Source organism: Drosophila willistoni, chromosome 3R (genome assembly GCF_018902025.1).
Source record: "Drosophila willistoni isolate 14030-0811.24 chromosome 3R, UCI_dwil_1.1, whole genome shotgun sequence".
In the NCBI taxonomy this organism is placed as follows: domain Eukaryota; kingdom Metazoa; phylum Arthropoda; class Insecta; order Diptera; family Drosophilidae; genus Drosophila; species Drosophila willistoni.
This window is the reverse complement of record NC_061086.1, coordinates 21,838,464-21,899,411: the sequence shown is the minus strand read 5'-3', so window position 1 is coordinate 21,899,411 and position 60,948 is coordinate 21,838,464. Positions and strand designations below refer to the sequence as shown.

Sequence of the window (60,948 nt, the reverse complement as noted above, 5' to 3'; positions counted from 1 at the left end):
CTGTGTTGTCCATTTTGTAATGGAATTTTTAACTATTTCTGCAATTGGAAATTGTATTTTCCTATTTTGTAATTTATGTATTTATATATATATGTGTGTAGTTATTTTAATGCTTCTTTTTTTTTTTTAATGTTAATAGCTATATAAATATTTATTTAGTTACATAACAAAGTAGCTGCATGCTTACAATTAACAATACATTTTTTTAAATTTAGTTGCTCTCTCTTACTAACAGTTTGTAAAGGAAAAAAATTGTTATTAGTTTTTCCAATGGAATGATACAACAGTGTCCTGACGGCTGCAAATTTGGTTCAATATTGATTCACAGAGTCTTCTCAGACTCGTGATTTGCTAATGCAATCGCTTTTAAATTTGCCGAATCGATTTGAAATAGTTTCTCAGATAAACTCAGAATGAAAATAACAGAGAACAAAAAAACATACTCCTCTTCTTTATTAAAATCTGTTGGTTTGATACATTCAGAAATCTGTGGTTTTTTTTATTATTATTTTTGCAACTAATTTTATTTACACACATACATACACCATTATAATTCAGTCTTTGGAAGAATAACATTCATGTCGTTTTTTTTTTTTGAGTAAATATTTAAAGAATTGTTTCTACAGTTTTTGCATTTATATATTTATATATATATGTATAGTATACCTATAACAAGAATTTCATAGATTTAAAGCTTAACTAAAAGAATTTTCTATAGTGTGGTTGTTGGTCCTAAAGATTGAAATTATTCGAGCGAAAGGAAATTCGGAAAAGCCTAATTCTTTTTTTTGTTTTGTTTTGGTTTGAGTGGATAACGACTTAACACATTCATGCTGATTAAAACTTAGCAACTAACTTAAACTAAATGATGTATTTACAAAATAAATATGCAACACTTATAGAGTATAAAACTTCATACGCATAGTTTGTGAAGGCTTACCCAAAAGCAAAGTATATACTCACACATGGAGGCGAGAGGAGACTGAGACTGAAACAGCTGATGATGATAATTATGATGGAAATGTTTAAGATTAACTGTGCGCTTAGAGATCACATTTAAAACGCACGGTCAATTAATGTCACACACGTAACTCATCCATCAGCGGATGTTGCTGACTCTGAATTTGCTGTTGCTGCTGCTGCTGAACTTGTGATTGCTGCTGCTGTGAATGCTGAGAGTGCTGCTGTGTGGTAGTAGCCACAATCACTGGAACTGTGGGTGGTGTTGGCACTACCAATCCACCGGCTGTGGTCAGCACACTTGTCATGCTTTGATTATGATGATTCTGCATATGTTGCTGATGGCTAACCACATGTTGCTGCTGCTGTTGTTGCTGTTGCTGCTGCGCTGGTGAATGTTGCTGGGCCTGGGTCTGTTTCATGCAACTCTTTTTGGTCAATGTGCCGCATTGATTGCCCAATACTTGCAAGGCATGAGGTGGAGGCATCATGCCACCACCATGTCCAACTCCTTGGCTTGGCACACCACCACCAACACCACCGCCGCCACCACCACCCGGATCCTGTAGTGATTTCATATGCTTGGGCGGCGGTGGAGCACGATGCGGTATATCGGCAAACTCCGGAGGAGGCAATTGATGATGCTGCATGGCATGATGATGCGATAATATAGTTGCCGGATCACTCTTGGCATGAATGGTTAAAGTCTCCAAATCACCACAAATATTATTTGGCATTTGGCCGTTTTCCTGTCGCTTCAGTTTGGTCTGAGCTCTTGGCTCACTGAGTCGTGTCTTATCTCGTTGATAATAGACGCCGGCAAAGATGAGAACATTCAATATTAGCAGGGAACAGCCAATGGCAATGGTCACACTCAATGCCGTCGAATAGGCAGCGAAACCATCATTGTCCTGTGAAGCACTAGCAGCTCCACCTCCTGCATGATCACCATCCATCATATCATCTGGATAGGTCTTTCCTCCACCATACCTGGTACCATTACGCTGCAACGACGAAGAGGGCGAACTGAGATTCAGCAGCGAGAAAACTTGATTGGTGAAAATGGTAAAATTTCCCATGGCTGCTGCATTGGCTGCCCTCGAAGTGTATTGTGGATTTAAAGGCTTCACCGATGCATCACCGGGTATATTATTATCCTCCTCATCATCATCGTTAAGCTGATGATGGGCAGCGGGCACATTATCGCCACCAGGTTTATGTAAGTCTGGTATAAGATTCAGCCAAAACGACAAACGGTGGGCACGATAGTGATTCTTCAATTTGGGCTTGGTGTCTAATGAAATGAAGAAAATGAAATTGAAAGAAAATAATATTTAGTATTGAAGAAAATCCGTTTGACATCAAGTTTTCTTTAATACAAAATTGCAATACTTACCAAAATTCAAGTACTTTTTATGTACACTCTCATAGGCTGTCCATTCGATGGTCTTGTAGCGACTTCTCTCCTGTCGACTGCCATGCTCTGTTTCCATTTGTTCATTTGGATTGCTGCACACACACAAACATACATTGAAAATGTGGTTTATTATATAAGGACCAACAATATCATCCCATCCTCTTGGTTACTTACCCAGTGCGCACAAAGTTGGACCAGTAGAACATCACAACTTCCGATAGACTGATTTCGGTTTTCGTATAGTTGCGCGTAAAATGATTGAAACCACCGACAAGTGGTGCACCAAAGATATATGGTAAATCTTCGCCATGAATGCAGCCCTGACGCTGTAAAACAGCCCAAAAGGGAGAGAAGAGGGAGAATAGTAAAAAGAGAATTGTTTAGAATGGAATTGCAGTTGCTGTTGTCGGTTAGGTGCAAAGTGCTGTGGTATTTGGTTGCCCCCCCATCCATCACCCACTCCCCCAACCACTCACATGCACTTCAAGCTAATGACTATGACTATAACTCGTTGCGTGTGTGTGTGTGTGTGTGCAGCAATGCGAGTTATTCAAATGAAATGTATTCCATATCATCTACATTGAGCACTCACCTGCGGGTAATCACCAAAACGTGTCTGATAGTCAAACACATATAAATAGGAATTGCGATGATCTGCCGAGTGCAAATCAACAGTTTGGGCTGCTGGTGCCACAACCTGGGCATCGCTCAAGGCCTCTAGGGTTTCATCTCTGTAAGTGAAAGAAAATGTGAAAAAGCGTTAAAATCAAATAACAATTTTCATTGCAATTTTCCGGCTATTTTGGCCCATAGCACCAACAACAACAACCACCACCATTGAGTTTAGTGTGTTCAAGTGAGCAACAAACAAGCCATTTCGTCTACAAGATGATGATGATGATGGCTCTCTCTCTGGTCTAGGCCTATTTTAGCTAACATCCTAAAGATATATACAAATATATATATATAGATATATTTCACTGATTTAGTGCAATTTTGTTGAATTTTTTAAAGTTGTCTATGTCTTTGCTAGCTTCTTTATGCATTTGAAATGCACTAGCGTAAAATTTGAATAAAAACCATTTGCCGCATTTGCATACATATCTTGCCCGATGCACAGAGCAAGACAGAAAGACAGAGAAATGGAGACCCAGGATTCAGGATCCAGGCAATAAAAATAAAATGTAAACTTCAAAAAAAAAAGGAGCAACAAAAAACAGCTGGGCCAAGAAAAAAGAGCAAAAGGGCTCTGTCGAGAGATGAGGCCAATGGCAAAAACTTGGTACATCATCTGATATGTATGTTCGTATATATATAACTGGTAAATATATATGCGCTCAGGTACATATTGAGATGAAAAGCAAGTTTTCTTCTGACTGTGGCAAAAGGCGTAAAAACTAAAAACTGTGTTATCAATTTGTGACATTAAATACAATAAATTTTGTATCTTTTTTATGCTCAGTTATCTAATCCATTCAGAATATTAGATCACAAATGTAAGAATTTCATATGAGCGAATTCGAATTTTAAGTTTTTATGTATCTTCTTTTAGCAAAATGCCAATGAAAGAGTATTCGCATGGTTTTCCTCTCCTTTTTTCTATCATTCTAATGTATTGAATTTAAATCCTTTTCAGATCGATTTCTCTGTTTCTGTTTCTTATTTTTGTCATGTGGAAATATTCTGGTAAGTCCTATATTAATATTTATTTTGATTGCATTTGTCATATCTATTATTCCGCCTTTATAATGGCAAAATCCATTTAAAATATCCGCACGACCGTTCACAATCTTCGTAGTGGATAAGAGAAGAGAAATGAGATGCTGCTGAGGCTTGTGCCACAGATGAAGCGTGAAACGTTTGATGCTTCATTGCAAGCAAAAATTTGAACGCACGTCTGCACATCGCAGCAACAATTTTTGCATAACTCTTATCGCTTTTGCAAAATGTGGGAGGGGGAAAAAAAAAGAAATATGTATAAAGGAAATATTAAGTATACGAGAGATGTGGGCTTCGCACAAAAACGGAAATCAATTTGATTTTCCCACTCTCCTCTTTATTTGAAATGGAGGCTGAAAAAACTTGTATATTTGAAATAAATTACACAAACAAAAATGTTGTATGAATTTGTGCCTGGATTGAAAGTCAATATGCTGCATTTGGTGTTGTGTTGCACTTTGACCTAGTCAAACACACATACTCAAAAATTTATAAATCAAATACGAACAATTTATTGTGGGAAAATTCTATACAATGTGGAAAACGTAAATTTATATTTGTTTGCCAAAAATCTCATTCATGAATGAATTGAAATCAAAACGAATGAGAAAATTTGCATATGTACCCCATACGCAAAGATTGAAATCAGGATTCACTTAAGTCGTTTTAATTGAAAAGCTTCTCAGAATGAGAATGAAGGAAGATACACATAGAGACAGAAAGGAGAGCGAGAGAGCACACAGGGTAAGGAAAGATTTTCCCGCATGCCAGGGGGTAGCATTTAATTAAGAACGAAATATTTATTCGGCACAAACTTCCCGTTTACGCCATCAGCAACGAAACCTCCCCCCATCCCCTACACGATTTTCTGGAATTACGACCCCTCCTTGGTTCACATCATCCATCCGTTTCCCTCATACGACTCATGTGCTGGGCAGGCGTCGTCGGGGTCACCATAACGCCCACAAACGCAATTACTCACCGGATATTAATTGGATGCTGCACCGGTCTCTCCCAATCCGTATACTCATTGACAATCGTTGCGAATATTTCGTTCAAATGAAATGTGTACGTGTTGCGAACGTAGGCCTTTAAAATTCTCGAACGTCGATCCGCCTCGATGCCATATTGCACGTCGCCCGAATTGAAGCTGAAAAAGGCTTCGGCACGTGTCACGCCGGCCATCAGGTCGTATCTGCGAAAAATGCGAAAAATACAAAATAAGCAAAAGATACCGAATCAGAATGAGGAATGAGCAGCTGTTGCTCGCTTGGCGTTGCCAGTGGTGGCGGTGGCGGTGGCGGTGGAGTCCAAGGTGTGCCAAATAGTTGCGTGTTTGAGTTAAGATGTGCCCCATACCCGTTCATCATTTCCATTGAACATCTCCCAAGCACGCACGAAAAAGGATCTGAGAAATTATGCAGAGTTTCGCTGAGATAAAATAAAGCTGCCCAATGGACATATTTTTATGCCAAAAGGAGCATGCCGCAGCAGCTCCTATCTGCATGTTAAAAAGTGTTTCGTATGTATTACGTATACGCAGTGTAGCTCACACCACTTGTCTTATTTATGCATGAATTTGCCAATTAATCTCAAGTTTGCAATTGTCTTAACCACATGCTTGACCCGCTTTTATGTCTTTAAGTCTCTGCTCTGGCATTACTCCTGTTCAAGTATCCTCAATTTATCCTGCTCCTTGCGCTTTGTAAACTGTCAATGCCCGAGAGGCTATTAGTCAGCTAGCCAACTTACATACACAGCTAACTGCAAAAAGGAATATAAATATTTCTTTGTGCACATTTAAAAGCAATTTGCTTTGGGGCAAGCCAAAACCCCTACACACATACACATCAACGGACCCTCTTCTGCTGCTGCTGCCGCTGCTTCTTCTATCTGTATCTTTATATATATATATATTCTAAAGGAATTCCATTAAACACATGCACAAAGAGCAAATAAAATTTACCAAAAATAAAATGCAAGACTTTTGCTTAACCCCCATCCCCTACCCAAACTCTTACAACTATTTGTATCTACATGTATGTAGGTTTGTGTGTGTGTGTAAGCTAAAATAAATTTTTAAGTGCATATGGTTGAAATGTTAAAGGGTTGGGTGAGTGGTAGCACGGAGGGGGAGAAGTAGAGTGCAATCCACAAATATATATGTAGTCTTTCACCAGAGTTATACATACATATTTTGATCAAGTGTTGTGGTTAAACTTTAAGGGCAGTTAAACTTGTTTACCAAATGAAAATGAAAAAACACAAAATTTTCCAAATTATTGTGGCCTTTGGCAAAGTTTGCAAAGAGATAAATGTGGGTAAAAAACCAAGTACCCTTTGGAAAATAGGTATTTAGAAATTTCTATGGTCAAAATATCTGAGTTAACTTTTATCTAAAATGGATGCTGGAATGTAACGTTTAGGTTGCCCTTTGGATCAGCCAAAGCTATGTTAGACTTGAGATATGTTTTGTTGTTATAGAAGGCGCAGTCCTTGAGTATTTGAGTTGCACTAATTTGATCATTATTTCAGCCAAATACATAAAACAAGGCTGGAGTGGAGTATTTCCTGTTATCATCTCATCACTCTGAAATCCTGACTGCAAGTTGGAGACGCAAATCTTTTCCTAGTTTAATATAGACCTGTCATTTGTTTCTATTTTAAGGATGTGCCAACCCCATTTAGTGGAGTGAGCTAAGTATTTGAATACAGTAACGATTCGTCACTTGTGGCATGTCAGTTGCCATATTTCATATAGAATGGTTTGGCAGTGATTCAAGCTAATTATAATTTGAGCCTCCAACCTTTTGAATCATCAAAGTAAATCCCACAAAATCAATTACTTAATCAAATCGCAGACTAATTAGCTGTTAATAATATATATATTAACTATGTAAAATGCCAACCAATGTATATATATAAATGTACATATAAAGAGGGCATAAGTCAATGGGCGCGCCCACTCAATTGCTGCTGGAAGCATTGGAACAAAATGGAAGGTGAGCAAGAGAACAGAATTTGCGTGTCTAATATGCATAAATTAATTACACCAAAGTGTGGGTGTGTGTGTGTGTGTTTGTGTGTTTGTGAGAGTGTGTGTTAGTGTGGGTTTTGGCTTATCGCTGGTTAAGCTAACGCCATTTTGACTGCTTGTCGTAGCAACAAGAATCAAGATAAAATCTTTTGACAGTTCACAAAGCACGCAAAATTCGCAAAACAAAATAATACAAAAGTAAAAAATAAAAACAGTTTTCAACTTTAAATTAATTACATTGCATAATGCAGTTACATGTGTGTGTGTGTGTGAAGGAAAGTAGTGAATGTAAGTATGTTTGTAAAGGTAAAAATAATTAAGCATCACCACCGCCGCCGTTGCCTCAACTGCAGAGCTGAAAGAAAAAACACTCTTACCTTGACAACTTGTTAATGGCAGTTTTTCTCATTAATACTGAATTAATTAAAAAGCCGCCACATGTGGCCCATACATATCAATGTATTAGTGTGTTTGGGTGTTCGTGTGTGTGTGTGTACGTGAGTGTGTTGATGATGGCGACATTAAACATGGCGGTTCACAAGTGCAAGCAGATCCAACACATCGTTGTCGTCGTTTCCATCGTCATCATAGTCATCAGAGAAAGTGGGAGAGAGAGAGAAAGGGAGAGTCGTCATGGACAGCAAGTGTAAAGGAAAATAAAACAGAAGTATGTGGCATTATAATTTGTTTCATTTCATTTGCAAATAATTAAACTTTATTGACTAAAAAACGGCAAGCCGAATTGTTGATACCCTTGTCTATAATTGAATAGCTACTTTTCTTAATACACCAAACTTAAATGTTATTAGATTTCAATTGATTTCCTTTTCGCAAATTGTGTAGGTTTGAAATCGAATTAAAAAGATAATTTCAAAACTATTTGGAAACGAAAGCGATGGTAGACTGATATCTGATAGTTTGATTCGGATCATTTTATTGATTATACAAAAAGAAGTTTAGACTTGTATTCTTTGGTAAATTTTAGTCATTGTTAATATTAAAATACTTATTCATAAGTCAAATTGAATGAAATTAGATACATAAGTAAAAATCCAAACGGATATTCAATGTGATTTTCTTAGGTGATTCGGATTCATTTATTTTTTATTTTTGTAAAGAAAATTAAAAGTTGTCTAAAATTGCCGGAAATTGATTAGAAAAGAAGTTTTTATGTTAATCTTTTATTTTGAATATTTCTATAATATTCCTTTATAAACATTAAATTTCTGAAATATCCGTTTTTTCACTTCCTTTAAACAACGAAAGTTGGCTCTTTGACAAGGGTATTCCATATAAACAGAAAATGACGCTTTAATGAGGCACGTTATACTCACCAATGTTCTCTAATTGTCCAGGTGTACCCCAACCACCGGCTGCTGCGATGCCCGCCTCACCGCCCAATCCATTGCCAGCAGCTGTTGAGGCTTGAGCTTGAGCTTGTGCTGCCGCAGAACCCGGAGCTGGTGGCACATAATCACCACCATCAATGACAACTCCATCAATGCTGGGGCCAAATGCAAAGCCAAACTCTGGCGGCCTTATGGGAACACTCAACAATTGCTCCAATGGCTTTTCCCTCAGGCATTTCATGAGATGTGCATGCGGTAGATCCGAGGCACAGTTCACATGATGCGCCACAATGGCCGCATATTTGGCGGGATTACTAACCAGCGACCAAGGAGCCAAACCCGAACCGGACATTAGTATGGCGCGATTGAAAAGTAGTCCTGTTGTATTGGTGAGAACGAACACACAAGAAGTAAAGAATTAATCCTAGAGAGAGAGAGAGAGATAGAGACGGAATGCTCACCTTCTGGCACTGCCATCGATGATATCAGAAAATGCACACATGCTGCTCCCGTTCCATGGCCAGCCAATGTTATGCTATTTGGATCACCGCCAAAGGCAGCAATGTTCTCCTTTAGCCAATGCAGAGCAGCTATAATGTCCATCAAACCATAGTTGGCTGGCAGCTTGGAATACCGATCTGTATTGGCATTTAGAAAACCTGGACAAAACAGAGAATTATCATCATTAGCATTTACTTGCGCCTGATTAGGTGCACTACCACTACGAACGCTAATGAAAATTTAATCGACTCTGGTATTCAATAGAACGGTCGACCCCCGAACCCCAAACCGACCATCACAACTCGGCCTGCTTGACTATTTAAAATGTCAAACGCATGGACGCAACACTTGTGTAAATGTGCAAAGTCACGCGTGCAAATCATGATGTCAGCACTTCCGTTTCCGCAACGGCAAAAGCAACACAGCACAGTTCGTGTGGGGCAAGTGGTAATGGTTTGATGGTTGGTGGGTTGGGTGGATGGATGGATGGCGGCCGGTGTGCGGCAATGAGGTCACTCTAATTTCGTGTGTATTTTAATTTTCATTTTTACCAAGCATCGGAGGCCAAAAGCACAGTGGATTGAATCTATTCTTTAAATTTGCAAAGAAATGTAGAAAATAAATAAAACTAGAATGGATATCTATATAATGATTTCTACCTATAGCTGTTCTCGATCTTTCCCTGTATATAATTCGTTATATAGTGATAGATTTCATTGTGACAATAAATGCGAGAAAGATATCTGACAGGATCTATTAGACCGACTGAAGAACATTATTTTAAAGTCTAAGATTTCTATTAAATCTTCCAAAACTGTATTTATAATACTTTCTATAAACACAAATTTAAAGTCCTTTTTCCATGGACTTTTATCTACTGTGCCAATGTTGAATTATTCTTTTTTTGCAGTAGACTGTAACTAAATTAGTTAGATTATGGAATAAACGTTCGCCTGGCTGCAGCTGGTTATTTTTTTTTTGTTGTTGCTGTCAGCGGAAGTGCAGTTGCTGGTGGTGGTGCTAGTGTTGCTGCTGCTGTTGGTTTTGCAATTGCTGTTGCAGCGGCTTAAAAGCAGCTAGCGGCTGGCAACGCTTTTGTCGATTATTTGGTCGGTCGGTCGGCACGTTTTCCTCGTTTCAGTGAGTCGCTGCTGGTCGACTGTCTCCTCATTCAGGCAGTTCATGCACTCAGCATATCAATTAGCATTAGCATTTTGAGTATGGCCCAAGCACTTACCCAGCACTCCGAGGCGATAATTTATGGTTACCACCAATATTTGTCCATAGCTGGCCAGCACCGAGCCATCATAGGGATTGCCACTGTTCCATTCATATGATTCGCCATGAACGAACACAAGCACAGGATACTTGGCAGGACCGCTGCTGCCAGCTGACGACGATGATGATGATGATGATGACGACGACGAGGACGATGAGGAAGAGGACGAGGAAGATCCGGATGACGACGACGACGATGAGGAGGAGCTGCCCGTTGAATCGCGAGAACCCACTGCAAAATAGAGAAATGGAGGGGAAAAAATATATAAAATGGTTTGCTTGCTTGTTAATTGACAGCTGGTTCAATTGCAGGAAACAGAAGTAACTGCAAAAAGTAGATAAAAAATGCCAAATTGAAAGTGCTTCCGCCATTAAGATACGGTGCCCTGTCGATGTTGGCCAACTTAAAGTGATGCCATAAAATCATGTACTTATACAATTTTGTTCTAAAAAACTCTTCTTATAATGTGTGAATGAATCTCATCGAATTAACCATGAGCAGGCGGTATGAAGAGAGGTGTAAATGTGACTTTGAAATGTGAACATGACGCTGAGCGATGCTGATGAATACTGGGATACTGTCTCCACGGAGGTGGTTTTTAAATAGATATTGACATTGGTGTGTCACCCACATAAACACACACAGAGCAGAGACAGTCTCTCACCCAGTTTATAAACCTTTTCATATACAACCATTCATTGTCTGTTTGTGGCCTGGTAGAGGTCCACATGGGCCACGTGTCTTTTGTTCACGCTATTTATAAAAGTCACTGACATAGTAACTTGCTTTCCTTTTCGCCACTTCTAACTCTTGGCCAAACCAACAAGCTCAACTCTTTTTTCCGCTTTGATAAGCAAGTCCTTTTGTTCCATCACCACCAGGACTGAGAACTTTTCCTATATGTATATGTATGTATACTCATCCACATACTCATATACTGATTCTCTTTCCTTTCATTTCATTGTTGTTGTTGTGGCTTTTGTTTGGTTTTGAAGCTTCATTCTGACGCTGACTCGCTCAGATACATGCACTCAGATATAGATACATACATACATAAACGATATGTATCTAGCAAAAGACCTCTTTGAGATGCAATTTTGAAAGCAACTTCTTAAATTGAAAATTAAAGCTAGAAGCTGTTTCATTGTGAGAGCATTTTCGTATAATTTGTTGTCTAATGACAGACACTATCTCTCAACTCAATCGATATTTCCCACAAATTATTTTCAGGTCAACGAAAAAGTAGATAAAAAACTTACAATCTATAGAAAATATCTTGAGCCACACAACGACACGTGTCCAATTCAGATTAGAGCGCACTAGACTAGAAATAAAATACCAAACTCCATCCCATCCTCCCCTATCTTTACCTATTGATGACTCTGAGATTTAGTCTCTTTCATTGAGGAACAAAAAAAGAAAAGAGTTGTTTACGTATAATTTGCCTATTTTGAGGCTTAGACACTCATTTGTCTTGCGTCTTGTGGCGAAAAGGAAAATCCCCAGACAAATCGGTCTACTGATTTAATACCTTGTTTACCTATTTGCCCGTATGCTTTGCCAAACTTGATTAATGGTTTAGTTACGGGTTTTGACTCTCGACGTCGGCTTTGCCAGTATTGAAGTGTTTTCATAGTTCATGGCTAATGTGTAGAAGTGCGCTGACCTTGTAATGGCCACAGATGTGCGATGAAATAGTTTATAAACGTTTGCAGATAGAAACAGTACAAATCTTCATTTTCTACTGTTATGTCGGCTCAACTAAATTAATGTAATAAATAAATTTACTTTTACCCCCGTCCGCAAAAGAAAATGAGGCATAAAAATCACAGCAATTTGTGTGGACATTAAAATAGTTTGGTGAGGGGAGGGGAGGGAAACCAAGAAACATGCAAACAGCATTTAAAACTTGTCGCCGAGAAAAACTTTACTTCAAAAATGTTCATCCTTTTTTGAACCCAAAAAACTTTTTGATGTCATTTCAACATGGCCTCGCCGTATGACAAGTATGGCGACGTCTGCATGGCTGTATCTTCTACGGTTTTTTGGCTGCACCCGGGGGTGCTACTTACTAAAAAACTTTATGCTCCTGTCTCGACAGCAGAAGAAGAAGAAGTCAACTCACACACAGCAGGCACAAGTTTCTATAACAAGCCACGCCCACCTAACAAACAACAACAAGAACAAGTCTGTCTTGAAATGCCTACAAAAACTTTTACATAGCATAGTTATTTGGGCGCGCATAATTTCAACCTTCCTTTCCCACAACAAAACACACATACACACACATGGGCTTACACACAGCCACACACAAATGTAAAATACATACATAATAATACTTGTGTATATGTTTTATTGTTCAAAATGGCAAGAAAACTAAATGCGACTTTTGGGGGTTTTTAGTTTTTGCCGCTGTCTTGTTAATAAGTTGAACATGTTTTAATTTACATGCCACACGATGTGCTTTTAGGAACTCCTCCCACACCTCCCCTTGAACCATTTTGTGTTTGGTTGGTGTTGAACCGGATTTGCATTATGTTTGCCACTTTACGCATAAAGTTTTTGGATACCAACTGTCCGCGCCGCCCTCTTTTGGGAATTGTGTTTTTATGTAATTTTGAGTGGCATAAATTTAATCATATTCACAAAAATATTTATGGCATGTTGTAAGAATTCCAGAATTTATCCGTTGTGTATACATTTTGATTGACACACTATTCAAATGAACACAACTGAAGACAAAAGACAGAGAGAAAAGAGATTGAGAGAACAGAATATTTCATTATTTGTTGAATGCGTTGATGAATATTTTTCAGCAGTTTTCCAAGAACAACTTGAAATACTAAAACGAAAAAAAAATTTAATTTGCTTTTACAAATTTTTTTGCTTGCAATGGGAAAAAAGTAACGACAAAAAGCAAAGAAAATGTAGTCATAACTTGGCCAGAGACAAAACCAAAAACTAGGTGAAATCAATATCCTACTTCAACTCATTTTCTCACCAACTTTTAGCCTTACAGCCTCTTCTACATTGTTGTCGTCGTCGTCGTCGTTTGTTTTTCTGGCCCAGACTGACACATACATACAATGCTGCCTCTGCTTGTATCCGATTCAAGAAGCTTGTTCCAGGCCACAGTTGGTTGCGGCAATTTAGCCCTCTCTTCCTTAGCCCCCCGCCACCATACCTAGTTCATTTCGTTTTATGGGAATCTGGTAGAAAATTTCATTTCGTTGCGCTTCAAGTTTACTGTCGCCTTTTGTGTTAGAATAGTAGTAAATTTCTGCAACCACAGTGAGTGGTCATGAAATGAAACGGAAATAAAAAGAAATGCACAAATAAAAAAAACAGAAAAAACTTTAATAGGCCAATGAGAGAATTGAAAAAGTGAATATTTTGAGGTACGTAGGAGAGGAGGTATAAAGGAGAGGCTGTACATTAGTGTTGAGTCACTATTGAATGAACAAAATTGAATGATTTTTTTAGTGAGGGGAAAACATGTTCACTAATTATGTTTTCATTTTGACTTACTCACTTATTGACTCAGTGACTCCTATGTATGTTCATTGATTGGTAAGTTCAGGTATTCCCACACTTCAAACCAAATTATAAATTAAGATAAGAAGATAAACTGAAGTCAGCTTTGTTTCCTGTTTTTTCCATTGAAATTTGTCATCTAATCTACATACATAGATTAGATTAACTTACAATTATTGATAAACATTCTTTTCACATGAATATATAAACTGATCAGGGAAATCACAAAACAATAAAGTCAAACTGATCAAGTGAATGGGCAACTGGGTAACTGAATAAATGAACTTGTTTACTCATTAAAAAGTCAATGTGAGAGCTAGGATAATCTCAACACTAGAATGTATGCCTGACCAGTTAAATCAAAGTTTAAGCCAAATCATTTGTCTTTAGCCATTATTTACTGTACCTGTTCCTTTTGGTTGTTATTCTCCGCCACAGGTTGATTTTAAAATGTTGTGTGCAACATATAAAAGTTCTCAGTCTCTTTTCTTTCTCTTCGCTTTTCTTTTTTGCCAAAAATTGGCGATTTATTTTTATCGATTTAATAAATTGCAGGTCGACCCTCCATCTTTCCCCCTCTACCTACCAATCCATTTTTATGTCTTCAATTTAAGGTTCATTGCGCTGCTCTTTAGTTTTTTTTCTTCTTGTGTTTAGTTGCACCGAACCATTTTTTTTGTTGGGGTTTGGTGTTTGTTTTTGTTTTTTCTACTGACACAGTTTTGGTCACGGTAGAATTTTTATTATGCTCGTCCTTTTTTGTTTTCGGAGAGAATTTGTGTTGCTTTTAGGTGGCGGGCCCGATCAGTGGCCCGAAGTGCATTTACAGCTTTGTAGTTTATTACTTTCGCCTAAGTTTTTCTTTTTAATTTTTTTTTTTCGTCTTTTATTTTGGTTTGCTTGACTGGCTTTTGCCTGTTTTCGATTTTTATTTGCTGTTTGTTTGTTTGTGTGTGTGTGTGGGAAAAAGTTGAAACCGGGAAAGTGAATGGATTTGTTGTGTATGAGTAGTTGTAGTTGGGCACTTTTTTAAGTGCTCACTCAATTGAATGAATTTCTGTTGATTGGGTTATGGAGCTTAGTCGATTCTGGGAGATTAAGATAAACATGTTGCTGGAACTTGTTTTCGAGTGTGTGGGGAATGTAAAGTTATTTTCATACATTTCTTTTTTATCGAACAAATAAATCTTTGTAAAACTGCGTAATTCCCTCTCCCAACAAGTTGTTAATGGATTTTTGTGATTAAAACTAAAGTGAATATTTCTCGACTTTGATGGCAATTCTTTGTAAATTAATTTTCCCAAAAAATCAATCAACGTATACAAACATATTTTCACTCATAAATTCTAGAAGTCATTCAAAAGTTCAAGTTTGTTTTGGCAAACTTTTGCTTGACTCAAACATTTGGTTTTTTTTGGGCAAAACTTTTGACCGTTTTGCTTTTGAAAGTTTTTATCCATTTTATGCCAAAATTTAAATATCAAGAAATGAAGAAGATGAAAATATCATAAGAGAGAGAGAGAGAGGGTGGAAGTTTGCAAGAGGAAAAGATAAATTTAGACATGTTTCATCTCTAAATGAGGCATCTAATCTCGAATAATCTATGTACTTTGATAATGTTAATAAACTCAACACACAAATTTTTGCCACATTTAATATATGGCACGTACTTATAAAATATATTACACAAAAACCGCAGGAAAGTTATAACAACAACAACAACAACGGCAGCAGCAGCAGCTGAGCCGTGGAAGCAACAACAACAATAACAGCAACAAAAAAGAATGTCAAAAATGGCTGCCAAGAGAGAGATGAAATTATGATTTCGTCATGCAAAATGTGGCTAAACACTCATAAATAAATACATATACACATACAAACAAGCAAGCATAAAAGTTCATAAAAGAAAGATGAAAAAGGGAAAGGGACACAGAGCTCTCTCTGAGAGTGGAAAAGAGAAAGAAAGCTAGAAAGTATGAGAAAGTGAAGCTGAGTATGAAGTTATCACGTGACTTCTTACGCACATTGCACGCCATAAATTACAAAGTACTTTGTACGCCAAACTCAATTTACATTCATATTCACAAAAACACTCACACACACACACGCACAAATAGACCTCCTACACACAAATGCCTTTTGCTTCCTCACTGATAAGGCCAAAGAAATGTAAAGAAAAATGCAAGAAAAACGCCAGCCAGAGACAAAAAAAAAATGTTGCATTAAATTAGGCGCACAAGCAAACATGGCAAACGAAAGAGCAGCAACAGCAGCAGCAATGTTTACGATGCGTCTCACTTCTTGCCCACTCGCCCCGCACAACATTTAAATGCCAATAAATCATTAAAAAACATTAACAAATGGCAAATGTTGCCAACTTGCTGCCACTTTCTCTTGCCGCTTGGTTGTTTTCTTTCAAAATTTTTTCGGTTATTTTCTGTATTTTTTATAACCCCACAAAATACGAATTTTTATTGCCTTTGGCCCTTTAGCGTCGTCTGGCACTTCATAAAAATGTAAAATATTATGATGCCTCTGGCAACATTTCTCAACGCATGTTTTTTTTTTTTTTTGCCATCCTTGACGAGTCGCGTAGAGCAGTGTCAGAGAGAGAGAAAGATTTCTGTGCTATTGGCAACAAATATCATATACATACATATTTCCACCTAAAAAAAATATATATACATAGATACATAGGTATATTCGTGTTATTTTGCGCTGACATTGTTTTCTAAACGATCCATGGAAAGGTAATTGCTTCTTTGAAATGTTCTAACTGGGAATTCGTTTTACAAATTGTTTCACAGAATGTGAGAAAAGTCATGTTCAAATGTGTATGAAGCGGAAGTCGTCTGATATTGTGATAAAATGTAATGACAAAAGCCGCGAAAATGTTACCTAACGAAGAGAATAAAAAAAAAAAAAGAAATTCCTAACATAAGTATCTGTAATGTATTCTCTCGCATTTGCTTTTCGGGTAATTCTCAAGCTAGTTAAACACCGGCTGCAATATATATTCTATGTATAATCAGGCTTAAACCACTTTTTGGTCGCACTAGCTAGCTAGCTAGTCTCTGCGTAGACTCCAATGCCATGGACCATGCTACGTTTCACTTGTAAAATATTACGTAGTTTGGTCCATGGCATTGGAGTCTAGAAGAGAATGCCACTTAATCTTAATACATTTTACCGCTTAAGCCATGCATCAGCTTAACTCTGACTTAACTTAACCACCAAGAGCTTCCAGTTAGTTTTGCATACACACACACACACACACACAAAGAGACAGACATAAGCGCATAAGTGTGAGCGCATTTTAACCAAACCAATATGCGGCAGACACCTGATTCTACAGACCGACAGAAGCAGCAGCAGCAGCGGCAGAAAAAAAAGAGAATACTATATAAAGCAAAAAGCTCTCTCCACTGGGCTGAAGTGGAAAAAGTGCAGCTGGAAAATGGTTGAAGCAAGTGTCTGGGATCCCCAGCAATGGTAGTAGCAGGCAGGCAGGCAAAGGACAGAGCCCTTGAATGTTGTTGCAAATTGAAATATGCAATTTGTCGTAAGAGATTTTCTGTGGCTGCTGTTCTGCTGCTGCTTCGGTCTCGGGAGCATCTAGCGCTCCATCTCCTGCTCCAGCTTCTGGGTTTCACTTGGTCCTTTTTTTCAATTTCAATGTATTATCGGTTAACAACATTATGTCAGCGTTCAGGCGTAAAACTGCTTAAGAAAATTGCAACGAAAGAAAATTGGTTGACTGCCATTTGAAAGGCATTCGCTTTACCTCCCTCTGGCTCTCTTTCTCCTTCTGTTTTGGTGCGTTAAATCGAAGCAAGTGCTTTAGCACCTTGGTAGTTTAATAGTTTTTTTCTTTTTTTTCTTTTGCTATGCCCTTTTGCTTCTTCAGCTTTGGCTGCCTCATTCGTTCTCTTTCTGCAATTTATGTGGCACATAATTGCGTTCCAGTTACATTTTGTGCACATTTCTTTCTGCATTCGTTACTTTTTCTTTCATCCACCATAAATGCAGCTGGAACGGAACAGCCATACAATGTTCCTAAAGCTGCTTGCTTATGATGTGGTCAGAGACGGGTAACTACATACAGTCATCTTGATGGGGATCTTTAAGCATCGCACAGGAAGGAAGCATTTGTGAAAGGATTTTTTTTTTGATTTTGATTTAAATTTAACCCTGCTGAACTACCTCACTGCATTTTTTGCATAATGTGCTCGTCTCCCTATAACATTCGTTTTTTTTTTGTTGTCGTATTTTCTTTTTCTGCATTTTAACGACAACGCATTTGCTTCATGGCGAATATGATTTTCGTCTCTTGCAACATAATTGATGGCCTGCACATGGCGAAACTCATCAATAACTAACATGACGTATGCGTAATATATAAAGAAATAAGCAAAAGTCATATAAGCGTGGCCCCATCAATCTGCCAACACTAAAGAAATTGTCAAATATTAATGGCCATATTCTTCTCAGACTATCCAAAAAATATAGAGTATGTAGTCAATATATGTTTTTAATATGTTGCCATTTGTTTTTGTTGTACGTTTCTTGTAAAGAAATTTATAAGTATGTATCTATGGCCAACAACTATTTGAAAGTGTTTTTTCCTGCTACTTTGATTGATAAATTTACTTTTACTTTTTCTTGAGATTTCTAATATATATATATATTTTTTTTTTTTGCTTTTGGTTTGTGCTCTTGTTTGTTATGGCTTTGTTAGTAAATTATGGCCACTTCCGTTTTTGCTGTCTAATAAACTGAGCCGTCATATATGTACGAATATGTTGTCCTCAGTGGTGTGTGAGTGAGTGTGTGTAACTGTTATGGCTTACTTATGAGATTTCTGGCCCCACCTCCGGCTCAAGTCTGTCGTTATGTCTGTCTGTCGGTGTGTTTGGTTGCCTGCCGCCTGCCAACTTCACTTCGAATACAAATTGACGTAAGTCGTGTGTAATTTATAATGAAATATTATATACGCTCGTTGGCAGTTAGGCAGTCAAGTATATATACACATATATACCCGTGTGTGTGTGTGTGTGTGTGTGTGTGTGTGAATCTGTGTGTCTTGGGTAATAAATGACAATGCTTCCTTGTAATGCCAGCTAGCTGACCGATCCATTGCTGGGCCATGTGTCTTGTAGCAAAATGATTGCTGTACAATTTCTAGTATTTTTCTTGGTTCTCATTTCAGTTCGACAGTTGCAGGAAAACAATTGACGGTTTTGAAATGGCAAAACATTCGCTTGATTAAAATTGTAAAAGTCATGTTATGTTTGGACATTGTCAAGTTGGTTTTCGTGTCACGTTTGCCTTCAAAGTTAAGGTCGCAATTCTTGGAAATAAAAATCTTGTTAAAAGAGAAAAGTATTTAAACTATGCGTTAAAGCAAACCCCTAAAAAAGCAACGTTTAGTAGGCCAATTTAATAGAAAAATATAACACTTAATCCCTAAGTTTTGTATGTTGATGTCTCCATTTGTCGCGTTGCTCGGCTCGGCGACGTTCTCGTACAGCGCGTTGTTTGGCTTCTTGGGCAGCGCAAGCAGCTCGTTCGGCAGCCTTTTTGGTATTTTTGAAATCCGATTTTGCACTTTCCAGTTGCTTGAGAAGCAACTCCACACGCTTCTTGGCGGCCTCGACAAGCTGCTGTTTCTCGCCCAGCTCTTGCACCGCTCCACTGGCGGCAAGTTCCGAATTCTGCACATTATCCTTGGCATTCTTTACGGCATCTGTAAGGGCTTTCAGTTGCAAGCCCGACTGAGTTGAAGCTGCAGAGGCTGCAGCGCAAGTTGCTTGAGTTGTTTGCAATGCAGATCCTTCCTCATTTACAACCAATTCTCCCTCTTGCACCTCCGTTTCCAGTTGTTCAACTATTTGCTGTTTCCCTGCCAGAGCAGCTTCAGCTGCTTTGGCTGCAGCGAATGCCTTTTCGGCCAGTTGCTGCTTCACCTGACGGGCAGCTGCCTCGGCGGCTGCAACCTGCGAATCCGAAGCGGCTTTCGCCTCCTGAGCCGCTTTAAGAGCTATGCTCGATGCCTTCTGCTTGCTGCCTCCGGACATTTTAATATTGCAATTGCCGCCATTGTTACTACTGGACTGACAACCACCTCTTGATTCTCCATCATTATCACCGTCGAGGAGCAGCCCAGAGTGATCCTCCGATAGGGCATCCATCTTATAGGCCCACACTATAACAATGAAAAGTACCACTAGAAATATCTTTTTTCCAAACATCATGAATATGAAATACACAATCTGAAATTAAATTGTTAACTTTTCTCACCTCTGTTGCTGAGAATGAAGAAAATCAATAAATAACAGGAGAGTTTTTTCTCAGGGCAAGTTGGGAAGTTACTGTCTCTGCTGATTGCCTTTTTTGGATTTAAGACTCAATTTAACATAATCTGACCTACTTTCGTTATATATTATTACATTCTATAAACATTCCAAAACCAACTTTAACACATTAGTTTTAATCTGGTCATTAAAAATGAACTTATATTTTTACGTAACTAAAATATAGTTTCGAGTTAGTTGAAACATAAATTCAAAGCTCATTTTGTTTGATTTCGGTTGTCCACATAGTTATCGTGCTGCAATTTTGTTAAAATTAAGCCCGAGATTAGTTGATTGCTGCGTGTCGGCAAAAACAAAACTATTTTGAAACTATTCCCGAAATGTTAGTAATCCCAAACCCATCCTAAGGTTGGTTACGATTTAAAAGCATAGGAAAATTTAGGAGAGGAGGGGAGTGTAGTGACTGTGTTACTATTGCTCACTTTGTATTATTTCAATGAAATATTTTTGGTTTCCTATGTAAACATGCCGCAACAAAAAATCAGTGCCAGCCAGACGGGGCGTATACTTAATGCACACCAAGCATGCAAAATGGCAGTCAGTAACGCCCTGTAATTAGACTATGACATGCTAAATAAACACACACAGAAGGAGAGACTAAAAGACATCAGCCAAAAAATGAAAGAAAAGGAAATGAGCAAATGGCTTGAATACATGCAACTTGCACGTTGCGACTGCAACTTGCAACTTTATTTACCAACCGCCCCCTCTACACGGAAAGGAATATTTGTTTTTATTCTTTGCTCAATTTTTATTTCAATTTGCACACATTTCAACTAATTGCCACTATTATTTGACTTTCTTATGCCACTAAAGAGAGCATGACTTCAAAATAAAAATTTAATTTTTACTAACAAGAGACACAGAATGTTTGGGGACAATTATGAACTTTTGACTTATCAATTTCTTGGAAAAACGACCCACAATGAATGAAAGGACACATTTAATGCGCAATTTAAATTCAATGCTTGTCATTCATCCATTGAGGCTGTGCACGTGTGTGTGTGTGTGTGTGTGTGTGCCTGTGTCTGTGAGTGGGTGTGCCACTTGTATGTAGCCATATATTTAAGGGTCAAGTGGTGGCCATTGAAAAGGTAAAACTTTTCGACCATTTTTGTTGAGATGTGACAAATTTTTGATGCATATTTTATGCCCATGATTTTTAGGGTTTTCATGTTTAAAGGCAGTCCAAATGCTTGTTACATGGGTTGATCAACAAGAATATGTATACATATATTACTACATCAATAACAGGTGGAATGGTCTCGGGTCTGGGAGGGTCTAGATTCGGCTTCGTTCTCCCAAAAAAAAAAATATAACAGTCACTTTAAAAGCGCAATTTTGCTGTGTAAATATTGAATATTTAAATTTGCATAAAAACAAACAAAATATGACAAAACAAAAAAGCAGCCTATCCATTTGCTTGCTTCTCGACTATGGGCTACACTAAAAAATTATGAAAAGAAAACAAACTTTCATTTTGCTTTGAATATTTAACAAAAGAGAAATAGAAATTTTGGTTTTTTGGTCTTTCCTTCACAAAAACAATGCATAGTGAATAAGTTTCAAGTGTAGAATATAGAATTTAGTTAAAAGTTAACCAAAAACTCTGGAGGTCTGTTTGAAAATTTGAAAATACTTTATTCAGGTGAGTGTATAAAAATATGAAAAATGCCAAAAAAAACAGCTAACAGCATTGTTTTCATCAAAAAGGAAGAGAGCAAGAGGAGGAGGATGAAGAGAATAACACGGATATTCACACACAAAAAACAATCCCCCAACAGAGGAGGACTCAAAGTGCTCGTCATGTTGGACCATCAGCGAGTTTACTCCTCATACATATTGTAGATTTATTGATAGCACTCGTACTACAGCCAAGCAAATATACAAACACGCATACATACACAGAATCCCAATTCGCGCTCAGACACTCACACACACACACACACAATCAACATAAACGCTTTCAGTTAAAGTCAATATGTATTCTAGCGCTTCGTTTATAACGCAAAAGTTGACAAAAGTTTCCGCTTTTCTTTTCACTTCTCTCCGCTTCCCTCCTCACAATCCAAGCCCCCGACCATATGTTGTGGAACCAACAACCCAACACGGCAGTGAAAGAGTATTTATGGCTTTCCATCATCAGCACTTGTAGGTAGTTATTGTTGTAAAGCCTAGGAAATTGCAATAGCAAGCAGCAAATACAATCAGCAACACAAATGCCAGGAGAAACAACAACAACAACAACAACATCAGCAAACCCATCAGCAATATAACAAGGCTCTCATGTCTAGTGTCTCGATATGAAATGGAAAAAGGGCTAGACAAAAAAAAAAAACACTACACAAACCTAACAAAAACTAGAGCAATTTCATGCACATACACACACAGACACACTAGTCTTTGTGTGTATTCGATGGGTGTGACTTGTTGCCCATTGTTGTTACCGTTATGGTTGATTTGTGGACTTTGGTCGAAGAGTTATGCCTCAAAGTTTGGCTAGCCTATAGAGCCAGAGAGTGATACTGAGACCGGGCGACTAGCGGGAGATTGAGCGATTGCCATCAATTATGAAATGAATTGGCTAAATTGACGTTTGACTGAAGACGGCACTTGTTGAACTGAGGTGGACAGTAGGAGGCTTAGGGAGAGATGAGCTTAAACTTAAATGCATTTTAGCCAACTAATGATCATAATTTAAAAACCAATTTCTAGACTTGGCAGTTCATTTGTTGGTGGACTTGGTGGCTTGGTTCGTTTTGGCATATAATTAAAAATGCCAAGTGCCACGCCCACATTTGTTGGCAATTTATTAATTAAGTTTGCACAGCAGCATTTCATTTCATTTAGTTTGCATTTAAATTGCCTTTTTAATTAGCTTAGATTAAAAACTTTTGTCGGTTGCGCTAGCTCGCCCATTGCCATCTCTCCTGATTTATACCCTGTGATTAAAAACACACAAAAAAGGAGTTTGACCAAAATGAAAGCCATACCTAGAATCGATAGCCATTAAGAAAAGTAAGAATTAGAAACGTGTCCATTTGGTCTTTAAAAGAGAGAAAGGTCCAGGATTTCAGTTTTATTCCGTTTACAGGATATTTTCAAGTCGAACTTAAAATTTTCCTTGCTAATTTTTTCTATTTATGAAATGCGTTGGCAGCAGCGGCTGCTCTCGAGTCTTTGGGTTTTTGGTGTATTTAAAAATTTATTAGCCACTGGCCCGTTGAAAATTTATTACATAATTAGCATTTCAATCTCCCTTTCTCTCTGTGTTTTTGTTGGCTATGTTTGTATTTACTAATTCTAGTGTTGATGAAGATTAAAATTTTATAACTAATTTGCTTCTCCTTTTTTCTCCAAGGCACAAACACACACAATTCAATACTAAGAACATTTCATAGGAAGTTGCTTAAGTTAGCTAGCAAACAAACCAAATTTCTATTGAAGTAATGAAAATATGTTATTCATTTTCCATTTGTTTTGTTGAGGCAAATAGAGTTTGATATCAAATTTTAGTCAGTTGCAGTAATTTAACTAAATTGAAAGCTTTGACTTACTGAGTTTCGTGTGACGTGACTGGGTTTGGATTATTTTTAGGGTATTTTTTTATGTTATTTGCCAAGGAAGTTGCCATTTCCGCATCTTGCCGCATATCACTTGGCATCGATTTTGGTCTCGAGGTGCTTGCGTGTTGAAAGCTGCACGCACTAAACTAAACACATACACTCACTCACATACAAACAGACATGCTAACCATATTAATAATATATTTCATTGTTATTCGGCCTATGTGAGTAATGGCTTATGCCAGATGAAACAGAAGGAACACAAAACGCACTGATTGCGACTTTTTCGAGAGTCAAATTATTGCAAATGCTTTCATTAATCACAAAAGTAAATCTTAACCGCCAATGAGAGTTAAGGCTTTAAGAAAGAAACTCTAATTTATAATATGTAAATATAAATTCACTAGCACTTGGAGTCTAATTCAGACTGAAGCTAATGGAAAGAACTTATTTTTAGCACGGTGGAAATTTTCCAAATCTTTTTGAAAGATATTATTGAAAAAGTCGAACAATAGCCGAAAATGGGTTGAAAGAATAACAAAAGAATACATGTTATGAAAACGTAGACTAATTCATATTTGAATTTAAATTCTCTTTATTTTTCTCTATGAAAAAATATGCTTCAATTTGCTTTCAGCTTAGGCTATATGGCCGAAATCCTAAGGGGAGCATATATTGTTATCGATTTGGGTTTTGAAATACTCAAAAGATTGAATTAAGTTTAATTATTCTCACGTTTAAGTCATGGTAATAAATATGGTTTATTTATTCACATTTCATTCATTCAAGGTCAATCTCCTTTAAACGCAATTCGGGAATATACATATTCTCCTCTGCTTCCTGCTAGCCAGTCTTTCTACCCATTCCATCAATCTCATAAACTACATGTACACGTACACGACCAGCAAACAGAGATTGCCTATGCTTGAGCCCAATATTGTTGGAACACATATGGTTGGCATATATCAATTTGGTTTATTTTGTTTTTTTTCTTCTTTTGCCTTTCTGCTTTCGTTTGTTGCTTTTTCGGTTTTTATGGATTTCGCGAATGCCCGGGCATACAGTGCGTATGATAAATATTTGTTTTGTTTTTATTCTCACGCAGAAAACAACTTTTTATACAACTGTAGGAAAAAGGCATGGTGGGACTTGACTTGATTGGCTTATTGATTTATGTATGCATATTTTCTTGGATTGAGCATGAAGTAGGAATGTTAAGGATGAGCGAGAGAGAGCGGGGGAAATCTTCCACTTGTGTATATATATGTATATTTCATTATGGTTTTTATATGGAAATTGGTTTGTGGCACGAAGGTCACGTCGAGTCAATCTCAATGAGCAATGCCCACAAAATTCCACATAATAAGCGATTAAATGACGCTTCCAAGAAGTTAATCACATGGAAATGCTTAAGATTAGAAATTATGACATTAATTTTTCAAAATGATGGCTACTCATTTCTCATTTCTCATTGCTGCTACTGATTTTCGGACCACAAGTGGCAGCAGAAACAAACACAACTCAACGACAACGCAAAAGTCGGTAAGCACGAAATATGGCAAACAGTGATATAAACTTGAGAGCAAGAAAAGAATGATATTGCGAGGAGAAAAGCGAATGGGATAGAGATAGAGAAAGAAAGCTGAAAAGAATAGTGTGTCCTTGTTTGGTATACATAGACATTGCCCAGTTATACTCCCCCAAAGGACTTTTGCCTTGTGAAAGCGGCAAATCATGCTTAATGTGGCATTTGTAGGTTTATATTTTTTATTCTCTTGGCGAGAACAAGCTCAAGATTTAAAAGTAATGCCAACGGACAGAGTAGCAGCAACAGCTATGAAAACAACAACAACAACAATAGCATAAAAAGGCAGCAAATAAAATAAAATGAAAGAGAAGACGCACAGGCAAAAGAAAAAAAGGCAAATAAAAACCACAGAGGCGAGAAAGGACTTCACTAAGCAGCCAAAGGAACCCCAAAAAGAGAAATGAACATGAGGATGGACAGACGGGCGGACAGAAAGAGGCAAAAAAGCATAAAAAGCAAAGAAAAAGATGATATAAATTTTATTGTCATGTCCAAGTAGATTAAACTAGCTGCATGTCCAAAAGTCCGCTGGACTGAACACACACACACATACACACCGATGCTCAGCCCAGGAAAGTATGCTACATAAAAGGCACAAAAAGATTTATGTTCTTATCTGCGTGTGCTTTTGGGTGTGTATCGGCATGGATATGTTTCTGTGTGTGTGTATATATTTTCAAAATTTCTATAGCTTGCCTATGCTCGACTGTATGTTCATATGCATATAACAAAATGGTATTTCATTAGAGCATCAAATTGAATTTGCCTTGAAAAGTTTCTTTCCAATTTTTACTTAATTTTCTCTTCTTCAAGGAGTTTGAATCTCTTTCTCACTTATGTTGTATTTGTTGTTTCTCTGCTTATCGGGCAATTCATTTTGACATGACCAACAAATAAATAATGATTTATTGTTTTCTATCGTTTCAATTTTTTGTTTTTTTCGTTCAGTGTTGGGCCATCTAACAAAAGGTAGGACCTGACCAAAAAAAAAAAAAAAGAAATGAAAAAGGCTCATTAAGTGCTTGGGCGTTAAACTGTCAAAAATTTGCATATTTCTTTGGTTGGTTTTTGGTTTTCTTTCTTTTTTGCTGTTCTTGCTGTTCATTTAGAAGATTTATTATAAGGCCAAAAGAAGCTTATCAGATCTTATTGACGTTGTCAGATGTTTCCAGCTTTGCGTTTGTCCTTGAGTTCTTCTCATTTTTCTTGGCATCACACACACATACATACTTATATGGGAATTTTGCTTTTGGCTTTCAATTAGTCAAACCATTGTCTCTTGTTGAACAACTGCTTATTCAATTATCAAAACCAGACATTTCATTTTCCATTTGAATTACCCACCAATTTTTATTTTATCTTGTCCTTGAACTCACAAATAACAATGAGAAAAAAACCCATTTCTTAAGTTCAATTTAAGTCCTTTTGGCGATTTCTCTTCCTCTTCTTAGCAGCAGCAGCAGACATTTAACAATTTATCATAATTCCAGGGCACGGCAAAACTCTTGCAACTCAGCAACGCCCTCTTTTTGAGGCCACGCCTACCTTGGCAAACAAACATCTGCCAAAACAAAGGACAAATTGCATGAAGAAAAATTGTAATTTTGTGTATACTTGAATGAATTTCATTTTGCCATTTTCTTATTTCATGCGCGACAAATATTTGTTTCATTACATTTTTCGCTTTCTTTGTATATTCTCTATATAATTGGATACTTTTGATCCAAAGATAATGGACAAGGCATATTGAAGCAGAAAATTATAGTATAAATTGAGTTAAATTCGATTTAATATACTTTAATCAAATCTAACAATAAGCTAAATGTGAAGTAGTTAAAGACCTCAATTTGCATTAAGCCAACAATTGAATAAAGTAAACGTAATTACCTTAGATAAACAGCATCAATTTTCCAGTGATTAGAAATTCAAGTAAAGTTTTGCCTAAAGAAACCAAACAAAGAGTGAAACCGCTGCCGAATCAATCAATTGACCAATCTAAAAGCAAGCTGTCCATGTCTAAAGCATTTTTTTGGTTGAAGTTCTATCAACTGTTGATTTGTATGGTAAAAAGTTTGCTTGATAAACAATTAAATTTTAGTTCAGTCATTCAACTATCTATCTATCTATCTATCTATCCACCCATCCATCCATCCATTAGGGCATTCATTTATCCATCCATCCCCTTCCTTCATTCGCTAAAGCTAGCAAGAAAATGCCTGGGCACATCTTTTGCCAGACTGACAGGTATCGCCGGAGATGCCGGACTTTTGCCGCTGATAGCTTCCATTAAGTCCGGAACTTGGTTTTTCTCTCTTTTTGCGTTTTAATTAAAACGTAATTTACAGCCATGTCGAACGTCAGAGATGTCCGGACATTGCCCGCTGCCGCTACCGCCGTTGCTGCACTTTGTTGACTGGCTGGCTATCCTATCCAAGGAAACTGACTGACAGTGGGGCGGCCTGCATTTGAAGAGCTGAAGCATTTTCTTGCCAGACATAATCAAATTTCCAAGATGTTTGCAAATTGATTTCACTTATTCTTGATTGCCCCAGCTGTATACTATGACCTCAAAGTAAATGAAAAGATGCCAGTTTAAGTATAACTTAAGCAATTCAAGATAGTCATTATGTGCCAATTTATAGGTCAGACATAATACATCGTTTTTGGTTTGCTGTTTGTATACAAATTTTAATTGGCGAGTCATTTATCTTTTAGTTTAATTCAAAAACTTTTATCTCTTCTATTTCTTATATTGAATGCGAGTGTTAATATTGATAAGCGTTTGTGATTTGTTTTAAATAATTGTATAGATTTTTCACTTGATTTTCTAGTATTCTTTTTTACTCGAGGGTAAAAGCCGTGTCGGCCGTCACGCAGGCAAATATCACTCCCGCCAACTGATAAAGCGTCCATACATTTATCCATAAATTTGGCCACTTTGCATTTGGGTTTCTCTTCGTCCTTGTTGTGCCACCTACATCCACGTCTTTCTCCGTTTGGCCAACAGCTTAGCAAATATTTTTGGCATTTGAAAAATGTCGAAACATTTGTCCATTTTGCATGGATAAAAAGCGAAAACCTAAGCGAAAAATGCGGAGAAAAAAAAGAGGAAAGAAGAAAAAAATTAAAACTTCACCCAAGCTGACCCTTTTTTTTTTTTGCTAGTCGCAGTCGCAGTCGTTGGCCTTTGGGATTAGGCGCGTTGTAGGACGAAGAAAAATTGAAACGAGTTACTCACACCATTTTCTTGGAGCTTGCCAATTTATTCAAATGCCTGGCAAAGTGCTAAATAAACAAGACTCAAAGAGACTCGGACTCGTTTGGGCCTTGTCATTTTTCTTGGTGTTGGCGAAAAAAAAGAAAACCTCTAAGCATGTGAAGAGAGAAATAAGAGATATCCTAGAATTTTTTAAGCTTCTTTAGGGGAAAAAAGGTTGCAAATTTTTATTATTGACCCTCTTTTATTATATATCAATTTAAGGGTATATCTGTAGTCAGAAGGTTGATAAGTTAGGTATAACCTTTATAGGGTATATTTATATTTAAACTAATATAAGTTTGGCATATACTTTCAGCCTGTGGATACAGGGTATAGAGAGAGAGAGATAGAGAAAAATAGTGAGCAAGAATAAGAACAATATATGTCAGACTTATTTCTCGTTATTCTCTCTCTCTCTGTCTGCCTGACTCTCTCCCTTTCTCTTAGACTTACCTTGTATGGGCACATAAATATTTAGATAAAGACAATCCTCTGATTGATTTTGCAGATATGGTAAGAGCCTCTTCAGATACTCCAGCCTGCCCTTGGGCATCCGTTCCAAAGCTGCCGTCTCATTGTAGATGTCCGGCAAACGTTGAGGACAAACTGGACTGAATCTGCAAAAAAGAAAAATGAAACCGAACCAAATTGTCAAACTTTTTCTCGCCAAAAACCAAAAGAAAAACGAAAAACAAAAATCGGGTATAAAAAGGTTTCGACGAAGCAGCAAAAAAAAAAAAAAAACAAAAAGCACAAACTGTAAGAAAACTTTGTTAAATAGGCTTATTTTTATGCTCGGCCTCGAATGTCGTTATAAACAGATTAATTTGCCTGAAATTGTGTAATCTTTTAGCCGTTCAAGTCGAAGTCAAAGTCAACTTTCTGATTGTCTTTGGCTGGTTTGGTTTTGCTTGGCTGTTTGTGTTTGTGTGTGTACGGCCCATCATAATAACTTTTTGATTTGAAGTTTGGGCACAAAAAACAACAAAAAAAAGTTGCAGGTCTAATTTATTTGGCCATTCCCCCTCCTCCGATCCGCTTTTCCAATTTTTTTTTGTTTGTGTCTTTTGGCGTGCCTGGTAAATTGGTTTTCGATTTTCCTTTCGCAGTGGACTGGGATTTGGGTATATTTGGCCTTGTGCTCATTTGCCATACCATGTTTGAGTCGTTCTCTGTGTTCGTGTGTGGGTTAGGTATTATTTGTTTTTAATCTGACTGTGTGCCTCTCTCTGTGTGACAGACATCAATCCTAAGTGGCCAAAAAAACCCCCGAAAAGATGTCAAAGAAGCATGGCAAAGGCCAGGATAGAAAGTGTTTGCCATACGATTGTGGCATCTGAATTGCTTTAGCCAATAATTGTTGGATTTGTATTTGTTGGTTTATTGGATTCCCACCAACACCACCATGAAGCAACCGGGACAACTGTTAAACCCCTTTTCATTTCCCCAGTCCAACACACATCAAGTTTTCAATTTAAGCCTGGCATATACCATTCAAGATGGTTGCGCTATAAATTGGTATCGGCTTTAGGCCAGCTTATGTTCACCTACAAAACATTGAGTCAATTTTCTGCGTATACCAGAAAAAAAGGTAAAAGTGAATAATGTAGAAGCAACTCAGGTGGCAAAGGGTTCTAAATAATGTTTTTTGTATTGATTTTGGTTTTAAAAGAAATAGGTCAAAGGAAATTTTCAGTTGCATGATAAGGATAGATTGGAGTTAAAACTAGAAACTAGAAATATCTGTTACGATTTCGATGTTTTCGAAATTTAAGTCAAACCTTGCATTTTTGCCGTAAAATCCAGACAAAGTTGCTATCTGTAGTAAAGGAAAACAATCTGAATCATGAAATTAAGTCGGATCGAATACTTTGGATTAACTTGCCGCTTTTCTTTAAACTTTAAATTTTCTTTTTTATCCCACATGATTAATGTTCGATGAGGTGATTGCTGTTGCATGAGACCAAGGTTAAGTCTCATATTCTTTTGGCCTGGTCAACTCATTAACTGGCTCTGACCATCAATTTGTCATAAAGCGAAAATCAATAGGGGCATTAAAAACTGTTTCTCTTTATTTTTGTTTTTGTTCTCGCCTTCTGTCCATATCTCTGGGCAAAGGGCATTAACATTAATGATATTGCGAAATGAGAATTTATTTTATTTAATTTCCTTAACTTTATTTCCCTGTGCCCTTTCACTTGTTTGTATTTTTCTTTGTCGTTGTTGTTGTTTTCATTATTTTTTGGTTTATTTAATTTCTTTTTATGGTATTTGAAACGCCTCGGTTCGGATATGGTGGTTTCGCTGCCCGCTGCCCATTGCCCACAGTGAAGTTCAATTTTAATGGACGCTTGTGGTGGCCCATTCTGATTGCCATAATAATCATTAATTTTATGGCAAAACAATAAGGCAGGTAATAAAAGTTTCATTTTCGAAGCTCCAAAAGCTGCAAGCTAGTAGCTTCATTTTCGCTTCTTCTCTTTTTGTTATTGTTTCGGCTTAATGGGGCTATTGTAGAGACAGAGGGTGAGAGACAGAGCGGAGGAGTGACGGAGAAGCGAAATGGTGACAACGTCCAGCTTGTTGAAACGAAAACAAAAAAAATAATATTAAAAATAATGAAAGTGAAACATTTTTATGGCAACTCGCTAAATTGTTGCTGTTGTTTTCGTTTCGCTGCTGCTGGTACTGCCAAAGATAGTCCGACAGGTGATACCCAGAGTCCTTTGTCCTTTATCCAAGTGGCAACCAGCTTCCTGCTGGTGGGGCCCCTCTAGCGCTATATGACGGGGGTGGCTCGTAAAAGCCACATTTTGCATTTTTAATGTGCGACCCCCTTGGCAAATGGAAATGTATCCACCATTTTACAAGTGGCAAGCGATCTTGTTTATGTCTCGCTTGCTAGCCAACTGGAGAGTTGACGCCAAAGTTGCCCAGATAAGCTACTTGGTAGTTCAATGCAGGCAAAAAGAGAAACTTGATACTAAATTGCTGGTATTTGGGTGGGGTCATGGCAAAGTTCTGGACAGCGTTTAACATTCGCTTATGGTTGGGGAGGAAAACTTGTTAATTGCTTCAAGATTTTTATCAGTTAGTTTATGGTAATGCTAGGTTTAATTAACTTAACGATTTTGCTAGTCGATTCATTTAAAGATATGTGCAAAATGCCACAGTGCAAAGAAATTTTGCGGTTTTTATTGTCAAGGAAATAAATTTACAACACTTTGTTTGAGGGTTGGCCCTTTCCGTTTCGATGTAATTTTGCAACCACAAGGAAAAAAATGAGAAAAAAAGTAAGCAAACAAATTGTCCACACTTCTAGGCAGCTCAAAGGACGACGGCATCCGCCCAGCTGTTCATGCGGCTTTGACAAGCCACGCGTGTCACCAACATCATCATCACGCACCTGCCCCATCTGCTCGTTCCCCCCTCTCCCCATTCTGCGTTTTTACCCCACTGTTGTTGTTGTTGTCGTTGCCTTTAATATAAAAATGGAATAAATTTTCCAGCCACTTTGCACTTTTTTGTGTGTGTTTGTGTGTGTGTGTATGTTTTTTTTTGTCCTGCACTTTGCTTTTGGCGTAAGGATTATGAAATACAAGCGGATTAGTAACGACGACAGGCCAAAAGAGGCAAAAGCCCACACCTCTCTATGGTTAAGGTTCTCAGTTTCAGTTTCAGCTCATAAACGAAGTGTAAAAATCGCAATAAACTGCCGAGTTTTATGCATGACGCCAAGGCTTTTAATAACAAAAGCGGGGAAAAGAGAGAAGAAAAACCCGTGAGTGGGAGAGTAAAGGCGGCAAAAGAGAAAACGCAAAGTGGAAAACTCAAGTTAACGATATTTCTAATAAAAAAAAGCATTAATGAATAGGTGAGAGAAGGTAGTAGAAGGTTAAGCGCTGGTGGGTAAAACCAAGCTCGGAAGCTTCTCTCCTCTATGCTCAAATGCGTGCACTCGAGCAGGAGTCGAAAGAGAGAACGGGCAGCCACAATTTTCATCATTAAAAAACGTTAATACCAATTTAAGGCTCTGTCAATAGAGATGAGACCGTGACTGCCAAGTCAAGAAGATTAGAGGGGTTGGTTGGGGGTCCTTTTGGTTATTTGATCAATAAACAGCAAAATTTTCTAAGTTTCAGTAGAATCGTTAACTCTATTACTACCCTATTCATTTTTGAGCTGATCAACCAGAACAAAAGTATAATTTTATCTTTAGAAACCCATTGAATTTCATATAAATTCTGTCGCTAGATTTGGCTTTCCTTCACATAGCGAACTAACCAAAATTTGCCAGATTCTTTCTTGTAGGGTTCACAATTTCTTTCTATTTAATTGTAGTTGGATCGTTGAAATTCCTTCGTGTGGTTTATAGTCTGCATACAGCTTTTCTAATTGGAATAACTCTCATCGCTAGCCAATCTGGCTAACCGCAAGGGTAAGCGAAAGAATGATATCCGTCCTTGTGTCCAGGCATCGTCATCAAGGCGGGAATTGTTGCCTGTTGTCCCTACGCTTTTTGCCTAGCGCAGTAGTCAGTGCTGCATAAATTCTCCTTCTGCTGCTGTGGTAGCGCTTCTCCTGTGTGTGTGTGTGTGTGTGTGTTTGTAGGAGACGCAACCGAAGCAGAAGTAGAATAATAACCAAAGGCCCTTTCTTCACCGCCCACCCATACCCCTAACTGCTGCTGCGCCTTTCTAAATGAAATTGCGAAAATTCATTTTAAATTGGATTTTATTTAATTTGACTGCGGCAAGAAAGCTTTATGCGTGACGATGGCAGGTTTTGGCTGGTTGGTTGGTAGGTACAGGTTATTTTTTTCTTCTTATTCTTCCATTTTTGGTATACGCCGTCTGAAAATCTAATTTGTGTGCAAGTTGTAAGAGCGGGCAATAGAGAATGAGAGAGAGCGAGAGAGGGACCGGAAGGCAGGCAGTCAAATAACAAGGACCGGTATGTAAAGGTTGTGGATGACAACAACCTTCTGCCCCGATGGCCACAAGGTAAAATTAATCTATTTTATTTTATGTGGCCGCAATGTCGCATATAATTTTATGTCGAACTCCCATCGCCCATACTCTCTAGTGCGGTGTAATGGTCGCGCGTCGTCGTGGTCCTTGTGGTTGGAGTATGCGTGTATTTTTCTGCTTGGCTGAGATTATGCTTTTGTTTGATGTATTTAAGCCAGAAGCGGCGAGTGCTTCAAGTGAGTCTGGTCTTCATCTCCAGGCTACCATTTGTGTTTACCGCAATACACAGAGCGTGACTCGAGTGTATCTGTTACCTGGCTGCCAGTGTTCCCTATCCACACCCCCCGCCCCCGTTTCTGTTTTCCATCTGTCTGTCTGGCCCACTCGTTGTCGCTTGGCATGCAGATTAGCCTTGGCGGTTGGTAACCAACATATATTTCTGGCAACAGCTTTTGCCTTCTTTATGCTTTGTTTGTGAATTTCAAATTGCATGTCCTTGTATACGTGTGTGTGTATGTGTGTGTGTGTGTGTGGAAGATTGTTTTGAATTTTGGTTAACCTTGTTTACTTTTTGGCCGCGTGATTTATATGCTGCGCATGTCTCTGGGCAGAGTCAGAAACTACGCAAAAAAAAAAGTAAAACAAACTGTTTACTCTCTGCGTTTGGCCAACAATATTTGCCAGTTGTTTGTTTGGTGGTAAAACGATAAGCGATAAGCAGATGAGAGCAGATGACCATCTAGGTTTGTTGTGTGATCAAGCAACATGTGTTAAATGATTGGTGTACATTTAAACCAGAAGTTCTTTAAAAAAAGGCAAGGAAATATCAATATTGCTTAAAAATCAAATTAGAGAAGCACTCGCTAAGTGGCTAAAGGAAAGGAAGTGTAACCTTTCACAATTTCATGGGATCCATTTACCTAAGTTTAAACGAAATGAAAAAAGAGCGGCTAATGGACTATTGTTTGCTTCTGATGGCAAAAGTAGAAATAACAACTTTATTACGCTGACATGGTGAAAAATCTCTTGAACATTACTCAAACAGTTTATTGGCTGGCCTCCTGCTGTCGACAATGCGCACTGGCCTGACAAATAAAGCTGCTGCCACCTCCTCCTTCGGCTGGCCATCAGGGAGGAGTGACGATGACGAGGCAGAAGCCTCAAGTAACAAAACAGGGAGACAGTCATGACAATTCACTTGCCCTTCACACTCCTTTTTGGAAAATGCGAGAAATTCTGCAAAAAGTAGACCCAGATTTCAAAGGCACCAGCACAGGTGGTGTCCCAGCCGGGCCGCAGAATCCAGCAGAAGCATTGTCATCCATCAAGCGGCATCATCATGCTACGCTAAACTTGAAAAATTAAATTTTATTTGCTTGCCCCTGATTTTGGCGGCCCTTTTTTTCTCTTTCGCAAAGGTCGACCACCCCTTTGTACACAATACACAAACCAAAGATGGTGCGAAACGAGAAGGGGGTGGGCCGAAGGACAGGACATCGGCTGTGGCCTGGTGTCCTGGGAATCTCGTTGGCATCTTTTTGTGAATAATGATTTGCCACTTGGGAGCATTTGTAAATTAGATGCTGCTGCTTGTTTAGCCCATGTTGTTGCTACAGTTGTTGTTATTGTTGTTGTTGCGACAGCGTAAATATTTAATTTGTGAAATATTTCAAGTGGAAGCCAGCCTTTATTTGGCTGACCTGCGACGTTTTTTCCCTGTCTCTTCCTCTTGTCGTTATTCCCTTTTGGAATTTCCGAATTCTGTTTTTTTTTTTTTATTCTGTGTGTATTCTTCTTTTATTATTTTCACATTTTAGCTTTTGGGCTGCAACAACAACAACAACAACAGACAATAATGAGCAAGTTAATTGAGGTGACAATTGTTTGGACCCTCTTAACTGGCCCACAAGAGGCCGCCTCCCCTTGAGTTATGGCATTTTGATCATTTTATGTAAGTGAAATGTGAACCCATCTCAGCTCTCAAGTAACTGAAAGTGATTTAAGTCCTCTAAATTGCCAAAAGGGAAAAAGCTATCCGAAAAAAAACACCCAAAAAAAAAAAGAATCAAAATTACAAAATGCCGGGTTAAACTTTTCTCTTTGCTTCATTATTAAATTAGCTAGACAAGGGTTAATGTTTTATTAGCGTTGGGGCTTTGGGAAAAAAAAATGTCTTAAAAGTGGCAACTTGAATTTAAAATTATGAAATTTAGTTACCAATTATTTAAAGTGAATCTGTAGCTATCTATAAGATGTTTATTATTTGGCAAAAACCCAAAAAATTAAAAATTTTTAATTTATCCTTTTTTCAAAAGAAAGAATGGGCATCTAGACTGATATAGTAAAGGTATTAGTTGCATCGGAAGTTTCACTTTTAACTTTAAATGACTGCTTAAAAGTAGTTCGAACTTCAAATTTGTTGTCTCAAAATGAACCCTTAAAAAAACTTAGCTTTTGACTGGCTTTGAAGTCATTTAGTTAATTTGAGGCAACCAACAACATGAAGGCCAACATGTCGTATGATTAACCGCACAGGACTTGTCAGACACACACACACACACACACAAACACAGACTTACGCACAAGCACACCTTCATACACCTGGCCTGTATACAAACGGTAAGTTGAAATTTATGCGAACAACTTTGCAAAACTGGGACTGGCAGAGAGCCTTTCATTTTTCTCTCCCACTCCACCTGCAACGCCTTCATTGTTGGTAATCTCGAATGAAGCTTAGTTCTGACTTACCTGTCCGCCTTTTTAACACCTGACCACATGGCTGCCGAGACGGGTGGCATGAAACGTAAATTTCCAACTGGCGGCGAGGCATAGGGTATACCTCGATATGCCTCAACCGGATCCAAATGCCGACCATCTAATTGGACAATTATGCCCGATATGGCGCCGTTGCGTGTATGGATAATGCGCGATGAGAGTTGTGCGGGTAATTGATCATGATTTTGATTGTTGTTATTGTTGTTGTTATTACTGCTGCCAGTGCTTCCTGTTGATAGACGTCCGCTGCGGTTGCTATTGGAGCTAGACGATGATGACGACGATGATGATGATGATGATGATGAACTGCCCGATGTGGAGGCAGATGTTGAGCTTGACGATGATGAAGTGAGCGATAATGAGGGCACAGAGCTAGAGCTAGAACTGGTTGAGGTTGGATTACTGCTACTGACGATGCTGCTGCCGCCTGTGGCACTACTGGAGCCGATCAATACTAAACCATTGTGACTTGTTGCCGGACTGATGCTACTCCTCTGCGATGTACTCAAATTCCCACTGATGCTAGCGGCCCAGCTGCCATTGGTTAGCATAAGCAGGAGAAGAAAGAAAATCAACTCTATTTCTGTTGTCCATGTTTTTCGCCCTGTTTTTGTAGCCGTTGCTGGTGCATTTGTTGTTGTTATTGGTGTTGCAGCTGCTGCTGCTGCTGCTGCCGAAGGCAGTTGTCCCTTCAATTGCAGCAACATTACCATTATAATTATTGGTCGCAATTGTTATTGCTGGATTACTTGATAATTTGGTTTTTTGTATAATGTTTTTTGTGTATTTATTTTCAACTGACCACAATATTGCTGTTTGTGGCGTTTGACCCGATTTATTTTACCCAATGTCACTTGGCTTGTTGTTCAGGATTTTTTTTTTGGTTTTTCCTTTTTAATTAACGCCGATTTTTTTCACTGTTTTCAAAATTGGCCGTTTAAGTCAACTGTAAAGAGAGCAGAAAGTATTAATTAGTATTCATTTATATTCTTTCTCTTAGGTTAGTTATTTAGTCAGAATTGTGTTACTGCCATGTGGAAAAGATCATAATTTTGTGAAGCTTAATCTTTTTAAGCCCTACGTCTTTATATTTTAACTTCTATCTATAACTATATCTAACTTTAAGAACTTTCATTTGTTCTATAGACTTTTCTTTGTAAAATTTAAATTTCTTCATTTAATATTTCTCTCTCAATTCGGTAAAGTTAATAAAAGTATGTCAAATAACCCAGACATTTGCATTCCTCTTTGTGTTTCATTTAAGATAAAATCGAATTCCATCAGCCCTAAATGTCTGATATATACATGTATGTATTGGTTCGTCTTTATTATATTGAATATTCTATATATTTTTCTTCTTCTTCGTGTAAAAAGCTTAGGTTGAACAAAAAAAATAAAAAGATAAAAATTCCATCATGCTTCGCTCATGATGTAGTCTCATGTCTCTGCTCTTAAGCCAATCCCAACGAGTGTGCCCTGAAGCGTGCCCCAAAACGTATGCAATGCCATTTGGAAGCCTCTGCAAGGAATGAACCAAAAAGGAAAAGGACAAAAAAAGACCCACTTTGGCCCAGTCTTTCCATTCTGGCTGGCCCATTTGTATTCCCTTCTCCATCTATTGTGTGTGCTATGTTTTGCCGAGCACCTTGTTTGCACTTGCTGTATGTAGTGTCCTTGCCCTTGTTGTTGTCAACAACCTCAACGAAAACAACGACGACATCAACAACAAGAAGAACTAGAACAAATTACTGTTATGAGGACTGGGACAGTTGGCATTTTGCATATGCCAGACATGTCAGGCAGCCTGAAAGAAACTTCTGACAATGTGAATGCCTATGAAATGATGACCAAGGCGCATTCAAGTGTAGCCTTACCTACAATTCAATTGTCGGCATGTTGAGGCATTAGCTAGGTCATTGGATCAAATCGTTGAATAGAAGTCAATGTCAAAACAAAGTGACTTGCTGAGCTAGATAACAAACTGTCAATTCATGGGTTACCTTCAACCATTTATATGAGCTAAGCCAATAAATTTTAATTGAAGCACAACTCTTGCAATTGGATTTAAAGCTACTTCTTGTCGCAGTCTTTTGTTTAAACATTCACTTGTCTGTCGTCTGATCTCTCTATGTACAGTTGCTTTTTGTATTGTTTGTATTTTGTCCAACCGTTAACATGCACGTAGCACTTACTTATTCCGTACGTTGTTCTTTGGATGTCTGCGACTTTGCTGTTGCAGGTGCTAAGACTTGCCTTGGCTTGGGCTGTTCTTTGCCTGTCGTGCATGTATGTGCGTTAGCAGTGTCCTTGCCACAACAACAACATTGGCTATGCTTCGTGACGCTCCGCCAGCATCAAAGTTGTTAACGAAACACTTCACGTAACCTGCGCTCTGCTGCGTCGGCAGGATCTGCTTCAGATGCTGGTTTGTCTGAATGCCGGCACGCTACAATTGTCATGCAAGCGGGCATTTTCTTTTCACAGTGTCCTCTTCTCTCCTTTCTCTCTCTCTCTATCCTTTCTAGAGACGCACTCACGTGCTCCACGTGCTCGTTGTCGTGGGCTTCTCAAGTGGCTGCCACAGTCTCATCGTCATCATGCCGCTTGGCCTGGAAGGGTTTAAAAACAGAGAAAGAAGAGAACTACATTTCATTAGTTAATACTGAAGACGATGGCACTTAAACTATGATTAATAATTAAGTGGTGTGCATAGACATGCGCCATTTAAACGCATATTAAGTAGCCCACAACCGTGAGAAAAACAATTTGTTTAAGTAATTAAAATGCTTTCTCTATACACATATATTTTCTACACCCTTAAAAAATACAACATGACTTGAAGCTACTTATTATTTTACAGTAGATATAGGCACTTCTCAATCCCAATTAAGATACTCAATCTCTGTGTATATCGAAGACCCGAGTTTTAATTATATGATGCCCTCAAGTGTAAGCAAATTATTATGCAGATCATTAGCAAAGTAATTAGGCTCGGCTAGCAAAACTCTACTCAACTAGTATATATTCCACATAAAATTGTACAGGAAGCAAAACAGCAGCCAACCAACGCCTTAATTGTATTCGTGGAAATTGAGTTATTTTGCACATTTCATTAACGCCTGCCTGCCTGCCCGCTTCTCCTGTCCCTACCTTTAGTCCATAGTCAAGACTATATGGAAGTTGGTTTTTAATTTATTTATGTAAATACAAATGAATTTTTGGGCAAATACATTGCCCCCCAAAGGATAGCTAGCACGAGGCATATTTAAATGTATATAGTCGTTAGGGTAAACAAAATGGGGGACACATAGCACTTAAGTTAAACAATAACTGCAAAAAGAACCTCTAAGTACATACAACAGCAGGCAACTACTATACTGAGCCGCAACTGAGATGAAGTATTATGTAGCAGAAGGAGCAGGAGTTTCTTTGGACAGTGTGTAAACATTGTAAATCATACGCCCTGTTGCACACTCAAACTTAAGATGAAGCAAAATTGTATTATTGTAAACGAGTTAGTAGCTAAACAAAGACTTTTGCTGTTCTTCTTGCTATTGTTCCAGACAGTTGACCAGCTTATCTAAAAATAAAACAAATTACAAAACTTTTCTCTCGTTTCTGTCAGTTTTTTTTTGTTCTCTTGGTCTTTAAATAGAAAAAGTAAAAACCCATCAAAATAATGAAGTAACTTCAAAAGGAATAATCTGTAGGTGCAATTTTTGGTGTACTTTCTCTCACTCTCTTATCATAGAAATCCCAGCAAACAAATCCAGTTTTCAAATGTCTCTGTGTCTTGAAAAGTTTTTTAAAACCATGTCAGACATTCTTATAATCATGATATTATATTTCCGTTTCGTTTATATTCTACTTCCACCCACTGATACGAACTCAAACCAACCTGTTCTGCTAACTTTTCAATGTTTGTCTTAATAAAATAAACCGAAAGAAAAACAAAAGAAAAACCAAAAAAAAAAAAAAGAGAAAGTTTTGTCAAAAAAGTTGAAAATTTCAATAATATATATGCATTAGAAATGACTTTATCATATCTTTAAAGTGCTTGTATTTTTGGCGTGTACAATATAGGTAAAGGAACAAATTTGTTTCAAAAGAAAAGATAATTGGATTCTGTATTTGCTTACACTTCGGCCTCATTCCTAATTTAATTGCTAATAAACAAAAACAAGTAGATGCAAAGGCAAAAGCAAATTCCATTTCGTAAAATACTTTTGCCTTAATTAAAAATCAAAACGCGATAAGCTGCAAGGGGATGCGGAAGATGAAAGCCAAACTGTATAGGAGTAAACGCAACTTAAGGCCGCTAAAAACACAGCCCAGCAGACCCTAGGACCAGTTTCCGCTAGGAACAACAGCGACGACGACGACGGCGACGACTCCTTGACTCCTTGACTTTGCGCCGTTTGGCCACAATTTCCGTCTTGCCGCAACTTTTACGCCATAAATTCCAGCCAGAGCTAGACGCGGCATCCGCATTCTCAGTTATTCTACGTCCGTGGGTCATTAATTTGTCTTTTCCGCGAGGTGTGGGAGGTTTTGAGACATGGACGAGCAACCAAGAAAGAGAAAGCAAGCGAGCCAAGGCATTAAACTGCTTAAGTAGCACAACTAAATTAAGAATTGTATAGGACCAACAATTAGAGAGAAGAGAAGATGACATGGTGTCGGAGCAAAGTAAAGGACTCTCTAGGAAATGGGCAATAAAGTTCAAAAAAGGCTTTTGTCTGATGCGTTTTTTTCTTTGTAATAATTTTGAGGTAAGTGGGAATTGCAGAAATTTATGTTTTAGACCAGTTAAATCCTCAAGAAAACTGTCTAGATACACACAAAATATTTGTCCTTTACGATTTGCTGACGCATTCGTATAAGCCAAACCAAAAAAATATAATCTTAATATTGGCCATGATAAACTAAACTCGCTGTCATTGAATTCCGCCCACATGGCGTATACGTTATGCAGACATTTTTCTCCCTTTTTCACACACACACACACACGAAGCAAGAAAGAAAAAAATTGGCTCTTCATATCGATTGATAAGCCATGCAGCATGTATTTCCGGAAATTTAATCAGTTTTCGTGCTAAAGCAAGTTTTTTGTAAAGACGAAAAGGAATCTTCTTTCTGCTTTCAACAGTCTACAACAAAGAAGAAGAAAAACGAAAACGCCATAAAGGAATGCGAACCAAGAGGTATGAAGATTCTCCGGCAAGATTGTTTAGCAGTCATTCCTTTGGACTGGAAATGAAAATGATTCTGACTTACTTTGCCTGGGCATTGTTATTTGAGTTTATTGAAATTGCTGTTGGCCGGCCCCCCGGTTAAGTGGGTATGAAAATGTCGAAGAAAGAGCAAAAAAAAGAGAAACCGAATACAAATGAAAATGGCAATGGTTAAGGAAAGGCATTCTCGTTTCGGCATGATTGGCCTTTGCTTTGACTTTTGATAGTCCTTATAAATTCATATGTAACAGAAAGTTTTTTCTCCATTGAAATGCCCAACAGTTAGAACTATGCAGAAAAAAAAATCATTGTTTTTCTTCCTTAATCAAAATGAAATGAATGGAATGGAAAAAAAAAGAAGAAAAAAGAGTAAAGTGAATGTAGTCATTTTTCATGCAAATTTATGGAAAATTGCAAAGTTTCGTAAAGACGAACTTTGAGTATGATAGAAAATAATGCGACTTGTTAACTAGTTTTAGTTTGAAATGCATTTTCCATGTTCCTTTATGAAGTTTTTTTTTAAGTTCAACTTCCAGTTTTTTAATCTGGCATTACGTTTGGTCTTTCATTCTTATGCCATCTCATTGTCTGCTCTTTTAATTTGTATTGGACATTCACTGTGTCTGTGTATGTGTGGAAAAACAGAGCGACGGCATCCTGTCTGACAAGGGGCCAAATGCTTTTCATTTTTAAGTAGTTCAGTAGCATAAACAATGCCGCTTTTTCTATAACAACAACAGAAACAATGGGCATAAGTTGGCCCTCATCAGCAACGGAAGAGCAGCTCAGAAAAAAGCAAAAAAATTAAACAAAAACTCCCAGTTAGTGGAATTGGGAGTAAATAAAAGCGGAAACTATAAACCGATTGCATTTTTAAAATAAAAAGTCTGACGTTTTATATTAAAGTTGCTTAACAATGTATTAAAAACCATTAATCCATAAGCACAGAATAGAAGTAAACAAATAAAAGAGAGTAGTTAATAAACTCACGTTTAGGTGAAATCAAATCAACAATAACATTTCGATAAATAAATTTCTTAATAAAAATTTTCGTGAAATTTCTTTCGATTTCGCATTACGGTTGTAATTTAAGAGTATTTAATAGTATTGAAGATAGCAAAGAGTTTATATATGATGAAACTTTTGAAGATTGAACCTAATCGTCGATTTCTGGCATAATGTCGCAAAGCTTATAAAAACACAACTCAGTTTTTGTCTATATATTTTGAATCAAACAATAACATGAATGTCATTTAACCCCTAACATTTTTTATTAAATTTTAAATGGAGATATTTTACTTGAGATATTCACAAACAGCCGCCAAAACAAAACGAATAGCACTTTGTATCGGTTGAATTCTGTCTATCTATCAATCTCTCTATCAATTTTGAAATGCGTGCAATGTCTAAAAGTTGATAGTATTTTGCATTAATAAACAGTTTCCGTGGTATCGTGCGGTATGGAATTTAACCTTAAACAATCTATAGAAAACAGTTTTCTTAAATTACCAATGGAAAATGAAATATTTATGAAGAGATTAATCACATTTGCATTGGCTTAAGGCGATAAAGACGCATTGTTCTTGGTGGGCAATTCTACACAAGAGAGAAACTATTGAAAACTGAACATTTTATGGCACATAAATTCTCATTTAAATTGCAATTCAAATTTAATCAAACGTTTTCGAATGTGCATAATTTATGCAAACTTCTTTTTCCAAATCTTTTGCCTAACAAAATTTTCAATGGCTTGGGGGCCAACACATTAGCTTTGGCAATAAATTTCGCGCACAATTGCGTCTCTGTATGTGTGTGTGTGTGAGACAAACTGAAATGAAATGAAATGCATGGAAAATTAATTTTCCTGTGATTTTACAATGTTCATGTGTGTGTGTTGCGGGTGTGTGCGGGAATGAGGGTAAACTTGGTTTGGGCATAAATTTTACGCCCGCGGCTAACAAATTTGCGCAAAAAGCAAAAGCCAGGCAAATGCTGGCTCACTGTGTAGATGGCTATAAGGGCCAGTGAGAAATAAATTATCGCTTAATATTGGCAAATAATTTGGCAACAGTTCTCCACATGACAACGAACGCCTTCATTCATTGATGCCATTTGGTATATCCTTCTAACTTTAGGTATATATATATATATATATATATATGTGGGCATAAAATGGAATTCGTTACGCCATGGCGAGAATATCCTGGACGGGAAGCTGGCATATCAAAATGATTTGCCTTCAGGGGCGAAATAATGATATTAAAGCAACATTACAACATTACCAAGCAACAAAAATGCAAAATAAATGACGGGAATGACGCACATACCATATCTAACGTTTATATGCCCAACCAAAAACGCACACATAAACACACACACACACACATGCAGAGCTGCCATCAATGTAGAAGGAAGCTAAAAGACATTACGCATACGACCCGTAAGCTGCGGCAGACAAAATAATGAGGCATCCAGACGCAGCAGCCACGACCAGACTAGACCAAAGCAAAGCAAAGCAAAGAGAGGGATAGAGAGAGAGAGAGAGAATGAGATCCTAGGGCGTGGCAGTCATGTGGGCGTTCAGTGAATAGTAATGGCAAAATCTTCGTTGTATCTGCGACAAATCAATTTGCCAGCCATATAAACATTCGCATGCATATTTATTTGTTTTTTTTTTGTCGCTCGAACATTTTCCTTAATTAATTTCAGGCTCATGTCATAAAGTTTTGTCCGGGCTTTGTCTTACTTGATATGTGTTTGTCTGTAGCACTGTGGGGGAGTGGTTAAAGGGGATTACTTTTACTATTGTGAGTATTTTAATGACAATTTCATAAACAGCCGTGCGGCACCCCTCGAACTACTCACTGTACAGCTTCCGATTACGCTGCTGCCTCTGCCAATACCATTTTATGCCACGTGGCATTCCTTGAGCTGCTGGCAGATAATATAATTTATTGGGTAAAAATCGCCTGGCCAAGAGCTAAGCAATTTTCTTTTTTTTTTCTTTTATTTTTGTGACTTTTAGCATACTCTTGGACAGTTGGAACTATATCTGATCTAAAGTGGTTTAGTAAATATAAATATTCAAGAACTAAAGTGGACAAACTGAACATCTGTTGGAAACTAATGTCTTTATGGTAGTAAAATAAGGTCATAAAGATAAAAATTTATATAATTAAAAGTTTCAAAAACCAAAGACAAGAAAAATAAATTGTATTGCCTTTCTTATTTTTCGAATATAAAGATATTTATCAGTTTGTACTTTTAGCAGATCAGTTAGGATCATTACTTAAACCAGTTAAATGGCAAAAAGGCTGGCACATACATATATATACTAATAGGAAAGGGTATAGAGATATCGATATGGCTAAAGATAGCTGAAGGGATCTTTCTTTTCCCCTACATTTACTTGTCTTTTTGGTCTTTCGCTTATGTTATCTCTGTTGGAATATCTATTTTGGCTGTCGCTTTTTCGGAGGGCCAAGATATGGGAGCTGTAGCGAGGGCAAGGGCGGAGGCCCGTCCATAATGTTGGCGCCATGTTGATGTTATCACAGCGGAAGTGTTGACTCAATGTTTACTCAATGAGGGCGTGGAAGAGACTCTATGGTCTGTATCTTTGTGTGTATGTGTGTGTGTGTGTACGTATGTGTGGGCTTAAGTGTATCCTGTCGACCATTTTGTTAGCTTTTGTTTTTGCTCACTTAGTTAATACAAATGCTTGTTTCTTTCATTCTTTTCTCTTTCTTCTTTTAGGTTTAGTGTCCTTCAGGCAATATGATGAGATTTTTTGTGTTGTTGTTTTTTTTTTTTTGTTTTTGCGTCTTCTTTGTATTTCACTTATAAATATGCAAAGCAAAATGAAGAGACTAAACTAAACAATGCAAGGTCAAATCTTGATGCTGTTATATAAAAGGCAAGAAGGCAAAAAGTATAGATAAAAACCAAGGCTTACAAGTATTAAATAGCATTTCAACAATAGAGAAAGGAGAATAATAATGAATAGTGAAAATGGCAACAAAATGGAACAAAAAATCTATTAATTTAGACAAAAGCAATCAATTATATGGGACTAGGTCAATGGAGAGATGTTGTCATCAATTTTTAGCAAAAAATGTCAACTCAACTTAACCTTTGTATGACCAATGGACAAATGGAAATGGTTATATAATGTAATACAAAGACGTATTTTATCTACTTACGAGTTGTTATTAAGAAAGTTATATAATCATATCAACTAATTTAGTTTTTTGTTTTTTTGTAAGCTACTTTATAAACATTATGGCCTTAAAAAATAATATTGAAACTTTTTAATTTTAAACAATTTCTTGTTTAATCCTTCAATCTTATATTTGCTTTACTTTTTTAATAAGAACTTAAGACAACACACATCACCCTTAAAAAATAGTGGCACTAGTTGTAATCAAGGGTTAAATATACTTTTTTTGAACCCGACTTGATGGCAAATTCTTTGAAGTATAAATCTTTTTTTTATTTTTTTTTTATTTCTTGCGTTTACTAACTACATATGTAGATCATCATGTACATAGATCAAGTTTCTAGTGAAGGGAAATGTAATTTGCGAAAGTTGTTGGTGCAAAATGTTAGATAAAACATTCTTTATGAAAAGTTTCATTTCTGAATTTTTTAACTAAATGTGAGCCCGGCAACCAAAATATAGTTTCTAAACTTTTAACCGCAAACAGCTTAATAAAGGTGAAAAGAACTTAAAAATGGGAGCTTAGAAGCTTGGTGCATTCCTCTTCGACTAGCCAAGCGAACCGCAGCAGAGATCTCCAGTTTACGGCCTTAATGGCTAACACCTGGAATTTACTTGGCCAAATGTGAAATCCTTCTGTTGGTATCTTCACACGCATTGCGAAATTTATACAAACTGTGTAGAGGTATTTATATTTATTTTTGACATATTTTTGTTGTTTTTTGGTTTCGTAAACCACAAACTAAATTGCAGGCAGGAACTGTAAGTGTAGCTGAGTATGTAATGGCACATCTCCAGGCTATTTTGGAGTTGGCTTTTGTGTCTGTCTCTGGCTTTTGTATGTTTCCGTAAACTGCCATTTCCGGCTGCTCCTGCTGCTGCTGTTGCTACAAGCTGCTAGAATTTGCTTTGCTTTTGCCTCCCCCATAGCCGCGTGCCTGTTCCATCTCTGACTCTGATTCTGATTCTGCCTTTCAATGCACAATAATTGTTATCTTCAACAATTTGCGGATGTTATAAACATATACTACTGGTTCATATTGTCTGCATGTAAATACAACCAGATGGGTATGTGTGTGTGTGTGTGACTGTGAGTGTATGTGGCTGTAACCAGAATGTTAAGGAATTGGGTAACCGAGAGCCAAAGTATTGTATGTTGTGTAGTATGTATGTTTGCACTTGTCGTTCCTTTTTATGGCTAGGCAAGGACTGCACCTGCCTCCTGCTCATGTTACTCTCACTGCTCTGGCTACAACAATCGACATCCTACTCCCAAAGGAGAACTGGCACGGAAGACATTTAGCTAAGCGCTTCGCTTGGCAAACAATTTTCGATTTCAGTTTGGCCCTCGACAGTAAAGAGACAGAGAGAGAGAGAGAGAGACCAAAAGAGAGGGACGGAGACCAACACCCACAGAAATTCCCCATCTACCAGGGTGGATACGCGCAATTTGAAGCTCATGTGCGAAAAGTTTCAAGCAGTGAAAGTTCTACGCAAGCAGAAAAAAAAATAGGAAAGTAAAATAGGAGAGGAAAAAAATATCAAGTAAAAGGAACTCATAGATAGGCAACGAATGGGAGTATGGTATTACATGCTAAGCCAACTTTTAGCTTGAAAATTTGTTAGATGTATAAAATATTCGAAGGACTTTTTCAATTCAACCAAAACGAACGAAAAAGTTTCTCATGCTTCATTTAATACGCTTTTCGTTTACAAGCCAGAGGAAACTTTAATTATTTTAAACATTCTAGAAAATGGAACTCAACCATTTTGTTGTTTGGCTTTTAAATGTGCAAATATTGCAGCAATAGATCAATGATTTTTTGGCATTTGTTTCGAAAGAAAGGGTCTACCAATCAGTTAAATTCAGTCTGAGGATACATTAATAATTTTGTTTTGATTCTGTACATGGTCAAGATTAAAAAAATGTGGACTAAGGTGTGGGCTGTTCAGCATTATGATATGAAAATTGAATAAGTTTGACTTGGTGCCTTTATTGGATGCGGAAAACTAAAATGTCCAATTCATTGTCAGAGCTCCTCTGTCACGTCGTCAGTTTACGTAAGTGCTTTCACCCTCTTAGGAAGAATGTAACTAGGGCATATACATACATACATAGGTCTCTAGGTATATAGGTCTTGTATTGGCAAACTGTTTTGTCTACGTTACTCATACGCCTACGTGTCTCATTAGCAAACGTGTGCTCAACTCTGGTAATAGAAAACTTTGCCATAACATTTAGGCTACCTAAACTTAATTAACAACCCCGAAAAGGTAATCGGTAGGCTGGTGGTATTACCTTCCCAGCCACCGGCCCATTCTCTCTCACTTAGTCTATTGTAGAGGCTATTTCATTTGCAAATGTTCTGGACATTAAGGCGCTTAAAGCGCGCAGCCCGCTTCATTCAAGTGGTGGGGACTAGGAAAACCAATGTTGGCAGGGGGCTCGTCGAGGCAGATTGGCCAACTGACTCCCTTTTGTCCGCCATTAAATTGGTCATTAGGCGTCAATTGGCCTGCTGGTATGAAAGGCGTGCGTTTGTCTCTCGATGGAAGACATAATGACAGGCAGCAGCAGCAGCAGCAGCAACAAAGCCAACATCCCAAAATGTTTCGGCTTAATTTGAATGGCCCTTCTACTCCATCCCTTTTGAGTAACTACTCTCCCACCTACAATTTTTCCCGGTTCCTATGTGAGAGAAGAGGAGACTTTAATTACTAGAAACTCGCTGGGGTGCACTCAATTAAGCGACTTAAAGTTGGTTTTGTTTTTTTTTTTCGCTCGGAGACTCTTTAATATTTATTTAAAACAACAAAACCATTTAATAAGCTCACACGGAAAAAAAAATGTAAAAAACAAAAATTGGGAAAATAACTCTGGCAGCAAACAAATCTTTTTAATTGTTCTGCCTTTGCAGCTAAAAAGTTTAGCGATGAATTTGTTCTACAAGTTTTTGACTTCCACTCTTGTGCGCTTTGGCACAAAAGCTAAGCGCCAAAACAAGAAAATTAGTTCAAAAACTTTTTGGCAAAAACAGCCAAAGAGTTTTCAGTTTCTTTGGTGTGGGGGCGGGGTAGTAAAAAGCTTCACATAAAGTGTTCATGCCACATGGCGCGTTGCTGCTTCGTGGATTAAGATGTTAATGAGAAGGTGAAATTTTGAATTTTTGAAAACTCATGACTAAAAACACCTGGCAAATTATTGTCCATAGTGCTGACTCAATTCTCCAACGAATTGGCAATTGAGAACTCATGTAGTTTTATCGATATGGACTTACGTTGATTTGTCTCCATTTGTTTATTGATTAGGCAGCTGATCTGGAAAACTGTTAAACCAATTGTACTCGGAACTTTTTAAAAGACACTTAATGGAACTGTTCATTACACGTTTAAAAGTCGCAAATCGAGTATACTATTTGTTATATCATTATATATAGGATTTTTGTTTTTAATCAAAAATGGGGTTTATCCCATGTACTGCATTTTTCTAGCCTGATTTGGTTTTCCCATATATTTATATTTTTCCTAAAGTTTTTCTGTAATAAAAACATTTACAAATCTTTGCAAACTTTTCGAAATTGTTTCAACTTTCATGGAAATGGAGTATAAAATATTTCAAGAATGAGTAATCAAACCATAACTCTCTATGTGCAATATTTTCATTTGAAGTAGGTAATTTCACTTGCCTGTGTTAGCCTCCAGCAGTAAATATTTTTCCTCAAATTTTTTCACTCACCTGAAAAGAGAAGGAAAAGTAAATTAAATTTTTTTTTTGGTTTGTGGGTATGTTCATATGAAAAATAAGCGCATAAATAAACCATTTGTTGTTAACGCAACGCCCACAGCCGCGCCCTACGCCCATTGCATACACAATTTTTCGCATTTTTTTGTTTTTACAAATTGCAAGAAGACGAGGAAGTGGAAATCTGTTGAGTGGAAAATTACAAACAAAACAGAGGCAACAAAAGAATGGGGTAGAGAAAACTGCACAACCTGCGTTTACCTTTTTTGCATATCACCATTCGCACACACACACACACTTGGATATTTTCATTCTCATTTTCTTTTGCCTTCTATGCTCTCACATGTGTTGCTTTTAAGTATTTTGGCAAGTTGTGCATATTTTAATTAGTTTCCAGAGTCAGCAGCAATTTTTTGCCTAACAAGCAACAGTAGAAGTAACAGCAGCAGCAACCTGCAGGCTGTGGCTTCAACGCAAGACATGGCGTATACGCAATTTGTGACCTCTTAGGTGTGTAATGCGGGTACATGTTGTGCTTGTTGGCTATGTAGATGAATGAACAAGATTATAGTTGCCTCGGGTATTTAGGATAAGCTTTTTAAACACAAAAATTTAAATAACAAGCTGCTATTTAAAAAGAAAAGGATCTAAAAATTCTTAGAAATGAGTTCAGTTTGGATATTCTCTTAATTAATTGTAGTTTTTCATTACAAAATCCCTCTAAAATGTTATATCTCTAGTTAAGTTTTGCTTTTTAAAATATTTAGTCTAAGCCAAAGCTGATATACATTCCTTAATTTATACTAGCCAAATTTGTATTACTTCCGCATAGAATTTGTGATATTTTTTTTTAATAGTTAACATAACTCATCTTCTTTATGCCAATACAAACATGCCATTTTGGCTTCCGAAACTTTAACAAAAGTTTTTCGTGCTTCCAAAGTCAAACAAATGTCAGAATGTGAAGAAGAAGAGGATCAACCTTTTGGTTTCTGGTCGTCAACCTTTTTTGCCAAGTCTCAATCGCTATGCTGCCTAACTATTTAAGCCACGCACAAGTGAGTGTGTTTTTATTGCTGTTAAGCTGATGCTGCTATTGCTATTGATGTCTGGCATTTAGTGTCGTCAAAAGGCCAAAAGCATATCAAATATATGCCTCTGAACAAAAGCACCCAAAACCGAAAAAGCAAATACAACCATAGTCGTCTTACCTATGCAAATGTCTCGACTAGTATGCTTTCCTAGTTGGCTGGTCTCATTGGCTTCTCGTTTCATTGGGATATCCAGATTGTATCTCGATAGCAAGTGCTGCAATTTGTAGCTCGCTTTTGTGCGCTGCCTCTTGCTTATGCTTTCCTTTCTACCTTCCACCCCTCTCTCCATTCGCATGTCGTTGGCAACTTCGACTGTCGTATATTTCTCCATCCCTTTGTGTCGCTTCCACTTAAACCCCCTTCCCGCCACAACACTCCACAATTTGACTGCTCGTTTTAACCATTCAAATCTGTGCTCAGTCAAATCCACTTGAAACTGCACTGAAAACAGTCGAGAAGCAAAAGGAGCAAAACCATTTCTTTAGCTCTTTGTCTATGGCGTTCGTTTAATAGTCGCAAATTGGTTCTCACATAAGGAATTTTCAGATTGGCTGTGTGATTTATTGATGAGTACGTATTGAGATGAAACTTTGGTTTCCAATAGCACACACATACACACGGCACAAGCAATGTTTCAGGCCGTTTGATATTAAATGGCTTAACTTTGACAAGACTTTAACTTTTTCTAGCAATTTTTACAACCAAAATTTGTTTTACTTTACCCACAAAAAAGGCAAACAAGAGGAACATTGTCAACCACTTATAGGCCACAAAACAAATAAAATCGAAACATTTTCCAACCGAAAAATAAGATCTAAATTTAACTCCACTGCGGGTATGGGTAGGACCAAATGAACCCGCAGATGGGCTCTCATTAAAATGTAGGTTATAAATTGTAGGCAAAAGCAAGAAGGACAAAGTTGAACCCATGATAAAGGTGAATTCAATGTGTGTGTTTGTGTGTGAGTGGTTAAAGGGATACATTTTTATCTAAGTGAGTGTGTGCGCATATATATGCATGAGAATGTATGCCAGAGCCCAATGTGTGTGTGTGTGAAAAGCTTATAGATTTTTATGGAAAGTGTTTGGCTTAGGTATCCAACAAATAAACACGGACACATTATCAAAAAATGGGTTCGAAATTTTGCAGTAATGGTTATTGCTTTTTAACAAGAATTGTGGAAACCTTTTTATCAACTAGAAACTCATATGAAAAATGAGCCAAAGATGAATTGTTGATTTTCCACCTGACTTATCTAGAGCTTTACATTTGTATCTTATTCGCATATCAAAGCGGTCAGACATATATTTTTACTAACAAACAACAACAAAAGCATAAATTGGAGCAAATGGAATGCAATAAAAAAATACCTAGTATTCACCTAAGATAATAGTGGGTAAAAAGTAAGAGTAGAAAAAGAATTTAAACAGTGAAGAGTCCAGAATATAGTCTTCTATTCTTCTGTATCTTAGAAACGTATCCACCACATATCTTTTAAGTCTATAAATTTGGTAAGTTCTATTGATCTACATATTAAAATATCCATTTTTATCTTGTCCATCAATTCAAAATGATTTTTTTTTTTTTTTACGTAAAACTTTTGTTTGGATAACTTTTGTGTCTTGTTTATCGATTTGCTGGCAAACTCATTTCAGAAAAAGTTAATAAATTACACTTCAATTGTACAGTCAAAGTCATGTTTTCTGTATAAAATATGTTGTGGCAGTTTTCTGTTTCTGTGTGTTCCTGTGTGCATTGGCATGCGAATAAATCTGACTCCCCCACCGACCCAGTTGCTCCCCCATCGCTCTCGCTCTCTGCCTCCTTTCTCTGTGTGGGGATCCACCCATTTTGAATGCCAGTTTCCTGGCTATGGCTGTCAAATCAAATAATTGAACTTTCATTCCATTGTGAAAAATGAACCTCCTCTCTCTCTTTCTATATATGTATATATATGTAGCTATACCATATCCCCCATGGCCATTCGTCGCAGAGTAGGCGGAACGCAAATGCCACACATTAAAAACGATTTAAAAGAAAAAGAAAGAAGAAAAAATGTGGAAAAACCAAGTCTGACGAGCTCCTTCGAGCTGTCGATATGAAACTGAAACCACACCTCTCTCTCTCCCTCTCTTTGAGTCCCTATTGCCTTTTGAGGTAGGATACATACATTTTTTTTTCTTGTGCGCCTTAATCCATTTTTATACTCAACACCAGGCTGATGGATTACTCTCGTTCAAATGTCGAATCTTGTTAGTGGAAGCCTAGAATCCTGGCACTGGGGGGCAGCAGGCACAAAATATCGTTGCGCAGGGGCGTGGCAACAGATGCTGACGGCTAACAAGCCATAAGCACAACACACACACACTAGCAGAAAAAATACCAGAGAAAAAGCAGGAAAAATGAAAGAAAACATAAGCACAAGTGTCGGATGATTTTTCACGCTCCAGATTGCAGATATTTACATGAATGAAGCCGGCTATAGCACAGAAAGACCCTTCAATTTATATATATTTTTATTCCCGGGTTAAGTTGAAAATTTGTCTAGATTCGTTTTTATATTAAAGTCCTACGCTAACACACTTTTGCGCCGGATAATTACAAGGACTATCTCTGCCCAGGACCATTTAATTCCCTTGGGGCGAAAACAAGACTGTTTTTCTTGTGCTCTTTAGTATTCAGTTTTGTTTTTCTTTTATTACTGCCTTGCTATTTATATACTTGTTTAATAAGGGTATATTCATTTAGCAATCAAATGCGCCAATTATAAATATTGTTAATTCTTCTTTAAAAATTCACTTTATTTCACTAAAATTTAAATCACAACAGTCTTAAAATTGATCTACTGAAATGTATTTTAAATTTGTGCCTACATGAGAAGATATTTCTATCTGAAAAGTTAGTGTAAAAAATTGTAAATTGATTTCTTAAAGTAGCAAATTAAAAAAAAACTTCAAATAAAAACAGAATATTAAAGGGTAACCAAAGTTCGATAGAGTCAGTCAGTTATTCTGTTTTCTTTCTTTCTTTTTGGATACGCTTCTCTCTTGCTTGCTTTTTATGTGGTAATTTTGCCGTTTTTCCTTTTTTCGCCTGAGCCTAATTTTTGGTCCTGCAATTGTGAGAATTTTAGGAATATTGTTGTTTCTGTTGTCATTTTGTTATTCCTGATTTGGTATGTACATTGATTTCATTAGGAACTGGAGACAAACATATGCTTGTTTATTCAACATTTAAGCCAAGTTAATCTAATTTAATATAATTAAACGAAATCCAAGCCAAAAGAACATTTTACTTGGATAAGCAAAATGCTTGAAGTTTTTTCAAAACCAACTCGATTTCGTTCAACAATAACCCAGAGGACTCGTGGTTAACCTTCCCTATTTAGAGGTTGGAACGACATCCAAGGGTAAAAAAGAAAACCAAGATGAAAAGCTTATCAGACTAGTATATTCCCTAGAAAAGTAAAAGTAAGAGATTTAAATGATGCCAAACGATTCTTCAAAAGTCCAGTGTACAAATAGTTAATCGAAATCGTGAAACATTTTATACATATTTTCTATATCAATTAAATCCGATGTTATGTTAACTAATGTACCCTTGGCTATCCAGTTTTTTGGCTGACAAAAATGAACGGCCTAACAACAATCCATAAAGGCCAACATCCTGTACCGCAAAAATTCCCGTGTGTAATGAGCTCACCTGCAGTGCGTCAGCTAAGCGCATAATTTTCCCTACGTTTGAAATGAGTTTTCCGTTTTTTTTCACATTGTGGTGTTTTTCCTTTATGGTCTGCTGCCAGCTTGATGGCTTGACCATATCCACCTAGACACACCCGCAGCATACACATGCAAACATATATAGAGAAACTCAGTGGTCAAATCGCCATGCTGACATAAAAATGCTTTGTTACGAGTGTCTATGTGTGCGTATGTGTGCCTGTGTCCGTGTACGTATGTGTTTGTGTCCAAGCTTCAGACAATAAAGCGGTTTATGTGCCAATTCTATTAGCTCAAAAAACCGAGTGGGCTGAACAAAATGTACACCAAATGCGTGTAGCAATTACGACAGACAAGAAAACCGGAATGAAAATTTCCCATACAATTGTGCCAGGTAATGGAAGGAGGGGAAAATGGAAAGCGCTTCTGTTCGCCGTATAACATACTCGTAAATGCAACCAAACTTTTACGATCAGTCCAAACGGTAATTGACTATATAAACTTCGTGTGTGTGGAGACTCTGATACCTAAATTAATAAAAAGCCGAACATAAAAATGAGCTAAACTTAAGATACAAAAGGTAATCAATCAGATTACAACTTGCTCTCAAGAACATACAAAAACAAAATCTACAAGTTATTGAATAAGGTTGCTCAGATTACGACACAACGCCTGCAAATCGATCAAGTGAAGTCAGCAGGGCATAATTTGCCACATTTTCATTTAATAAAAACTCTGATGGGGCTAAAAAGTTAAATAAATGCCGAACTAAGTCTAAGGACTTGCAACTAGTTAACATCAAATTAAAGTCTCAAGGAAATTGTCTTTTGAGTGAGAAATTGATATATAGGTATATATCAATTTATAGATTTAACATCGCTTAAAGCAGAAAGTTACTTACTAAAAGTATAAAGTTGTATTATTCTTTTACTTATTAAATTTAACATCTATTATGATACGGGTTTTTCTTAAAGTTTTATTAACTCTTAACATTTCTTTCTGTCTTAGTTGTCGTTGAGTTCTAGTTTACTTAAACTTTTGCAGTTAAAAATTTAATCACATAAAATAAAATACATCTTGTAGAAGTAAAAAAAAAATAAATAAAGAAATATTTATTTTACAGTTTTGTGATTTACCTTAAGTTGTTATCAAAAACTTTGCCATCATAATCAATGCTTCCAATTTGCCTTTAAATGTGTCAAACTAAATTTGAAAAGCTGCTTAAAAACTTGAACTCGTATCTAAAGTTGTGCATCTGGAAAATATGATACCTTGGGTAAACACACATCTACAGAGCAGACAAGTCAGTCAAGGCATTTAATGTGTGTGTGTGTGTGTGTGTGAAATGAAATCAGGCCAAGTGAGTAGAAGGTAAGACACAGAGAGTCGCATTAAGGTCCTTTGGGTATACCGCAGACCTCAAATGCCTTACAAACCTCACATTTCATATGCAACTGTTCTATATACATATATGAATTCTTGTTGATTTTTCTTCTGGACTTGGTTGTCGAATAAATTATCTGGTAATGTCGAAGTTGAAAGTTTAAATATTTATGACATGAATATGTGTTCGAGTCTGTGTGTGTAGAACAAATATAATAACTAATACTAGGGCAAATGTGGGGTTGTGTGTGTAGATTAAATGACCAAATGGTCCACTCTAATTTGTCCTCTAGCTGGGGCTCAGGTAATTCTTAGAACGCCCTGTGCGTGCCTCACATGCAAATGACATTAGAAAAGGGCTACACATGTCTCTCGGGGCATGTCTCTGTGTCTTTAATTATGCTGCAAACTTGCCTCTCGATGATCTGCTCCAGTACAATTAGCAAAAGTTGCCGTAGGTGAAATTCTATTCCCTTTTACCTTTCAATATGTAGGAAAATCCCTCCCACAAAGTTGTACGTCTTTAGTCTATTGCTATCTCGGTTTCTTCTCTTGTTTCGTATCTATATTTTCGCATCTTTCCTTTCTGCTTGACACATAATGAAACTTGATTTAGCTGACAGCAAAAAGTCACGTACAATGGTGCGTATTAGTAATCTTGTGTTAACTTTGTTAGCAAGCACTTGAGCATGTCGCAACGGAAAAAATAAACGTACATACATACGTTCTATATACATACATATAAAGAGAGAAAAACAAAAGCGAATGACAAAAACAGACGCATATATGCAAGATTGTGTGCAATCTAACTAGGTTACTTTTCTACAATAGTTTCATAAACTTGAATCCTGAGGCAAAATTAAATTTAACTTCATTAAACTAACATTTTGGAATTTAACTGCAGTAAATATAAATTATCCAGTCCATGAACAATGAATGAATATCCTGCAGTTGGATTATCTATAAACTCTTGGAAATTTTGTGATAATGCCCAACAAAACGCAAAATGTTGTACATTGCAACTTAAATATTCAATTATTTTGACAGAGAGTGAGAAAGCAACACTGCAAGTAACCCAAAAGACCATAAATAATTAAATGTTTAGCCACAAAATGAAATATTACAAAGGTGAATCACATATACAGGCACACGCACACCGAGTCGATGGAATATTATGCAATCTAATGAAAAGGAATCTATACAAATTACAACAAAGCTGCACAAAATGCCAGTCCCAGGTGTATGCCACGTGTGTCCGACAAGAAACTCTCTCCAAATGTTATGCGGAAGGAGTAAAAGTAGCAGGAAGAGTTGGGCTAACCACAAGCAGGTGGCGGCCTCATTAACCGCAACAGCAGCCAAGGAAACCTCAATGCATTATAAATTTAGCTGGTTCATACATACATACATACATATATAAATACATTCATCTCACATATGCATACATATGTAAGTATGTATATGTAAATATACTGTGTATGTGTATGTGTGTATTTGCCTGAGCTTTCATTTATTCAATTATTCAATAATAATAAATGATTTTATGCATGTTATGGAAGAAACCAGAAGTGTCTGTATATATAAGCGTCTTAGGACCAAAGTGAGAAAGTGACTGCGGTTGGTGTGATGCACTAAGCAAAATAAACACACACACACACACCTAATCAATGTTGTTATAATGAATTCCATTTGTTTGCGCATACATATATCCATCAATATTTTAGTATTTCGTAAGTAAGTATTTGCATGCAAAGAATAATTTATGATTAATTTCAAAAACCAATTTAGAAATATCTAAGATATGTAATTGATGCAAAATGACAGCCAAAACCCAATTTAAATTACTGTAGTTACTTTTTGGAATAAACTAACATGAGTATAATTTTTGGCATTTTATTAATAAGTAATGTGAGACCGAATTCTCTAAATTTTGTTCCATCTTTGATTCATGGCATCGACTAACTCTTATGTAAACTATCGCAATAACATTTCTCTTTCTGCTATTCTTGCTTATTTAAAATAATTATTTTTATAGGTTTTAGTTTATTACGCAAAACAAAAATGTATATACATAATAAACACATAACAATTTCATAATACATACAAATATACATAAAGCATATCATAGACAAATTTGGCAGATATAATGAGAGATAGAAATTTCTCAATAGGCAGCATAAAAGATAACCGCAACATCATCAGTTTAGAGTTAGAGCAGATGGCATGGCTCACTTAAGTGTTGTGGTTTTTGCATTATCTAAATGTGTTTTAGACAAAGAAAAGTCTCTCTGGTCTAGTAATAATCTGGCTAAATGAATGCGTGTGGGTGTGGGTGTGTGTGTGTTTGTGGGTCCGTGAGTGCTTTTGGTAGAGAAAATGCCAAGGATGCATGAAAATGCATTTTGCAGTTTGATGATTGCTTGACTGATTTGCATTTCTGTGGCATAGCATGCTATTGGTTTGTATCGGCATCTCTGTGTGGTTTGCGTACACATTTTGTGGTTAAACTCGGCTTTTTATTAAATATTTGCCTTATCTGTTTTCTGTTATAGTAGTGCGACCGGAGAAGAGAATTGTAGATATTTATTGTTAATGAAAAGCAATTGAAATGTGTTTTCCTCAAAAAGATTACTCTGCGCCATCTCTCTAACTATACTTTTCGGTGGGGCAAAATCACAACGAAGGACACTCACATAAAGTCAGCGTTAAGTATGACAAAGTTTTGTACATTTTCAAGCCGGAAAACTCAACAACGTAATAGCTGCGGTCAACGAGACGTATAATTAACGTTATGCCAGGGGAAGAAGGAAGAGCGTAGAAGTGGGGATCTAGAAAGACAGGGCAAAAAACGGACAGAAAATCGAGGCGAAAGTAGCAAAGAAAAACTAAAGTCAAAGTCAAACACACTTTAACGGCACTTGTCAACTGTTTTAAGTGGTTAAGGGTAAGACTGGGTTTGGTCGGGGCGAAAAGAGTGAAAGCGAGGTAAGAGTTGCTGGAAAAATTTTCCCTCAAGTCAAACAGTTGCACTTTTCCTGTGGGCGTGTCTGTCATTGTGTTTATGTGGGTCTCTGTGAGTGGCTGTGCGTGTGAGAGGTTAAGTCATTAAGCGAATGCCTGTAACCGAAAAACGCCGCCAAAATTCATCGCAGCACATAAAACGCACCACAGCTTCTCCAGTTTCCACATGAAGTGAGAGAAAGAGAGAGTGAGAGTGAGAGCAAGAGAGACAGAGTGCGATATCGTCTCATCACACTGTCACAGCTTTTTGTCTTAAATTGGCTAATAAAGTGCCATCTGGCTGAGTGTGTCCGCCATGGGACTATCCGCAGGCGATGTGTATTTGTGTATGTGTGTGTGTGTGTGTCGAGCAAGTTGAAATGCTTGCGGCTTCATTAAGCGCTCATAACATAAACACATGAAAATGAAATGTTTGCTGTCATCTCAAATCATCCGCAGCACACTCTACACTTGAATGCTTTTCCCATCTCTCTCCTCGTCAAAAAGAAAAGCAAAATTTCCACCGAACAGTGTCCCTGTCATCAGAGATACCTATAACGAAAAATAGCAAGAATATTTCTAAGCTAAGCTATTGGAATTTAAATGTTTTCATCACTCAAAAAAATTCATATTAAAAATAAAGTAGTTTTTAACATTAAAATTATTGCTTTTGTACCACTGTAGCAGCGTACAGTGAACTTAATAGCAGCCAGACACTTGATAATTTACTCTTATTTCGCCATCGTTCATTCTCGGCATTTCTCTCTGTTAACCTCAGTTATGCGGAAAATGTCTCTAATAAAATATTCTCTCTCTCTCTCTGTGACAACAGCGCAAAATTTTAATTAAAAATTATTTAGCAATTGACTAAAATGAAAGCGAGATTTCATGGTAAAACTATTTTACGGCCACCCAAAAAAGCAATTAATCGTTATTACTAATCTTGGCGTCTAGCATAATTAAATCAATGATGGGCAAATCAATTTCAATCAAAATCAAACAAATATTGTTTTTTTTTTTTGCTTTCTCAATGCTTTTTGCATTTGAAATTACCTAATTAGAATATATGTATGCAATCACATTAAATTTTGCCCCCTAAAAATAATTCAGTTATAATCGTATAAATAAATTAATGAAAAGTATTCACATAAAACCTAAGAGCTGCTGCTGCTTCGTAACCATTTAATGGCTTTGCTTCTGATTGGGAGGATTCGTTTAGTTTCTGCTGGATTGCGAAGAAGTTAGTTGTTAGTTTGGTGGATACTAAGGGGGGACAGAGAGGGGTTTGGGATTCATTCATTCAAAACACATATAACTTTGTTGCGGTTTTAGTACTCAAGCGCCTGAATGAGTTGTATCATAAAATGTGACCCACTGTTTGCTCGTTGGCTTTGTTTTATTGACTTTAGGGCTTTAAGGGAGCCTTCATTCTGCTCCTGCCTTCTTTGACTGCTCTTACTACTGCTTAATGGTGGGTTGTGGATCAAGTATTGAAGGTTCCAGGGTACATTCACAATGGCCTTTTTGGGTTCTGCCAAAGTTTTGTCCTCTATATTGCAAGCAAGTAGTGCGTAAAATTTCAATGCGATATGAAGAAGTTTGTGCAATAAATTTCTAAAATTATTGGCACACTCTGGTGGAGTTGAGGTTGCCTTGAAGTTTGGTTTGGTATGCCGCCTATATACATAGATATATACTATGTACATATATATAAAACCATACGGCCATGGCCCGCATTCTATACGCATTGACTGAGTTTTTAGGCTCAATATAACAATAAATTTCATTTCTCTGTTTGTATCGCCAACGATAGTTATTTTTATTTTTATGACTTCATATTGCCGGAGTTTTTGAGTTATGTCTTTGTTATGTTATTAGGGCCAGGCCAGCTGTATGTGTGTTGAGGATTTTATGGACAAATCATATGTGCCCTTTGGGATAATGAAGAAAAATCGCTTAGAAATTTAAAAAAATTTTATTAATTTTCAATGTTTTTACAATAAAACAAAAACGAAAAAGAAGCAAAAGTAAATCGTAAGAAAAATGCTGATAAAGTCAATTGCTTTAATCAATTTCATTTCAAGCTAAAATAATATATGTATATTCCATATTTTATAAGACAAAACGAAAATATTTAATCCATTTAATCTTAGATAAATAATGCTATCTTTCATTGGATCAAAGTTACTACCTTTTTTTATAGACTTAATGTATCTTTTACCTACGAA

The 60,948-nt window shown here is 37.1% G+C and overlaps 2 protein-coding genes across 3 annotated transcripts; both read right to left on the bottom strand.

Annotated features, from left to right (window-relative positions):
• Positions 1-649: 649 nt before the first annotated feature.
• On the bottom strand, positions 650-37,059 carry LOC6647509 (neuroligin-1). The gene is made up of 11 exons (XM_002070334.4): positions 36,302-37,059; positions 29,037-29,200; positions 10,221-10,493; positions 8,944-9,141; positions 8,468-8,860; positions 7,511-7,547; positions 5,079-5,291; positions 2,970-3,108; positions 2,552-2,703; positions 2,357-2,469; positions 650-2,254 (listed from the first exon to the last, which is right to left on the bottom strand). The coding sequence occupies exons 1-11, from the start codon at positions 37,039-37,041 to the stop codon at positions 1,080-1,082; spliced, it is 3,597 nt and encodes a 1,198-aa protein (XP_002070370.4). The 5' UTR covers positions 37,042-37,059; the 3' UTR covers positions 650-1,079.
• LOC111519182 (axoneme-associated protein mst101(1)-like) lies at positions 19,222-20,292 on the bottom strand. 2 transcript variants are annotated; one of them, XM_047013548.1, is made up of 2 exons: positions 20,097-20,292; positions 19,222-20,032 (listed from the first exon to the last, which is right to left on the bottom strand). In XM_047013548.1, exon 2 carries the CDS (start codon positions 19,985-19,987, stop codon positions 19,256-19,258), a length of 732 nt encoding a protein of 243 aa, XP_046869504.1. In that variant the 5' UTR covers positions 19,988-20,032; positions 20,097-20,292; the 3' UTR covers positions 19,222-19,255. The 2 variants fall into 2 exon arrangements, with proteins under 2 accessions (XP_046869504.1, XP_023034358.1); XM_023178590.2 differs by having other exon boundaries at positions 19,222-20,001.
• Positions 37,060-60,948: the final 23,889 nt, after the last annotated feature.

Excerpts from the sequence above, each read along its gene's own strand:
- LOC111519182 (XM_047013548.1), bottom strand. The coding sequence starts at position 19,987 with ATGGATGCCCTATCGGAGGATCACTCTGGGCTGCTCCTCGACGGTGAT.
- LOC6647509 (XM_002070334.4), bottom strand. The coding sequence starts at position 37,041 with ATGGTAATGTTGCTGCAATTGAAGGGACAACTGCCTTCGGCAGCAGCA. Across the intron at positions 3,109-5,078 it reads CAGCATCCAATTAATATCCG|AGATGAAACCCTAGAGGCCT; the intron begins GTGAGTAATTGC and ends TTTCACTTACAG. Across the intron at positions 2,704-2,969 it reads GTTTTGGTGATTACCCGCAG|CGTCAGGGCTGCATTCATGG; the intron begins GTGAGTGCTCAA and ends GCTGTTTTACAG.